General features: G+C 42.6%; 2 protein-coding genes and 2 long non-coding RNA genes across 4 annotated transcripts; 2 read left to right on the top strand and 2 right to left on the bottom strand.

Annotated features, from left to right (window-relative positions):
* Window positions 1-3,244: 3,244 nt before the first annotated feature.
* LOC139433335 (uncharacterized) lies at window positions 3,245-4,987 on the bottom strand. The gene is made up of 3 exons (XR_011642858.1): window positions 4,900-4,987; window positions 4,093-4,164; window positions 3,245-3,551 (listed from the first exon to the last, which is right to left on the bottom strand). It is a non-coding gene; the product is annotated as an uncharacterized lncRNA (long non-coding RNA).
* A 15,248-nt stretch (window positions 4,988-20,235) lies between these two features.
* Window positions 20,236-21,383, top strand: LOC139433336 (uncharacterized). Its single transcript, XR_011642860.1, has 2 exons — window positions 20,236-21,063; window positions 21,290-21,383. It is a non-coding gene; the product is annotated as an uncharacterized lncRNA (long non-coding RNA).
* Window positions 21,384-30,321: 8,938 nt separating this feature from the next.
* On the bottom strand, window positions 30,322-34,738 carry cyb5b (cytochrome b5 type B). The gene is made up of 5 exons (XM_034076791.2): window positions 34,285-34,738; window positions 33,376-33,504; window positions 32,134-32,160; window positions 31,991-32,022; window positions 30,322-31,640 (listed from the first exon to the last, which is right to left on the bottom strand). The coding sequence occupies exons 1-5, from the start codon at window positions 34,444-34,446 to the stop codon at window positions 31,550-31,552; spliced, it is 441 nt and encodes a 146-aa protein (XP_033932682.1). The 5' UTR covers window positions 34,447-34,738; the 3' UTR covers window positions 30,322-31,549.
* A 1,798-nt stretch (window positions 34,739-36,536) lies between these two features.
* Window positions 36,537-54,990, top strand: dhx38 (DEAH (Asp-Glu-Ala-His) box polypeptide 38). Its single transcript, XM_034111662.2, has 27 exons — window positions 36,537-36,858; window positions 37,787-38,127; window positions 38,783-38,979; window positions 39,301-39,447; window positions 39,533-39,695; window positions 40,924-41,042; window positions 41,129-41,205; window positions 41,313-41,468; window positions 41,589-41,750; window positions 42,328-42,435; window positions 42,860-42,984; window positions 43,118-43,255; window positions 43,362-43,548; window positions 44,064-44,249; window positions 44,436-44,576; window positions 44,992-45,102; window positions 47,168-47,284; window positions 47,388-47,495; window positions 47,618-47,730; window positions 48,819-49,027; window positions 50,099-50,253; window positions 50,865-51,020; window positions 51,339-51,473; window positions 51,857-51,982; window positions 52,066-52,161; window positions 52,415-52,536; window positions 54,470-54,990. The coding sequence occupies exons 2-27, from the start codon at window positions 37,790-37,792 to the stop codon at window positions 54,549-54,551; spliced, it is 3,774 nt and encodes a 1,257-aa protein (XP_033967553.1). The 5' UTR covers window positions 36,537-36,858; window positions 37,787-37,789; the 3' UTR covers window positions 54,552-54,990.
* The last annotated feature ends 17,099 nt before the right edge of the window (window positions 54,991-72,089 follow it).

The raw sequence follows: 72,089 nt of genomic DNA on the forward strand, positions 1-72,089 counted from the left end.
TAGCATAAACATGTGCTAACAGTTTGTAATCATTACATAGTAGGGTAATAGGTCTCCAATTATCCAACAAAAGAATATTTTTATTTGGTTTTGGAATTAAGGTAATAAGGCCATGTTTCATGGTAGGCGAAAGGTTTCCTGCTGAAATGCAATCTGTGAAAGCCTTATAAAGCATTTTTCGCACATCTGACCAAAAATATTTGTAGAACTCTATGGTTATACCGTCCAGCCCTGGTGATTTGCCACCAGACATTTGCAGTAATGCAATTTTCACCTGTAGATGTGGGGGGAGGGAGGGGGTGTCACTACCCGATCCGTCACCCTACCCGATCGGTACTGCGCATGTGCGAGATGGTCCGGAAGTCCGGACGGCAACCCAAGATGGACACTTGACACAGTGGCTTTTAGCAAAACTCAAAAAGAAAAACCGAGAGAGATGAGTTATTGTTAATACAACGTGACTTCACTATTATTTAACAACTCTTTTTATTGGGTTCTTTTATTTGGGGTTAAGTACATTCTCAGAATAAGTGAGAAATGGATTTAACTTCTGTTAGACAGCTATCATACTGAATACATATTTACTGTGAATGTGTGCAAACATGTATGGCATATGGCTGTCTAACAGAAGTTAAATTCATTTCTCACTTATTCTGACAATGTACTTAACCCAAAATAAAAGAACCCAATAAAAAGAGTTGTTTAATAATAGTGAAGTCACGTTGTAATAACAATAACTCATCTCTCTCGGTTTTTCTTTTTGAGCTTTGCTAAAAGCCACTGTGTCAACTGTCCATCGTGGGTTGCCGTCCGGACTTCCGGACCATCTCGCACATGCGCAGTACCGATCGGGCAGGGTGACGGATCGGGTAGTGACAGGGGGGTTGGAGCGAAGGGGCGGAGCTATCAGAAGGACGAGGCTCGGGTGACTGGAGACTGCGGGGCTAATGGTTCATGTCGCTACCAGTCCGCTGACATAGCGCATCAATCAACGGTAAATGTTGCCCATTACTTGCCCAGTATTACTTTGAATATTATTATTGTGATTGAGGATTAAATCCGCTTTGAAGACCACCGTTTTATATCGTGCAGTTTAGCGGCAAAATAACGTCAGTTAGCCAGCTAACGCTAGCTTTGTTGAGTTTATGCTGGCTAAACAAGTGGTGGTTGTAGTCTATACAGCAGTAATTCATATATTATAGCCTACTGCTTTGGCACTAACGGTTGATAACCGTTTATGAAAATAAAACCAATTGAACTGTACTGAAATAATGACAAGTTTTATAATTGTCTTGGGCTCCTGCTGTGTTTTTAAAGCCTTTGTAAATTATCCATGCTATTTTCTATTTAGAACAAAGACTTCAGAATCTTAAAATCCCTTAACGTTTGTATGCAATTGTGCTAAATTCAACTCTGGAATCAAGCAAATATTAATATGTTTGCATGACATTAGTTATTTATATTTTGCCATCACTGAACTATACGTTTAATACATTTAAGTCAAGCTAAGGTACATGTGTTACATGTGTACAGCTAGTTAGTGCTCTTACCTGTGAGGCCTCCTCCAAACAGCATAATAACCAGACTGTATCATTAAAACTAAGTACCAGTTCTAGATCCTTGACTTTAGACAAACAATTCAAAAGACAACATGTATTTAAAGACCAATCTTTATTTGAAGGTGCCTCTTAACCTGAGATATTAGTTATACAGTAATAGTATTGACAATCTAAAAAAACTGAGCAACTCAACAGTCAACTTTATATTTCTTATTGTCCAAAGCATTTATTATTTTCATTTTTCCCCTCTCATATTCAGTGTGGACGGATTGAGACAGCGTGGTGTCCAGAGGGCTGCAGAGACTTCAGGGAGAAACCTCCGTGTGATGGACGTCCTGTCTGTTGGTTTGGAGAGGACTGTGGGTCTTTCCTCAGGGAGGAGGACCAGGCCTGATGGAGGAGCCCATGCTGGGCAAAGCTGATACCAACTGCACAGGCCTAGTCTGTCACGTTATTTGACTAAATGTGTTCACTTATACATTTAATAGGTTTACACCTTCTGTCCATATGTGCTTTTTATTTAAAACATTTGATTAACTTTTGGTTCACATTTCAATAAATTGTATTTGTATTTGCACTCCTTTTGTCCATTATTCTTACTGAAAATGTTAGATTACACATTCACATCTGACTGAATAATGGCCCCATTTATTTGTGACGTTGCAAACTCTGCGGTACAAGCAGGGGCGGCGGGTGCTGTAGGCTAGGGAAGGCTAAGCCTTCCCAAATATTTGTGTCACTGCATCCTGGTAAAATACAAATATAATGTATAATGTCTGTGTCTTTGACATTAGTGCTGCTAGGCACCTGTGCCCTGTACTAGGAAGCCAATTCAACATACCCTGGATATGTTTGAGTAGCAAACAAACTAACAACAACTAACAAACGAGATCTCGCTAAGCGGTCCTACGACGCTGGTTATCAACTCGGTAAATCAAGCCAGGGTTTCTCTCACCAGCTGAGAGCGTGGTCACGGGGGCGGGGTTAGCTACATTTGACCAATCATAAACAGGGACAAGTGTACTGACAGCGCAGCGTCATACTTCATTAAAGAAAAGTAAACTAATATTAGACACATATGAACTTTAAACATCCATGACTTAAACATATAATCCAGGATACAACAAGCCACATAGTTGCACCTGCAAGGTGAATACAGAACAACTGGTTACAAAATAACTAGGCCTACCGAGTGTTTGAAAGCGTATAGTTTTATGATATCACTGCCCCATCTAAGACACGAGTGGATCTGACTTTAATTACATTTGACTCGAGTGTTTCGTCAACATAAAATAATACTTCTGCATACAGTATGTGACACTGTAAGTGTTGCACGGCCAGATACGGCTGGAGAAGCTGACTCAGATAAGGAAATATATGATATATTATGATATTATATGATCGATGATCTGATTGATGATGTGATATGATTGATAAGTCCGACACGTCAGCGTCTTCTCTGCATACGGCAGTTTAAACTGTATTTCCTTTATCCTGTAATATGACTTGAGAGATTTAAACTCCGCACACTGAGTTGATCTCTTTTCTATAGACGCCGGAGGCGGGCAACGTCAGGTAAAAAAAGTTATTTAGCCTTCCCAAACCTGAGCCTCACGCGCCGCCTATGGGTACAAGGCACAGGTGATGTGAAGCTCATAAAGCAAGGCAAATAGAAATAATCAGCTGATGGAGTGTAGATGTGGAAATAGGTGCATTCGATCAGCTGACTATGTTTTTCGCCACACTTTATAAGCCTGACTATAACCACCCCTTCTCTGAGATGCAGGCAGCGTCACAAACAAATGATGGTCCTGATAGACTACAAAAATATTCGGTGTGCAGATCTTTGTTTTCACAATAAAAGTAGTTTCTTAGTGAATGTCCTGTACTGGTCTTAAAATCTCATAACATCAGCTTTTAATGTTCCTCTTGGATGTTCTTCTTGACCCTCAGAGAAGGAGAAGATGTCGTGTCTTTCGGGCATGTCCTTTCCTAACAAAAATTACAGGAAACATAAAACATTATTGCAGAACAAGTGTGTTATTTATGAAAGAGGTGTGTTTGTGTGTTATGGGGCTGTTGATATAATTATTTTTTAATTGTAATCAGATTATCAATGAACAGTATGAAATTCATCAACATTGAAATATATGTTATTATCAAAATAATATTGAACTGTTATCAAAACGTAGTGCAACTGTAGAAGCTTGCTCTGTTGTCTCACTGAAAGAATAACTTTTACCACGTTTTTACAGACAATATTGAGAGATAAATAGTAGCAGTTCTCACTATGTGTTAAATATCTTTGCCTTCAATACATTAAATTAGAAAGCTGACAAAGTCATATTGCTTGTTAACATCTAAATGTGACTTTTTGCATGGAAAAAACCCTCAACTTAACTGATGTGTAGGTGATCTAGTATTTAGTATTGTTTAATGGAATGTATATCAGTGTATTCAAGTCAATACTTCATTCATTTAAACCAATATCTTTCTTGATTCTTTGTACAGTATGAAAAAAGAGTCTTTGTACCTGTGCTGAAGTTCACTGCTGTGAGGAGTCCAGTTCTGTCTCTCACTCTCTGGTCCAGCCTGTCTGCATCACCTGGACACCTTAAACAAACAGATATATATGTAAAGTACCATGTGTACAAACAATATAACTGATTCTCTTCTGTTGAACATGTTGGATTGTGTATTGTCCGAGTCAGGGTCCTTTTTATTTTACTGTAACTTTAGAAATTGTGTTACCAATGCTTACTGTTTATTTGATATCAATTTGTAATACAATTAATAAAAACAACAAGGTTTGGGTTCGTTCTTCAGATGACTGTGACGTTAACTTGTAAGCTCAATAATGAACTCCAGCTCAACCAACCATATTGTAATATCTAAGTAATCATCTTGAAATATGACATTAATAATTGTAATATACACACATCTTATTGTGAGGTTGATTTCACATACACTACTTCGACGTTAGCTAAATAGAAAATAGCATGGATAATTTACAAAGGCTTTAAAAACACAGCAGGAGCCCAAGACAATTATAAAACTTGTCATTATTTCAGTACAGTTCAATTGGTTTTATTTTCATAAACGGTTATCAACCGTTAGTGCCAAAGCAGTAGGCTATAATATATGAATTACTGCTGTATAGACTACAACCACTACTTGTTTAGCTAGCATAAACTCAACAAAGCTAGCGTTAGCTGGCTGACTGACTTTATTTCGCCGCTAAACTGCACGATATAAAACGGTGGTCTTCAAAGCGGATTTAATCCTCAATCACAATAATAATATTCAAAGTAATACTGGGCAAGTAATGGGCAAAACTTACCGTTGATTGACGCGCCATGTCAGCGGACTGGTAGCGACACGAACCGTTAGCGAACAGTTAGCCCCGCTGTCATCCGGTTCGACCTGACTGTGACTGTGACTGACCCAAGCCTCGTTGTTCTGATAGCTACGCCCAGAGCAATATAATAGAAGAGTTACGACAACGGAAGTCCAAAAACGGTTATCGTCACGTGGTTCATGTAGACGAGGATCGTTCCCCGGAAGTTCATGGCGGGCAATGTGAATGCATTGATAACAGGAGATAGAACTATAGGTTACTTACGTAACCCCAGTCTCAGAGTAACATGAAGTGAGATGTCTCACTATGGGATGCGCCTCATCGCGGAGCAAACAGAAGCATTAATCTCATTACGCCAATCCTGATTGGCCGGTGATTCTTGACGTCAACGTCAGGGGAAATCACCCCCTATAAGTAGCCTGCGCCACGACGCATGCGTCATTCAAAATAAGCACCTCTTCTCGCTTCACCATAGCAAGGAGGGCCTGGTGAGACATCTCACTTCATGTTACTCTGAGTACTGGGGTTACGTAAGTAACCTATAGTTCTCATTCATAACACTCCGTTCGATGTCTCACTATGGGATATTGTAGTTCCCGTATTGCCAGACGAGCTTATCTCGAAGCTCACCGATCAACCAGAATTTAACAGGTGGAGTCCCGACTCAACAAGGTGCCCAGCACTGCTCGGGCCACGCTTGGAGCGGAGACGTCTAGCCTGTAAAAGCGGACAAAAGTGAGTGGCGAAGACCAGCTTGCCGCCGCACAGATATCCTGGATGGAAACACCCTCCAACAGGACATTGAAAAGAGATGTGTCCTTCTTGAAGGCACCACTCCTCAAACACCCTGCACTTAAAGTCGTAAAGAGACCTGGTGGAGGAAGCTCTCGCACTCTGAATAGTGTTTATCACCTTCTGAGGGAGTACCACTGTATTCAGATTGTACCACTCACGGGTCAGGCCCATAGTGCCCCGTGCTCTGGGCGTGGGTGAAGGATCGCCCTCCCCGCCTGAGACAATCTGTCCCTGCGTGGTGGGGGCTGCCACGGCTGCCCGCACAACAGCTGATATATCCCCGCCAACCCGTATATTGCGGGCTAGGGTGGAAACATCAGAGTAAGTGTGTGGCGTTGCTCTTTCACTCTGGCCGGAGTTAAGGGTAACAGAGCCAGGGGTGGGAACGTGTACAGAGGACCCGGAGGTCAATCGTGTACGAGTGCGTCCCCGCCTAACGGTGCGTTTAAATCGTGCATTAAAGAGAACAGCTGTCATTGAGCATTTTCTCCCCTTGCGAACAGACTTAACGCGGCTCCGCCGTAACGCACCCACAGCGGACTCTCGAGGAGTCCAGTCTGCATAGAGTGGTGCACCCTTTGACAGTAATTCTGTCCCTAGGTGCATAACACCCGGTACTTGTGTCGTTCTCAGAGAGAGGAGACGTCTGCCGCTCCAAGGGATCAGTTTGTGTGCCAGTGTGTGTGACTGGAGACAACGCAATCTCCCCTGGCGGTTCATACACGATATCGTGTTGTCTATCCTCACGGGGACATGAAGTCCTCTGAGAGAAGGCAGGAAGCATTTTTGGGTGGGGAACACTGCTAAAAGCTCCGGGTAGTTTACGTGTGCCCGCTGGAAGTCTCTGTTCTAGAGACCTCTCACCGGGCGACCCTCGTAAGTCCCCTGTCAGCCCGTCTGACCTGCGTCCGTGGTGACCACCTTCCGTGAAAGGACTGCACCCGTAGGCGCGTCCCGCACTGGAAAAGTCGGGTGTAGTGCCACTACGCATTTCATAATCACCAAAACTCTCCGTAAGCCGTGGCGTTCGGGGTTTAGTTTTATTATGAGGCCCATGTTGAGCGGGTGCTTTACGAGGACATTTTCCTCCGTAATCTGACTCCGCTCGGTGGGCTTTATAGATAAAACCCTTCTTTCTAGGAGAGAGAGAACCTCTCTCTCCAGAATATGGGTTGACTCTCTCTGGGTTTGTGAAAACAGATAAATTATAACTGTTTTGAGAAGCCCAGGCAGACAACGTGAGTATCTCCTGCTGTATGCTCCTTATGCGGCTTTCACACCAGCGCTTTTCAGTTTCTAGCTCCGAGCGGGAGCTTTTCTGGTTCAGCTCCGGTTTCCCTTTTCAGCTCCCGCTCTGTTCACACAGCCCACTGGCGCCCCAGAGCTGCCCCTGTTGCGTCATGACGTCATCGTTTACATCGCTGATTTGCCCCCCAACGGCAGCCATTACGGCGCTCACAACAACTGCGTCGGGTCGATGATCGTGTTGCTTTTAATCACACGAAGCCAGAATAAATTGAATAATGACTTCTCCAACCTTATACTTTGCTCCAGAGTGCCGTGGTTCATTGTTTATTAATGTGTTTCTGCAGCATTTACCGACCGCTGCAGTATTGGCTGCTCTTCCACGGGAGTTTATTCTCCCGTTAGCTCCCGGTTAGCTCACACTGCAGCGGCCGCTCTAAAGTATTCACTGTCCGACTCACACAAGCAGCTGATGCATATCCCCAGTTCCCCTTAGCCTAAGTGAATGTGTGTCAGTCTGAATTGACACTGTTTGGTATCACAACGCTGTTATGAAAGTTTCTCTGGTATAAAACGGGTGATGTTAGCATAGCAACCGAAGCTAAACTGACTACTTGCATCCGATAGCTGCAATAATACAAAACAACACGTCTGCCTCTCTCCACAATGATCGATAACAGTGAACGGATGGTCAAAGTAAGGTACAAATAAACAGAATCACACGAAGCCTGGTTAGTGTTGCCTGACTTTATAAAGTGTGTTTATAGGCACTACTGCTTGTAGGCAGGCATAACAGTCGACCCATGGGAGGTGGGTTTAGTGTCCTGCACGCCTCGACGTAAGAGAGACGTAAGCGACGTCACCTCTTAGCTCCAAAGCTCTTGCCTCTGGACCGACAATTTTTTGGAGCTGGAAATGAAGCGGATTCCGGAGCTAAGAGCCGGCGCCGCTGCGGTGTGAACAGGAAAACCCGGCGCTTTTCAGGCTCTAGCTCCGAGCCGGAGCTGAAAAGGCGCTGGTGTGAAAGGGGCATTAGAGCCAGCTGGGATGTCACTCTTATGGCTCCGACCGGCACTGCGCATGTGCGTGACGGTGGAGCCTTCACGGCTCCAGTCGGCACTGCGCCTGCGCGTGTTGGTGGTGCCCTTAAAGCTCCGGCCGGCACTGCGCATGTGTGTGGCGGTGGCTTCACGGACCCGTCAATAATCCGTCCTTTGAGAGATGCCGTAGCTGCTCTTGAAAGGGGAAGTATTGACGGGCCGTTCTTTACAGCTCTAGCCGGCACTGCGTACGCACGTGGCGGTAGTGCCCTTAAAGCCCAACCGGCACTGCGCATGCGCGTGGCGGTGGTGCCTTCACAGACCCGTTTATTATCCGCTTTTTGAGAGAGGCCGTAGCTGCTCTCAGAAGGGGATTTATGGTTAACGGACTGTTTATTGTCTTTCTTTTCATTTTTTTTGAGCTGCGCCCTTGGCCGGAGCCTGGATGCGTCAGCGGAAAATTGTTTATTCAGACAGAAAGATGTGACATGTGTTTTATGCGGACTTGAGGATGACGTTGAGGCATCTCTCGAGGCGGCGGGAACACATTCACGGAGGGGAGAAGGAGGGGCTGTCACGCCGCTCGCTTCTTCTTCCTCGACTGCTGGCCGAAATTCTGGGTTGGCTGAGCCTGAGCTGCAGCCGGAACCGGAGATTTTCTCGGCCAACTTGCCCTCGTCTCCAGCCTGGGCTGGGGACTCGGGATGGGCTGCGACCTCTGCATCTTCGGTGTTTTAAACCGAGCAGAATTCGAGGCAGCTTGGGTGTCGTGAGTATCTCCTGCTGCATGCTCGAGCCAGCTGAGATGTCACGCTTACAGCTCCAGCCGGCACTGCACGTGGCGGTGGTGCCTTCACAGACCCGTCAATAATCCGCCTTTTGAGAGATGCCGTTGCTGCTCTCAAAAGGGGAGAAAATTGGTTTTATTGATTTTCTATTCATTTTTTTTAGCTGCGCCCTCGGCCCTCGGCCTGGATGCGTCAGCGGCAAATATTTAATGACAGAGGAATCAACCAACGTGTGACATGTGTTTGTGCGGACTTGAGGATGGCGTTTAGGCATCTCTCGAGGCGGCTGGAACACATTCACGGAGGGGAGAAGGAGGGGCTGTCACGCCGCTCGCTTCTTCTTCCTCGACTGCTGGCCGAAATTCTGGGTTGGCTGAGCCTGAGCTGCAGCCGGAACCGGAGATTTTCTCGGCCAACTTGTCTAGTCTGGCCGCAGCGCGCTGACACACGGCTTGTAGGTCCATACTGAGACAGGGCGAAGCTGGTGTGCTATCGCCGAGAGAGCAGCCATCGCTCCCGGCTTTGCAGCCTGAGCTGGTGACACGAAGACGTCGTCTTCTTGCTCATCCGAGTCAGACAGGAGGAACTCAGAGGTGTACTCTTCGTTCTCCATGTAGTCTAACTCCAGGACATCTTCCGCGGGTGAAACCATGGTGAGGTCCAGTCGGGAGCCCCAGCTTGGTATAGCGTGGGGCCCCGTTCCCGCGTTTCTTGCCGCCACCGGATCTCGGCCTGATATGGCGCAGGATTCCGGTTCTGCGGGTGCCGCTGTCGGTGAGCCCCAGACCGCAGTGAGGGGCTCCATCTCTGCGGCAGACGTCCCCGTGTCTTGATTGCCGGTCGGCGGATCAGTGGACATGAGGGGGTCCCGTCCCGACAGGTTAACTTGTTGCGCTAACCTTCGGTGGAGGCTCTTCACGGTGAGGCGGGCACAATGTCCGCACGAGCCGGGGTTGTCGATGGCCTCCTGGGCGTGTTCCAGCCCGAACAGATCTGGTGTGAGTCTGTGCCTGACACTTTCAACCCGCAACCGCAGCGCCGAGCCTCCGAGTTCCTGACTCCTCTGCTGTGAGGGAGAGAGGCGTCCATCTCGTTCGCCGTGAGGCGTGGAGAGGGTTCGCTCATGACAGGTACGTTCGAGAAAAAAATGTTTACCGATCTGTCTTTAATCCGGGGGAAAAAAGGACAGCGTGGATCTTTTTCTCTCAAGGATATTACCTGGTATGGTAATATTCCTATAATCCTTTTCTCCTCCGTGGAAGAGAGAAGAAAAAAGTGTCCTCGCTACCGTGGTGTCGGTAGTGAGGGAAAAAACACAAGTTAGCAACTGGTGTGTTGCTAACTTGAAGTCAAAACCTTACCTTACTCCAGAGGAAGAACGGCGAGGTTGACTATAATACTCTTCTGTGAGAGAATCGGGTAGCCGGCTAACGCCCGTCAACCGAAATTAGCTTTGGGTTCAGTCTGTGGACTGTTAAGCTAGCCCGGCTACCGTTCGAGATGTGCTCTGAAGCGAGAAGAGGTGTTTGAATGACGCATGCGTCGTGGCGCAGGCTACTTATAGGGGGTGATTTCCCCTGACGTTGACGTCAAGAATCACCGGCCAATCAGGATTGGCGTAATGAGATTGATGCTTCTGTTTGCTCCGCGATGAGGCGCATCCCATAGTGAGACATCGAACGGAGTGTTATGAATGAGAACTACGATTTTTGGTAATCATTAGTGAATAAAGGTTTTGATTTGCAATATTTATACAACAAATCGATATGTGTATGTATTTACATCAATATGTTTTAAAAAATAAAATATAATTTGCTAATATTAAGTAATAATATTAGGATTAGTGTGAACAACTAGTTTACATGTTAGGCTAACAGTGCCTTGGTTAAAGAGCCTGTTGCTGTTTATTTATAGCTTTGAATTCTTTCAAACCAATATTATCTTCTTAAACTTGTATGGTAGTCAGGAGCATCACTTTCTAATGTTTATTGATACATTTAGAGGGAGGGAATCTAAAGTAATGCTTTAAAATTCAGATTAGATTCATTTCTACCATTTTCTTAAATTCATGGTAGTTTCAGTAATCCCATGGTAATTGAGGACACAAGTTATCTAAATGACTAATGTCATCTTTATGGCTTTCAGAAAGGACAGGTGACTATCAAAGGACTAGCAGCAGCAGCAGCAGCAGCAGCAGCAGCAGCATGATGATGATGATGTTAAATGTGTTGTTTTAGGAACATCCATTGCAAATACATGGAGTTCAATAAACATTGAATAGCATATCATGCAGTTTGTCGGTGCCTTTTGCTCCGTGTTGTCCTGGTTTGCTGTGCTGCCTCCTAGTCGCCACCATGGTTTGCTGTGCTGCCTGGGGATGCTCAAATCGCTCAGAGAAAGGAGTACGAATGTACGGCTTCCCCACTGACACAACTCTATACCCAACCAACATATTCTATTGGCTCTGGCATAAGACACACCTTCCCAAGTTAGTGTAAAACAAAACATGACTGGACATATTCTATGACTATGACATAACCACCTTTTTGAGGCCTCCATGTGTTTCTCCTTAAGTCTGGAGCCCCCCTCCCTGCAGTGAGAGGAGAGGAAAGAACCTGCCCACTCTCTTATCAGAGAGCAGGGCATAAATCATAGGCCTTACACTCAACTTAACAAACCACTTTGTTTTGTTTATGCTGTAAATATAGAAAAACCTAAAATATGAAGCATTTTCATTGTGGGTTATACAATAATATAATTGATTATAACTAACTTTCGTTTTAAGTATTTACTTTTCACATTGGTAAACTGCCTTTGTTCCCAGTTATTAAGCTCTTCTTTACTCGCTTTGTAACAATAATCAGTAACAATACGGATGTGTGTTATTTTACGTTGTTTAGCAAAAAGAAGTCCCTCAACAAATGGCCTTTGCCTCAGCAGTTCGTGCTGTACCTAGTATTGCACCCTTTTGCTTGCAAAGTACTTCACCTGAATTAGTTTTCATTATAAAGGCCCAAGTGGCTGCTTGGTCACCTTTTCGCAAACTCCCCTCTGTAAACAGTGTTACCTTTGGAGCAGTGGTTTTCTTTAAGGGTTTCAATGTTTCCCTGTGTGGCTTACTACTTGTGGTCCTAAACTCCACATCTGGATCTGACATCATCCTCTGCCATTTTCCATTCTTATTCTCTCAGTTTTTTGATATTGATATTTTTGTTCTGGTGTTAAGATAATTTTTTGAATCTCCCTCTTTTCTTAACAACTGGAGCTATGTCTATTTTAGATCTGACTTGGTTAAGAGGTGATTTGTTCTTTGGTGAGAGGAACACTATTCCCCTTGTGCTGGGTGGGGGTGGGGGTGGATAGCCTGCTTACAGTCTCCAGATCTTCCTCTCTGTGCTGAGGCCATAAAAGTTTTAATGGGTCGCTCCGTGGTCTGTTCAGATTTTCTTCTCCTCTAGAGGTCACGCCTGTATCTGACCCCGTGTGCTGGGTTTTTCTGCAGCACCTCGGGAGCAGAGAAAGGGGGAGATTTTTTTTTTTTCCAAAAGTGTAAGCATGAGCAAAATAGTTTAGTTGATTTTGGTAAAGTATTTGAGCTTTAGCTTCGCAAAAAACTTCCTCATATTAGTTTTGAAGATATTGTTGGGGTTTGATATCTGCTGATAGTTCCCACTTAGATTTTCTCTTCAAAGTACATTGCAAAACAACCAGTATTTGTGGGTCATCTGATCACCACCTTGCCTTCTGACAGTTTAATAGTCCTTATCATATTATCACTCTGTGCTTTCATGCTAGGACCTATTCTCTTTGCCAGAGCTGCTGCTATTCCTCCTGCATGTTTTAGCTTCCTATTAGCAGGGTTCACTAACATGGTTTGTTGACTAGTTTAAGATTTTCAATAATTGACATTTATTATTTCCAACATTCCTTTTCCCTGAATATCATGTCTAACAATGTGTTTTCTTCTAGGATTAGTAGCATTTTCTAGCTTTTATCCCTGTAGGGTGGAGGTAGGGTCTCAGACATTATACCACCTGCTTGTGGCTCTCTGTCCAAACGGTAGTCTGACAGGAAAGTATTTAGGTCACGGTACGCCCGTGGGTCTGGGCTAAGCTGACCAGGGCGAGCAGAAGCTCCGGATGTTGCTTCTGTGTATCGCTCCGGATGTTGCTTCTGTGTATCCCTCCCTGTGTGGTTGGCTCTGAGTCATTAAATTGCGTTTTAACCTCATCAGCCATTCTTTTTATTTTTATTTTTATTTTATTCAAGGGTTTTCGTTCACTCTTTTATACACATGCAAGTTTCTAGGCTATTACTCACGCCAGAGGATCAGTCCGACTATACCGTCACTTGGTTCTAGGTTCTCTTCTGGATTCAGCTAGTGCATGCGGACACCTCAGTTTAAGAGTGTTATGTATCGAGCTTCGAGCTTTTTCAACAGCATAGGTACCTTTTAGACCTATGTTTATCTTTATTAAATCTCCCATTAACTCTTCCCCACGTTATGTTTTAACGCAAAAGTTCAAACCGCAGCTCTTTGACAAGTCCTACCTATAAGTTTCAAAGCAATTTGGACAGATACTGAGCAGTGCTCCTACGGCTGACTTCACTAGCCAACAAACCTGTGTTAAAGGGACCACAGGGACTTCTCAATTTGGCTAGGGGAAGAAGAACCTACTTTAGCTTCTTTAACAGACAGCAATATCCGATATAATATAACCCTCAGTCCGGTGCAATAGTATCATCTTAAATTACTACACTTTAAGTTAAAACATATTCTAGGATTCGGGTAGGTATTTTAACAAGACTTTCAGCCTGTATTTCGCTGATTTGTACTCATCGACTTTTTTCACTAGGTCGTTTTGGTTCTTGTATTTTGACTCTGTAAAAGTATTACTTTTCACAGTGCCCCACGTTGGGCGCCATGTTTAGAGTTCTAGGTGAGGCCCCGATTAATTTATTCCGGTAAATTACTCTGACCTCACTAATTGACCTGACCGAAGTTACTGAGTCTATGCAAGTTTACTGCTTGGCTCAGATCCACCAAACGTCAGCAAGATCTCACCTCTATTAACTCCCCGAAGAACCAGGTTCAACTAACTGCTGTTTCTATTCAGACAACTCTTTTTAATCTGTTTAAGCGATCCCGAAGGATTTTGGTATCAGTAAATGGGGTGTGTTCCTACCTAAACATGTGTGTGGCAGGGTGCAATCTTACCTTTGAAGCAGGAGAGGAGAGCACAGATATCCTTTAAGTTGTCCCAGTCCAAAAGGTGGGATCAGTTTATTTGAAGAAAAATAGGTCCAAACTAATACAGGGTTTTTACCTTCTCTCTTTACAACATTATAATCATACTAAACACAAAAAAATGATGCTGTGATCATGTTCAAATATGAAACTTTAATTCACAGTCTTACATTTATTACCAAAATGTTTCCCTTCAACTGCCCAATTTAGTTGTGACATTTAATATCTCCCGATAGAATTTAGAGGCATTTCCTCATAAAAAGACCGGTGATAATAAAAAGCCCATTCAAAATCCCACAGTGATTCGGAGGGAGTTCCTCACGTAGGTGGGTATCAATAAACTCTCAAAATCCCACAGTGATTCGGAGGGAGTTCCTCACGTAGGTGGGTATCAATAAACTCTCAAAATCCCACAGTGATTCGGAGGGAGTTCCTCACGTAGGTGGGTATCAATAAACTCTCAAAATCCCACAGTGATTCGGAGGGAGTTCCTCACGTAGGTGGGTATCAATAAACTCTCAAAATCCCACAGTGATTCGGTGGGAGTTCCTCACGTAGGTGGGTATCACTAAACTCTCAAAATCCCACAGTGATTCGGAGGGAGTTCCTCACGTAGGTGGGTATCAATAAACTCTCAAAATCCCACAGTGATTCGGAGGGAGTTCCTCACGTAGGTGGGTATCAATAAACTCTCAAAATCCCACAGTGATTCGGAGGGAGTTCCTCACGTAGGTGGGTATCACTAAACTCTCAAAATCCCACAGTGATTCGGAGGGAGTTCCTCTTTAGGTGGGTATCAATACTCTCAAAATCCCACAGTGTATCGGAGGGAGTTCCTCTTTAGGTGGGTATCAATACTCTCAAAATCATCTTCCATAAAATCATTCCATTCAGCATTCAAAGCAATTCCCTCATTCAAAGCAATTCACTCAGCATTCCAACCAAAAAATTCAAGAGATATTCACCAAGTTTGAGAGAACCTTACCGAAAGCTATTAACCCAGCTCTGAAAGACAGAGCCTACCGGGAGAGAGTATACCAGGGGTTTCCCCCCCTCTCCCCGACGAAATCCAAAAAAGCCAGTCTTTTTATGCTCAAAAAACCGGATAGAAAAGCCACAAACACCTCCTCTATACCCAACCAACATATTCTATTGGCTCTGGCATAAGACACACCTTCCCAAGTTTGTGTAAAACAAAACATGACTAGACATATTCTATGACTATGACATAACCACCTTTTTGAGGCCTCCATGTGTTTCTGCTTAAGTCTGGAGCCCCCCTCCCTGCTGTGAGAGGAGAGGGAAGAACCTGCCTACTCTCTTATCAGAGAGCAGGGCATAAATCATAGGCCTTACACTCAACTTAACAAACCACTTTGTTTTGTTTATGCTGTACATATAGAAAAACCTAAAATATGAAGCATTTTCATTATGGGTTCATACAAGAATATGATTGATCATATATGATTTATAATTAACTGTCGTTTTAAGTATTTACTTCATACTATGAAGCTCTCAACACCCTCTTTTGAAAACGCAAAGTTATAAAACAGCAACAACTAAAATTGTAAGCATACCTACATATTCAACCATCAAGAAGCACTCTCATTATGGGTTCATACAAGAATATGATTGATCATATATGATTTATAACTAACTTTCGTTTAAAGTATTTAGTATCCTCTCCCGTGTTGTTCCTCGATACGTAAAGGCTGCACCACCGTTGACAACTTCTCTCTACATATCAGACATACCGGTAAACCAGCATCGTTTGCTGTGAAAGCATACAACTCTGTCCACACAGAATTAAATTCTGTGTTCCTCCGGTACTTTTCTTTGATTTATCCATAGTTCGCTCTTCGAGCTGGGGGTCAGGTTATTCGCCTGCAGGAAAAGGTGCTCGCGCGGGACCGTAGCAGGATGTGACGCATATTTTAGTTGACCTAATTAAAACCGTTTTGTTTTTTATTTATGTGTCACAGTATCACCTCAAAATACAAGATACGAAACATTTTCAACCATGCAACAAAATATAAATAGTCCTACAAATACTTTTATTTTATTTCCTTCTTATTTTTGTCTAAGCTCAAGGGAGCCAGAGCAGAGGGCTTAAAGGGCCACATGCGGCCCGTGGGCTGGGGTATGCTACACCCATACCAAGAAATGGCTTAGCCCCACCATGAAAAATGATGTTAAAGTAAGCAAAATAAAGTCTGCCAACTCGCGCGGAGTAAATTGCACCGACAGACAGGTTTTGAAAACTTTTGTCACGTAGTGATCGTCTTCTCAATAGAACATCTTTGATAACGGCGTGGCGTTGTTGCAGGAAGTCCCGACCGAGAATACTTTTGCTGTAGTACCAGGGGTGCACATAACTGGTACGCAGGTTATGTAATCTGAAATGCGTACCGTTACTTGTGTCACAAAGGGCATTTGCGTACCGACGTACTTGTGAAGCTTTTCCAGAAGGCGGTTAGATCACCGGACGACAGAGTCGGTCTGCGTGTGCACAGACAGGGCTGCTGTTAACGTTGGTCTGTATAACGGAATTGTGCCAAAACGACGCCAACCGGCTGCGGAGGGCGACTCTTCTAACTCTTCTTCCCCCCCCCTTCACTGGAGAACTGCGCTAAAACAGCTGATCACAACGTTCACACTCTGTGGTCACGAAGTACTCCACTAGCCCTCCCCCTCTGTCGACTTTCCTGAAGTAGCCTACTCCCCCGTTGATATCAACACGTAATGAATTAAAACCCCACGGTTTGATGATTGATAGGTGTGTGGGCTGTCTTTCATTTTGACACAGAACAATGTTATAATAAACATAGATACTGTATGTTAAATGGATATATCCGCCTTATTTCATTTATCTTTCTATTCCCACAACAATATACATAAATAAATGGCATATTTTGGACATAGTTCGAATGGTGATTAATCATGATTAATTAATTTTTAAGCTGTGATTAATCTGATTACATTTTTTAATCGTTTGACAGCCCTAATTATTATATATCTACCCCCCTGTCCGCATTGATGTCCGTCACTTGAAAAGGGACCGATTTATGAATGAGTATTGCCACTCCCCTTGAGTGTGACGAAAATGACTCAGTTATGACCTGTCCCTGCCATCGTCTTCTCAAACGCAAAATCTCAGTGGATGTTAGGTGGGTCTCTTGCAGGTATACTACCTTGGATTGCAACATTTTAATTCTAGTCATTACTTGTTTTATTTTAGATAATCCCCCTAGCCCTCTAACATTCCATGATGATATCTTAAAAAGGTTATCAAGTGTCATTAACCCATCTCTCCAAAATGATCAAAAGGGACCTCATTGTAAATATTGAAACAGCAACTACTCGTCTACCAAACCACATTGTCACATCAAGGATCACATTTAAACAAACATAAAAATACAAAAACACACCATAAGAAAACATGAACCCTCCGTCTCCCCAAACGAGACGTGAAACACTCTCACCAACGGCCTTAACGAAACGCGCCGTCCTCCTCACCTCTTCCATGTAAGAGCTCCTAGGCTATTTAACCAATCCTTTAAGAGGAGCAGCTAAACCAATAACTAACCACTGCAAGAACCCCTCATCTTCGACCAATATATATTCGAGGGATGAAAGAGACCAAGAGCAACAACAAATCCGAAATATTGCAAAAACATTAAGACAAATTAAACATCCATTCAGTATTTTTAACACACCCTAAACATGAAATGTGGTGCATTCAACACTGTTTTAAATCACGACCACAGATCGAGATAACGGAGATAAGCTCAAAAGTTAGTTGGGCGTTACAATGCATGAATGAGCTGTAATAAGCCTGAACAGAGATATGAATGCAGATGAACCTTCAAACGACGTAATGTGGATCGTATCATTTCCAAGTGAAAACTAGTGACCGATAGTATTAGCTTTTTATCTTAATTCCAGCAGAGCATCATTATTCCGTCCGGAACAAACTAGGGGCATAGCGGAGTGTCAAACCTAGTGAAATTACAGTGCGTTCTTCATCAGTAACGCCAGGATATATCCATAGGCTTGAAGCGTTGAAGTCGGTACAAAACATAGTTCAAGTTGTACAGTCAGTATCGGAACAACAAAAAAAAAAAAAAAAAAAATGCTCCGCTGGATGATCCAAATTATGTAAACTCACCACATCTAGCCGTTGTCTGTATCCTTTCCATCTCGAAGAAATTACTCTTCAGGAGTATTGAACACACGTCTTTTCCCGTTGTGCAGCGTGTACATCCTGGCAGGGAAAATAAGGCTACGCCGCTTTGTCACCTCCGCTGAGAAGTCGGGGAAAAACATGATATGGCGAGTCCCGTATATCACCTTTCCTTTGGCTCGTGCCGCCTGCATCACCCTGACTTTATCCCTAAAGTTTAAAAACGTTACGATGAGAGGTCTCGGGGGAGGAGGGGAGTTGGGCTTCGGTCTGCCACCCGGGATTCTGTGAGCTCGCTCGATTACTAACGGTGTTGGGAAGTTTTCGGGACCGAGTACTTCTGGTATCCATTTCTCCAAAAACGATTCCACGTCTCTACCTTCGGCGTTTTCTGGGAGACCAATAACACGTAGATTTGACCTCCTATCGCGATTCTCAAGATCGTCTACTTTCTCGGTGAGTGCTGTAATCACTTTCTGTTACGGTAGAGCGAAGGAAGCAGGTAGGACCCAAATGCAGATTAACGTACAAATAATTCCTTTATTTCAAGGCTATGCTGACAAATACAGAACAGACCAGAACAGTCAACACTCACCGAGGACAAGCCAATACACAAGACAACCCGACAAAGAGAGACAGAAAACCCAGAACTTAAATACACCCAGGACTAATCACATAAACACGAGACAGGTGAGGAGGGAGGAGAAAACACATAGGTACCAGGTGAACACAATTGGGTAATCAGAGAGGGAAACCGACAGAAAGCAAACAGGCAGGAAACGGGGGTGAACACTTTACAAAATAAAATAGGAAACCCAAAGATAGAAAAGGACAAGAAAAATACCAACACAGACAAATCCTAACACTTTCTCCATCCCGTTCACTGTGTTATGAAGCACCGTCACGTTATCCTCTGTCTCACCAATGCGATCCTCGGCCTGTGTTAATCTTCCCGAGTGAGCTGAGATCCGTTTTAATTTCCGAGATTGCAGCCAGAATCTCATCATTACGGGTGGTAACGTCTGCTCTTAGGGAGTGGATTGCTTCTAATATTTTGCCGTTAGATTCAGCTTGGGCTGAGCTAGCCATGAGGTTCGCGCTGGCCCCACCGGCATTGGCATTAGCCGTGTCCATCTTTAGCTTTAGCTTAGCTTGCCTGGTTGTTGGTGGAGTCCTTCGTGTTCTGGAACAATTCGGCTTCAGCTTTGGTATTTTTTGGGGCATATCAGATTGCCATTGCTTTATGTCTCAAACTGTGGGTTTTTATGAATATTTAACTGGTCAGTATTAGGTAAAAGGATGGAATTGATCGGAGAGTCGGGGCTCGTCACCTGTTCAGCAGTCCGCCATTACAGGAACCCCAATAAATTCACTTTTACAAGATGCCTGTGTGCTTTGTACCAGGTTGTAATCACATAAGTGATCATACCACTTGCTCGTTCTATCGATTCCCGTCTGATGAAAGGACCAGGAGTCGCTGGATCAGACATATCAGGTAATATACATGTTGTGCATGGAACATATATAGTCAAGTTAGCTACCTAGCTAGTAGCGACGAGTAGCGAGCCGAGCACGTTAGTTAGCATTACATTACTTAGCCTTGTCACTTTTAGTAGCCTTACGATCAAGTTATTATTTTATTACATGAAGTAAACTAAAGCAAACAGATATTGTTCTAAACTGTATTAAAGTAAACAGGTATTATCTTGAACTGTATTGAAGTGAACATGTATTATTTGGGACTGTTTTAAAGTAATCCTATATATATAAACCTTCTTACATACACTTTCCCAGACACCCTGACACACACAATACACTCCCTGACCGATACCTGTATCGCACGGCAGTGGAGCGGGGAGCCCGGAGTGCTCTGTTACAGGGCACTCTGTATTTTCGTATTGTGTCTTTTTACCATTAAAATCAGATTATTGCTATAACTTTTATGCCGGTGTTTTGAACTCCTTCTCTTATTAATCTGACCAGGCTCATCTAACGGACAGCGCGGAGCAGAGCTGGGCTTTAAGCCACCACTACTGTGTCTGCTCCTACAAAACCAACATTTTAAACAGTAAGAGTAGTCATGATGGTAAGTATTTCGTGAAACATTTGAAGAGTAGCCTACTGCGCCATCCACCGGGTGCTAAGGAAGCAGTCAGGGAGAGTCGAAGGCAGGCAGGGAGCTTTGCATGACATTCTTCTGGACGTGTTTCATTGTGATTGATACGATGGGCTCGTAAGAACTCAGATGCTCGATTCTGTTGCTTGGTAATAGTCTTTATTGGACAGAAACCAAAGCAATCAATGACTTCTAGGTTCTACTAGGACTCTCCATGGAATCACTAGGATCTACTAGGTACTGTAATATCGATCTCTGGTAAACAGGCATGGATCTAACGATAACACAAGACGAACCAACACCAGACAAAGGGAGAGAAGGACTAAATATACATATTAGGTAATGGGGCACAGGTGGACACAATCAGGGGCGGGAACAACAATCAGTCTAGCAGGTGCCACACGGACAGGAAGTGCCGACACCTGGAGAGAGAGAGTATAGTGATTATTATCAACAGACCGATAGACAAAACACTAAAACACAACAGCTAACAGCATACTAGCACTAAACCCTGACAGTGATGACAGTAAGGGTGAGTCAATCTGTTTGTTGGAAAGACAGTAGTTGAGTGATTACTGAGAGAAAATTATTAGGAGATAATTATTCAAAGTGTTGTTACTTTAAAGTGTTGTTACTGACCTTTTTCTCTTTTATTTCCTTTCCCTCACCTGTAGCTGCTGAGACCCTGAGGAACATGCACACTGACCTGCCCTGGCAACCTGATTTCCACTGTACGTAATAGTACAGTAATTTGGTTATGGTATATTATTTATATACATCAAAGGCACAATGCACCCCCCAGAGACACACATGTATTGAGTGTGATATTTTGCATAGGTCATGTGAAATCATCTTTACACACTAGAAAACTGTAGGAGCGGCAACTTGTTTTGAAATTGAATTTTTAATATCCGATAATAAAGTTGATCTGTTTTCTTTATTCTTCTCTCTTCCCAGCTCCACCCATCACCATTCTCTGTTCCTGCAGGTCCTGCTTGCTAATCAATGCTTTATTTTTTTACACAATTACAAATAAAGTCAATGTATTGTATGACATGAAGTTGTGCTTCATTCGGAGTCAATAATAAATTCATTCTGCCTTCAACTGCACAATGACTGTGGACTGCACCGACATCCATGTAGCTGCCCCCCAGTAAGATGAACCAAGCAGAGAGGGTCACTATCATGCCCAAGGACATCCAGCTGGCCCGCCGCATCCGCGGAGAGAGGGCTTAGACTGACCCGAGACCAGCACACCCAAACACAACGGCTCTTTTAAGAGCCACCTACAGTTTCAAAGAGTTGCAATCCTACGTTATTATAATGATTAAACTGGTTCATGTATCACTTAGTTTACTGAACCGTGATGAATGAAATAAATGAGTGAGGTAGTGGTTTACAGAAGTTACAAAGACATTAATATATGAGTAACAGGTCAGTGTAAACACAAGCTTCTGTCAATTATGGATCATTCAAACTATATACAAATAATATGTAATAAAGTTCTAAAATAAGTATTCGGTATATTCCTTGATAGCTTTTGGAGAAGGTTGTTTTTAAGTTTACTAAAATCTATCGTTTCAACTGTTTCACTTTCTAAAAAGGAACAGGTGAGTAGAGCATTATTGAGTTTCTTATTCTGTCAGTAAATTATCCAAATGAAATGTTTATCATTATTTTAGTCAACCCTAAACAAATTGATTGTACCTTTTTAATAATGACCTTACATGGTCGCCAAAGTTAAATTAACTTCAGAAAATCAAATCTGTTCTGAGAAAAAACTAATAAATGTTTAAAGATAGGAACTTGCTATCCCACTGAAAAACAGTCCGTAGAGATTTAAAGGCGTAGTTGTAGTTCAGTCCAACATTTCATTTCTCCAACAGTCAACTATTTTCATAAAGAATATATATATTTTTCAAAGTCAACTTTATTGTCAATCTTACTCAGTTTGTGTTTATAGACAGAGAGATCAAAAAGACTTTTAAATCAAATAAAATTATACAATTTACAGATATGTATACAAATATATATATATATATATATCCTATATACACCATCATGTATAATGATGGTGGACACTTCACCTCCAGCAGGGCAGATGGCTGCACAAGTCCATCGGGGGATGCTCCCAAAACACCGACTCACTCACAAAGAGACCAGACTCGAACACTGTCACCTGAGAGGCCTGCACAAAAGCCTTCACCCCTTCGGCCTCGTTTACAACCCCCCAGTTGACAGCCGTCCAAGTTGTACCCCCCGAGCACCCTCTTCATGAGGGACGCGCATGGAGTGGATGAAAGTCCCGACCGCAGCACAGCACCAAACTTGCTGGCTGTCAACCTGCCCCGCCTGTGTAACTGCCACTGAGGATTTGTCCGCTGTCCTCCGGTGGCTGTCTGGATGGCAGCTTGCTGGTCTCTGCTCAGTCGCATTGAGGCAAGAATTGCCTCAAGCCCCCGACCCCCATGCCCCTTCACCAGCTCCGGCACGGTGACAATGGCCTGATGTTGAGGCCGCAGCTCTGGCTCAGGTGACAAAAGCCATGCCATGCCACACTGTGCGCCCCTCAGTGCAGACCTGAACCAGTCTACATCCTGAGTGGCGATGTCTCTGGCCAGTGGGTTGTATGTCTCCTCTCACTGTTGGTAAAGTTGAGACACCGGCTGGACTACTTTGGAAGTGCCAGGCTTCCTCCACTGGCACTCAACATCTGTGGAGCTGATCTGCCACATGGCACATATTGCCAATGCTGCAGCGTGGCTGCATTTGTACATCCCCCATGCACAATCACAGACAGCGCTCTGCATCGCGCTATCGTCTCCCATGCAGATCTGTACAAATAAAGTAAGTACCATGTTTGTTAGCATGCTATAATAGATTGAATGAGCAATAATACAAGGATGGTCCGGATCTGGGGGTGGGAGGGGTTATTTTTCCATAGTTTTGTCCTCTTGTCTGATTGTTGTTATTGTTTGTTTTTTCTGTATTTTTTGTAATTTGTGTTGTACTGGTTGTGATTGTACATTGTATTTTTCTAAATGTGTATGAATACATTTTTGAAAAACATTTGATCAACAATAAAAAAGGATTTGGTCAGGATCTAGACTCAGTGTGTAGTTTATTAATTAATCAATGCTCTCTACATTAGGAAAACACATACCAGTGTACCAGAGGGAGTCACACACAGCTGTGCCTAGATAACCAAACAAATTGACAAGATAACCAAAACCCTTGAATCTACACACAGCAAATAAACTCAAATGACACAACGATATGTGAAAGGAGATCACACATACAGTATAGTCGATATAAAACTGGCCGCTTCAATCTGAAGAGCAACTAAAACAAAACACGGGAGTTTACCTTGTTCTTGTGAACACTAATGTTATCCACAGCATACCACGAAGTTCTTAAGGAGAAAACTAGTTACTGAAACAAAACACGTTAGTGTACCTTGTTAGCTAATGTTAGCTAGCTGACATTAACGTTACACATTGCACTCATATTACTCACCAAAACCTTGTAAAGCCGGTCCCGCTGCTCTTACAGAACCGACTAACTCCCCTTTCGTGTATGTACAGCTCTCAACGTGTCCAGACTTGTAGTGATGCTCACCTCGTTTTATACTTTTATTCTCATTCTGAAAGAAACAGGTGAAATTTGCTAACGTGACGGCCGTCTTTGTGATGGTGACGCGTATTGTGCGAGACCAGAGACCTGTAGTTCACTCAGCGGTTTCACACAAAAAAATGTTGTAACTTCACAGTTTTACGACACATTTTTATTTTTTTGACTTGCAAAATATTCTTTTAAATTGACAAACATCATATGTGTCATTCGTGGCCCAATTCAAACGGGATCAAAAGATAACCTTTCTCTCTCCATTGACTTCAATGTATAATTTTAGGCTTCCGGTGTCCCATGGAGGCTCCCGGAAAGGGAGGGACTTCGCCTCTCTATACCTGGGACTGTGGGAAACAGTAGGCTTGTTTGAGACAAGCAAGAAATGCGCAGACCTGCGCAGTTGCGATCAACGTCTTGCTAGTGCGTTGCATGATGGTTAGTCATTTTGTCCGACTTGCTCTGGAGGCTCGCCCACATGAGACTTTGAAATCTCGCGGGACAAAGACGCCCGCAGCCTTGAGAGCGAGGCGAGGCGAGTTGGCGCAGTTGCTCTCCAGGAGCTGCGGAAGCGAAATGTTTGATGGGAAACGGCTTGCTGGTATCTCGAGCTGAGCGCTCATTGGTGGGTTTTACCCGTTTTACCACGTGCTGCTGATGAAACTCTCCAATTTGCTGGCAAAAGTTTGTTGTTGTTTTGTGTCAGTTTTACGTCGCCACATCCATTCCCATTTTTCATCATTGTTCCACAATGTTTATCATCATGAAATTAATATCTATATATTTTATACTATACTGCTTACCGTTTTCATACTTTATATATCTTAGCATATTCATACACACTGTTCATACTGCTCACAGGCTGATATCCAGTGTATTCATATACCCCACTGTTTATTCATCATTCAATCAATTCATTCTATATGTTATTCTGTCTATTGTGTACATTACTTTCCACTTCACTGCTTGTTGCACCTGGTTAGAAGCTAAACTGCATTTCGTTGTCTCAGTACCTGTAATATGTTCAATAACAATAAAGTTTCTCTTTAAGTTAAACCAAATCATTCAAATAAAATCTATTGTAATGTAATGATTTGGTTTAACCTTATTTATTGAATACATCATTTAAAATGGCAAGATTAAATCAAATTATATCCATGTTGTACACATAAAGCTTAAAGTGGCAGCTAAAGAATTAACACAGCAGCAGGTCTGTTCAATTCATGCTCATTAAGCTTCATGTGTGCGGATCTGAAGGGACTGATCATTTGTAGCCTGTCCACCTATCAGTTTTGCAAACATTAAGAGGGAGGAGCATTTCTATTGCATCCACTTCATCTGCAACGAAAAACGCCAACGCAATTTCCGCCATTGCAAACCCAGCCAGTCAAGCCGACTCCGAGTCCGAGCTGTCCGACTTAAGACGAGCTTTTTGAGACCTCCCCCGGCTGCGATCGGCTACTCTCGTCTACTTTCGAGGCGAGCCGCAATGTGTCTCAAACAAGCCTAGTATTTCGATCTTTCTGTATGGACAGAGATTGACAATAAAGTTGACTTTGACTTGTTCCCATGCTCATCCTGTCAATGCTCATTCGTCATTATTTAACATATGTAATGTATTTGTCAGCAAATAAACCAGTTTTAAAACCTTTACTAAAGGTATATAGTGTGGTGACACGTTATTGGACATAATTCACCTCTCTTATTGTGTTGCCACACGGACCCTTTAGTGGGAACACCTGGAGAGTTAGCCCCCATTCCTGCTAGCTCGTTAAGCAGAGCAGTTGATGTGTTGAGCTCTCTATACTTAATGGATAATAAAGATTGGAACTCCGTTCTGAATACACCGCCTCCGACTCCCTTTTCCTGGCGCTACACTGGTGACCCTGACGTTTCCGAGAAAGTTTCCGGAAAATTAACGAGCATGGCTGAACGCGATGTGTTCGTAAAGCTGCCGGAATTCTGGGAGCACGCCGCGGAGGCATGGTTCGCACATGTGGAGGCGCACTTCGTCTGCCGACAGGTCCGTGACGGGGACCTGAAATACTACCATGTGGTAGCAGCGCTGGGCAGCTCTACGTCGTCCAGGTTGGTGGGATTCATCGCAGCCCCCCCACATCATGGCAAATATGAGGCGATTAAGGCCCTTCTCCTTAAGACATTTAGCTTATCTGCTAAGGAGAGGGCCCGCCAGTTACTTGACATTCAAGGCCTAGGAGACAGCAAGCCATCTCAGCTAATGGAGACATGCTAAATCTGCTAGGGGGGGAAGATCCCCGGATTTTATTCACGGAGATTTTCCTGCGTCACTTGCCTCCCCGGGTCCAGACGGCGCTGGCCAACACGCCTGTCACGGAGCCGCGTGCCTTGGCTGAGGAAGCGGATCGTTTTTTCCTGGCTACACAACAGCCCGGTGCAGAGACGTTAGCCGCGACGCGCAGCAGCCCATCTGCAGTCAAGACAGCATGGCGGGGGCCGGACACGGCTGTGGCGAGCCGGCATGGAGACACCGGAGAGTGCTCTTACCACGCACGTTTCGGGACAAGGGCGAAGAAGTGCATTGCTCCGTGCAGCTACAAACCCCCGGGAAACGGAGGGGCCGGCGCTCGGTAGTGGCCCTGAGCGTCGGCGGCACGTGCAGGCTCCTCTTCGTCAGCGACAGCGTTTCGGGGAGCCTGTTTCTGTGTGACACGGGCGCTCAACGGAGCGTAGTTCCCGCGTCGAGTGAAGACGTCACCCGGGGAGGGCACGGACCGCGATTGACGACGGCTAACGGCGGTCCCATTCGCACGTACGGCGTGAGGCCTATGTGTTTGTGCATCGGAGGACAGCGTTTCAGCTGGGATTTTGTGACAGCGGACATTTCTTTTCCCCTCCTCGGAGCGGATTTTTTGTGTGCTCATGGACTCTTAGTGGACGTTAAGAATAGGCGTTTGATTGATGCCTTGACGTTTTCTTCCCTCGTGTGCACACTTGGCAGCGCAGCGTACGACGGGCTGTCAGGCTCGCTGTCAGGGGCAGACACGTTTCTCAGACTGTTGGCCGAGTTTCCAGACCTGTCGCTGCCCACCTTCTCTGCGCTTACCACTAAGCATGGCGTGGAGCACCACGTCACTACCGAGGGACCTCCTGTCTACGCCAGGGCCCGGCGGTTGAACCCTTCTAAGCTGGCTGTGGCGAGGGCGGAGTTTGCAACCATGGAGCGCCTGGGCATTGTCCGCCGCTCTGACAGTCCTTGGGCTTCCCCCCTGCACGTCGTCCCCAAACCGAACGGCGGGTTCCGCCCGTGCGGGGATTACCGCCGACTCAACGACGCCACTACGCCTGACCGCTATCCAGTGCCGCACATTCAGGACTTTTCGGCGCATCTGGCCGGTACAGGGGTGTTTTCCAAGGTGGACCTGGTGCGTGGATACCACCAGGTGCCCATGCACCCCCTGGACATTCCCAAGACGGCAGAGATAACACCTTTTGGACTTTTTGAGTTCCTGCGGATGCCTTTTGGACTCAAGAATGCCGCTCAGACGTTCCAGCGCCTGATGGATTCGGTACTGCGGGACCTGCCGTTTGTGTTTGTCTACCTCGACGACATACTCGTCGCCAGCGCTTCAGTGCAGGAGCACCTGTCCCACCTCCGAGCCCTTTTCACGCGGCTCAACGAACACGGATTAATCATCAATCCTGCAAAGTGCCAGTTCGGGGTGTCTGACATTGATTTCCTGGGGCACCGCGTCACCAAGGGCGGTGCGACACCTCTGCCAGCGAAGGTGGAGGCTGTTGCGGCTTTTCCTCGCCCGCTCACAGCCCGGTCGCTCCGTGAGTTTCTGGGGATGGTGACCTTCTACCACTGTTTCATCGCCCGGGCCGCACACATCATGCGGCCGCTGTATGAAGCGTTGAAAGGCAAGACCCCCGTCCAGGCGATCGACTGGACAGCAGAGGCGGACGTCGCTTTTGCTGAGGTCAAGACCGCGTTGGCTCAGGCGGCTTTGCTGGCACACCCATCATCTACGGCTCCCATTTCCATCACCACGGACGCGTCGGACTACGCGGTCGGCGCAGTGCACGAGCAGTGGGTGGAGGGCGCTTGGCAGCCGCTCGCCTTTTTCAGCCGCCAGCTGACGCCCAGAGAACGCAGGTACAGCGCCTTTGACCGAGAGCTCCTTGGACTTTATTTGGCCGTGCGGCACTTCCGTTTCATGCTGGAAGGCCGTGAATTTACGGCGTTTGTCGACCACAAGCCGCTCACCTTCGCCATGTCAAAAGTGGCGGAGCCTTGGTCGGCACGTCAGCAGCGGCAGCTTTCCTACATATCAGAGTTCACTACGGACATTAAGCACGTGGCTGGCAAGTCGAACCTGGTTGCTGATTGCCTCTCCAGAGTCGTCATCGGTGCCGTCCAGTTGGGCCTGGACTATACTCGCATGGCGGCGGACCAGGTCACAGATCCCGGCGTCCAGGCTCTGAAGGTGGAGGGCGCGGGGCTGCGCTTGGAGGACGTAGTGTTCGGCGACGCGGGCATTACCCTCCTGTGTGACGTTTCCACGGGCCTGGCGCGGCCTGTCGTCCCTGCCAGCTGGAGGCGCTCTGTGTTCGAAGCGGTGCACGGCCTATCACACCCCGGCGTTAAACCTTCGGTGCGCTTGGTGGCCGCGAAGTTCGTCTGGCATGGGCTGAAAAAGGATGTGAGGACTTGGGCCAGGGAGTGCGTGGCTTGTCAACGCGCTAAGGTGCACCGCCACACGAAGGCCCCGTTGGAGCGTTTCCTGGTGCCTGAGAGGAGGTTTGATCACGTCAACATTGACCTGGTGGGTCCGTTGCCTTCCTCTCAGGGGTTTTCCTACCTCCTCACCATGGTGGACAGAACGACCCGTTGGCCGGAGGCAGTTCCGCTCGTTTCGACATCAGCCGCAGACGTTGCCCGGGCCTTCATTGCAACGTGGGTTTGTCGTTTTGGCACCCCGTCAGACATTTCCTCAGATAGGGGCTCTCAGTTCACGTCCGAGCTCTGGAACGCTGTGGCAAGCGGTTTGGGGGTCAAGCTGCACAGGACTACCGCTTACCACCCTCAGGCTAACGGCCTCTGCGAGCGCTTTCATCGCTCCATGAAGGCGTCCCTCAAGGCGTCCCTCAAGGCCGGCCTTACGGACGGTAACTGGGTTGACAAGCTGCCCTGGGTGATGCTGGGCCTGAGGACCGCACCCAAGGAAGATCTGCAGTGTTCTACAGCGGAGATGGTCTACGGTCAGCCGCTGAGAGTTCCGGGGGATTTCCTCCCAAATGCGTCAGCTCCCTGGTCTGCCACGGCCCAGCGAGTTTTTCTGCGTGACGCAGCGGAGGCTTTCGCTCCAGTCCCGACTACTCAGCACGGTGCGCCAGGGTCTCAAGTTCCCGCGGAGCTACGCTCAGCTGGGCACGTCTTCATCTGTCACGACGCACACAGAGGCCCCCTGCAGCCCCCTTACGACGGACCTTTCCGGGTTTTGCAACACGGTGAAAAACACCTGGTGGTCGACATGGGCGGTAAGGCTGAGCACGTCTCGGTTGACCGGGTGAAGGCTGCTCACTTGGACGTGGACCGGCCGGTGGTGCTGGCTCGGCCGCCGAGACGGGGCCGACCCCCGGCTTTGATTCCTGTCAGGGAGTGTGGACCTGTTGTTCTGGTCCCTCCTCTGTCAGGGGCCGCACGGGCGGAGGTCGCTGTACCGACTCCGGTGCGCAGGTCTCGTGGGGGCAGGCGGATTGTTCCTCCCCGCCATATGGATTTTGTTTACACGTGAATTCTGGGGGGGCTTGTGTGGTGACACGTTATTGGACATAATTTACCTCTCTTATTGTGTTGCCACACGGACCCTTTAGTGGGAACACCTGGAGAGTTAGCCCCCATTCCTGCTAGCTCGTTAAGCAGAGCAGTTGATGTGTTGAGCTCTCTATACTTAATGGATAATAAAGAGTGGAACTCCGTTCTGAATACACCGCCTCCGACTCCCTTTTCCTGGCGCTACAATAGTTACATACAGACATTATAGCGTGGACATTTTTATTAGATCTGCAAAAGCAAAAAGCAAATGTACCTACGACACAAACCTGTATAATGTCAGGGGAGGGATTTGTGGATCAATTTTTCCTTGAATGGTGTAAGTAAGGGATAATGTGCAGCGAGGCGGTCATTATGGGTAAAAGAACACCCGACAGGCTGTTAAGGAGCCCGACGCATACAGATAAATCGACCGGACTTCTCAGATGTGAGCGTCCTTAACAAATATATTAACATGAATGTAGTGTACTGTGCACAAACTGCACCACATTTTCATATTAGTCAATATCTTCAAATATGTACACAGTATTTCAGTGAGAGCAGCCACTTCTTTTGAAAGATTTTATTCAAAGAGGCCATTAAAGACAGGAAATATCAGTTGAAAGATGGAAAATATTTGTCAACCAACTAGATTCTGCTGCACTTATGTTAAAATGGCAGCAAGTTATGTCCAGAAATGTCTAACTTTTGTGAAATGACAGGTGATAATCAGGTGCCTGTTTCAGTATGTTCAGTGAAAGGAGTGATTTAAAAAATGCTATGCAAAGATTATATATTCTGCAGTGCTAAAACATGAACAGCAAACTTATATTTGCAAAGGTTAAGTAACTCAAATAGATATATTAAATATGTATGCACTGTGGCTTGCAACACACACCCGATTTAATTTAAAACCTCTGGCGATTAGTACCACTTTCCTAGAACATAGATTTAAGATGCATTACATGGAAATACATTTGTGAAAAAGCAGCAGTTAAATAACAAATGGCAGAGTGAGAAACAATAACATTTCAAAACGGAACAATGAAAAAACAGATTTCTTCTTTCAAGGCTATTCACTCATCATTCACTGTCAGCAGTATAAGTGTAAAAAATAGGACATGTCAGAATACAATCTACCTTAAATAATTATTGATACAATATAACTCACCACTATATCCAAAAAGGAACAGACAGATTTGATACTACAATTGCATGATCAGAAATATGCATTTGCAACTTAGCAATAAATGCAATCAGAAATTAAATAAACTCCAGATTCCAATTAAAACAAAGGTAGCTGTAACAATGTTCACTTTATTCAAAACTAATAAAATGCATCGCAAGTGATATTTCAGTGTAAAAAGTATGGTCATGGTAAACTATTATCCTGATCATTACCATTTTGCATACTAACGTCTCCTTTACCGTTTCCATTTTCTCTATCAGCAAAATCATGGTGTATGTACAAGGCTGTTAACATAACCTTTCTCTTTTCAGGCAAATGGGTATGAACATACAAAGCCAAAAATTGGTTTAATGCATATAATAGCTTAAGTTAATGACAATGTTAAACATTAATGACAACAGGCATAGTGACAATGAAATACAAATATACTAAAAGGCAGACAATTCAATTAAGTCTGCACTCTATGTAGATGGACAAGGACAAACTGCTGGCCTAATTTTGTTGTTGCAGAGACTCACAATTGTGTGCGTTCAGTATGAGGAGGTTTTGGTCAAACATTTCAAGGCCTCCAGATGAAAATAATAAGATGAAAAAACGATGCCAACACTCAAGAAGACTTGTGTTCAAACACGTAGAAGCGATACACAATGCCAACGACAGTCGCAACGATAGCGAGTATCAACCATGTGGTCCAGGAGCTGATGGGATAAATTAAATGTGTATAAGTAAATAAAATCACATGTTTATTGCTTATTTGTAATTTCATCAGTGTTTATATTGAACATTTTAAAGACAATTACAAATAAATATATCAGAAATATGTGAAAATCAAAGATTTAACCATTTATCAGATAAAGCAGTATTTAGTTGTGGGTTTGTTTTTTGCGTATTAACAAGGATTCCGCTGAGTAATGAGCACTTTCTACTTGCTTTTCTTCGTCATTTGTTAAATAGCCATTTCTGAGCTGTCAATAATACAAAATAGTATAATACATTGATACACAACACATTTGAAGACATCAATTAGACTGGCACAATAATGACTCACCTGGACTCTCCTGATTTAGTGTCATTTTCCTCCTTTAGCAGGTAAAAAGACACAAAAAAATATTATGACTTATTCACAATCAAAAAATTATTTGTATAATGTTTGTAAAGTCTGTTGCAGTTCAGATGAACCACGGGGCTTACATTTGGCTTCTGCTCTGATCTGTCATCCTGCAAAGATAAATAAATTAGTATTACTGTCATGTGTTGACTGACAGAAATACTCATTAATATGGATTAAGACAGTATCTCAGGTAGTACATAGTTGATCAAAAGACAGGGGTAATTGCATAAATGACTAGTTTGAAACAGCGGTTACAAATGCTGCTAGTGATATATAAAAATGTAAACGTTGGGATATTTAAACACTAAAGAATGGGGGCAATGAAAAACTGCTTTCAATTTAAAACCAGTATCACGAGAATAAATGCAACCTGATCACAATTACATAGTATGATTATCTTCTGAATATAATTATCCCATCATACAATGTTTTCTTAATAATTAATGAAATAAGACATGGTAAATTCTATTTAAACATCCTTTAATAAACACTTTAACAAAATAAACGTGTTTGAATGATCCATATTCTCTGTGGTCTGATCTCAGTTTCTGTCACTGTTTACTGTAGAACAGGTTTTACTTTCTGTGAAGCACATTTACTGGTTAGTACAAATACAGACAGAGATCCCTGCCTATAAGCCCTATCAATGAAAGTAACTGTGGACAAAATCCACAGTCCCTTTTGTTGTTGTAGAAATGTAATATGAATGTAAGCTGATGACACTGAGTCTTCAGCAGTCTGAAAAAAATCCCTTTGTGTTAACCTATTCCCGAGACAAGACCAGTTTATCATGTTGCTCTTGGGTGGACTTTGTTGCCTCATCGTCCAAATATTTCAAAATAAGGGATGGATGAAACACACATATCAAAACAGAAAAGCTGATACTTAGTGGGAAAATGTTTTTGTAGTTATATAGACAAATAAAAAATGCGGAACAATACACCTATTGTCCCAATTTGATGTGTTTCTTTGGATACAAAACTCACGCTCACATGATCAATCTAATTGATGTTACAGAACAATTAACATTGGATTTAGCTCCCTCAATTTGCTTATAACCATGTTAATCTCAAATTATGCATGGAACCATTTTATGACTCCAAGCTACTTTTGTGCAACAATTTGTTTGGTTCTTACTTATCTCAAATAGATCTGTAGACATGTATTAATTACTCTGTTTTGTCAGGATAGATTCAAGCAATGTTAATGATTTGATGGCAGTTTTTTTATTTGACAAAGGGATATGCATATTATGCACTGAAGTTAATAATACTTCAGAAACAGAATGAGGTCTTTCAGAGAGAACAGGGGCTGGATCTTACCATGTGGAGCTCCCCAACATAGTACTGCATAAGCATCTCCCTGGCATCTGTGGAGTGACCCACATCCTCAAAGCTCTCTGTGGCATCTGATCCAGCCTGCTCTATCAACACCTCCTCACCCCCCGGATGCTGAAATCATAAAATGGATTAAAGAGTTAAGTTATTACAGTTCCTTATTTACACCACACTCAAAATATTATACAGTTAACAAAGTTTTCAATATCAATAAATACATTCACAGAAATACTAGCTCAATAACTGGTATTGCTAATTACCCTGGTCACTTATCACAGTGTTGCTTAACGTTATCTTATCTTATAGTTGTATTAGGTAAGGTTAAGATGACCTGTGTGTCTCTGAAACAGCATCATCATGATGCAATTTTCACAATGAATCTAATTATCCTACATTTTTACATTGACATAAACACTGTTGCTGGAAGTAATAATAACAATTGTAATTATTATTATTATTATTATTATTATTATTATTATAATAAACATATATATCGGTTCATCTCTACAACTAAGCAATAATACCTTTATAAAAATGCTGGGCAACAGGTTAGCTAGTGTTGTGTGCCACCCATTGACCTAACGTAAAATAGGCGAACAATGCAAGAAGTTATGAAAGTTTTCCCAAGACAAACTCTAGCCATATCGATTGACTTGAGCTTGTGAAATCAAACAACACAACAAAAACCCTCTACACTTTAAATGCCAGATAACGTTGTTTTAATGTAACAGTCTGCAAACATTTCACGTTAACTCATAACAGGGACAGTTTTGTAATTCCAGGAAGTGACGTCATTCTTAGCAGAATCAGGCAACCAAAGGCTTACAGCAAAAACTATATGACAGCAATGGTGATACAATTGTTTAAACCGGTTGGAAGAAAAATATTTCTTACCTCTTCAAGGAAACATGTAAGATCATACACTTTATCGTGGATGATGAGCCATGTGTCAGTGCTCGTGTTATGTAGCCTTATTTCTTCGAGTGTGTAGTATTGTACACCAGCTTCTACTGTTTGGCCGTTTCCCTCAGGGTTGTCGTTAATTTCCTCACCCATTTTAACGTAAACGTTGATGGAAATACTATACTAAACCGACAGAGCAGCAAGCTAACGCTAACTTGTGTTTACCGCTATGGGTCTAACTCTATCTAGCTACGAGTAGTAAGGTAGTGGGTTACCCGTGCAAAAAAAAGCTTCTGATGACACAGTAGAGGCAAGATGATAAAACAAATCCACCCATACGCTAACGTTACAAAATGTAAGGAACTAGAAAAAAAACCCTAACCCGGTACATCAGGTCAGCAGACCGGTGAAAGAGACCAATGAAATGCGTGTTATTTTACCGTGAAGCACAAACACCGCAACTGACCAATGAAACGGTGATTTTTAGATCGGTATCCAATCAGAATCGAGCATTTGATGATCATGAGACTAGGACATTTTGTCGTGTGATCAACTCTGCGCTGACATTGCGCATACGTGTCTCATTCGTTGTTTTATGCTTTTGTAACATTTTTATGTGGGATATAATAATATAAAGTCATTGGAATAATATTGTAGTTTCCATTGCACACCTTCACTGCGAAGCAATACAGACGAGAATTGAATTCATTTGTCTTTATAATCAAATTAATTTCTAATTTGAAAATACAGATTAAATACAACAAGGAATGCAACAACCGTCTATCATAATATGTGTGAATATATACCACATTCTGGATTACCCTACTAAATTGAATATCCCCTGGATATCCAGTACATTTAAAAATGCTCTCTAAATATTGCATGTTAAAAATAAAATGAATTTGTCACACATTGACAAAGTATGGAACAAATACTGTGCTTAAGTGACATAGGTGACATGTATGTATGGGAGAATAAGATGTGATATGTGCCTCTTTCTTTGCAGAACGCCTGTGAAGCATATGTATCCTACTGATAAACATGTACAATATTTGCCAATTCTTCAACCCTATAATTAACACGTAAAGTCTGGATTTCATCATAGGCACATTAATCATTTATCAAATTAATTAATTAAACTATAATCAAATAGTGTTGGGAGACATTTGGAAAAAAATACAATAGTTTTTAATAAGCAGCATAACCTTTGGTCATACAAACCGATCAGATAAAATAAATGGTTCCTCTTGCAACAGCAGCAATAAAACACAGTTGTAGTTCAAACCCTGTCACCAACCTCAGCCCCACAGCATGCATGTCCACCTCTGCACACCATGCCAAAGTCTGAACGTAGTTTGCCGGCTAATTCCTCATACAAGTGCAACACTCAGAAACTGATTTTTGGTGCCTTTGTTTTTGTCAAAAACATACAAACCAAACACATTTTAAGGTGAAAGTCCATGCCACACATTTTACATTTGAACTTTTAAAGTTATCTCATGCTTGGCACACAATTGTAGTTTGTATTAAATGATTGATTTGAATTGCAGTTAAATAGGAGCTGCTTTATTCTAACAACATTTCAGAATCAGAAACAAAAACAGGTTTATTACCCAGGTAGGTGGACACGTACGAGGAATTTGACTTGATGTCATGGTGCATACTTAAAAGTAAAACAAAAATAAAAACACAGATAGAGAACTATTTTAAGAAAACTATAATAACATTAGAAAATAATACAAATAATAGACATATAGTAACATATAGCAGTGTTTACATATACATATAATGGAATACAATATGTGCAGTAATAAAAAAGATATTATTATTATTATTATGTACATTTCTGGTGTTTAAGCCTTTTAAAATAAGATTGTATTTAATCATTTCCGACAAAATCTCCAAAACAGCGATCAGAGATCACAGTGTTTTAATAAAATAGACTCTTAGAGTAATTAGTACTAACCCATTTATCCATTAACACTGTGTCTATGTTATGCTTATAAATATATATTTGTTCTCACTCCTTTAAGACTAGTATATTTCGGGACAATATTGAAACACAAATTGTTAGGAAAGTAATATATTTGGGGACAATAATAATAAAATCCAATTGGCTAAGAATTGATTTGACTTTCTCATACAGACCTATAAAAAAAGGATGTAGTTATCATGTGTGGACACTCTTCCGTCCAGAAGGAGGCAGCACTGAGCTGACTGAGCCCAGTCTGCCAACATATCCACAAAGAAGAAGAAGACGAAGAAGAAGAAGAAGAAAAAGAAGAAGAAGAAGAAGAATTGTGGGATTGCAATGGCTGCTCCCTTATCTGTAAACATATGCGTTGTGTTTACGAAAACTGCAGTTTAAATATATACTAGTCACTGCTACAGGTCCATTGATTCCCGGAATACTTACCTACCCATTATTTGACTTAATATCTTAACCTGGATGTGAGTTTTTCTGCATTTTAGACCCTCAAAAACAAGCGGCATTGTCCCGCAGTTTGCCGCCCGGCCTTCCTAGGATAGAAGCGGATAGCTTGCAAGCTAGCTGCTCTATCTGAGGTAAGCAACACATTTAACTGATCTGGTACTGAACAAGGAACATGTTCTGAAATGAATGAAGAAATGGACAATAGCTGTCGGATTTATAGCACGTGTCATCGTTTGAAGCATATCAACATTCACTCCTTTGTTTATAACTTGTAATACATTTCCTAATTGTTAAACAACATCACAGCTGACGCAAAACAAATACAAAACTAGCTACTATCTGTGACTTTAGAGATGCTTTAGAGTAAGGTTAATGTCACAAATGTGGCTAAAGCTACTGATGGCCAAACATATGTTAATGCTGAGATAATGAGTTAGGACTCTATAATATCTGTGTTTTGTTGGGTTGTTTTTCAGTTAAACTAATAGATTCTTAGATTTTTGCCGTTCAGCTGAAAGTGACATTTGGGAACCAAATACATGTTGTTATGTAAGATAGAAGCATGTTATTGTACAACCAGGGTCAATAAAGGGCTGTATTGATTATTAGACTGAAATCATATTAATTCACTATACATTTGATGCCAATGTAGCTTCAAGCTTGATACCAAGGTAGCTTCAAGCGATGTATTAAGAAGTAATAGCAAACATTTTCTTGTTTAAGCTTTTCCACTTTAGGGATTTTCTACTATTCTCTGTTTTATATCACTGTCTATTAGATCTTAAACACTTAGTTGCTTTATCCATCATTTAATTGTAATGAAATTAATCTGCTATCATTTTTAGAATCAGTTTATTGTCATTTAAACAAAAACGTGATCTATGGGATGTTCTCTCCTTTGTCTCTGGGTTCATTGTATTGGAATCTAGATCCTATAATTCATGATGCACTTTAGTTGAAATGAACTGTATAATAATTAGTTACGCCTAAACAGAGTTGACATTAGCAACCCTTTATTATCTTTACACATTCTCAACTTTTGTCCTTATTTCCCCACAGATAATGGATGACGATGTGTCCATGCACAGGCTGGAAGGGTCTGATCCCGATGATCAAGTTGGAGGACTGATCGTAAAGAAGAAGAGTGCTGCTGAAGAGGCCCATGTTTTTCGGGCTCCCACTCCACGCACGTCCCTGCTGGGCTTGGATCTGCTAGCAGCTCAGAAAAGGAAGGAGCGAGAGAGTAAAGAACAAGCAGACGCTATTGCAGATGAACGAAATAGCAAGAAGTCAAAGGTTACCTCCTACAAGGACTGGGAGGAAGGTAAAAGTGACTCTGGGTCTGATGAAGAAGAAGAAGAAGAAGATGATAAGGACAGTGGTGTTAAAAACAAAGAGAGGTAAGTGATGGTGCTTCACACAACAACATTTTGTTGATAATAATGTTGAATGTATAAATAGAAAAGCAACATATATCCCGCAAGTCTATGGAGATGATCATTATTTAGTATACATTTTTTTAAGTTGAATGTAATTATTAATACATCTATACTCTTGGATCTCGCTGTTTGAACATTTTCGATCACTTTTTCAGTTTAAGCCTTTGAGTCCTTCCAGAGAAAAAACCCTCTCTAAAGCAGTGAAAATATTAAACCAAGTGTACTGCCATGTGGTAAATACTTGTGTGTGCTGCTCTTGCTTTTTTGCATATCATATATTTATTTTTGCTATGTTTACAAATGTCATGTTCTTACGGATGGAAATTAGCTCAAAGCTAAAATCCGGCATATTTACACTTGAAGCATTATTTGTCTAAAGTGTTCATTAATGTGCATTGTCCCTATTCAAATAAACGATGAAATTAAAATAAATGAACCAGGACTCTCCCCATGCCTCTGAACTTTGAACATTAACACCCCTTTCTTTAATATGTAATCCTTGTATTTGGGTGTGTACTGACCTTAGTTCCCTTTATACTTGTAGGCTATTTTACGAATTGTAGTAGCACACAAATATGATTATTAATAACGTGTATTATTTTGTGGGGTCTTACAGCAGGAAGTATCGTGTTACTGGCTCGGAGACGCCCTCAAATCCCGGAGGGGTCAGCGAGGAGTTCAAACGCAGACACCAGCAGCGAGAGAAAGACAGACGTGAGCACGGGGTCTACACCACCTCCAACGAGGACAAGAACAGAGAAAGGGAAAAAGAAAGGAGCCGAGATAAGGGGAGAGACCGAAGGAGTGAAAGAGGTGATTCTAAAGATCAGTCATTTGGTTTGAATTCTTTTGTATTTCAATGCAAGTTCACTTTTTGTTGTATTCCAACTTCAAATATTTTGTAAAAATGAATGATTTGTTGTTAAAAGCCCTTAAAATGTGGAGATTTGATACATTGTGCTTTGTCATATTATTGTAAAACTATCTTCATTTCATTTTCTTAACTTCAGTGAGAAGAGTAGCACTACATTTTGGACTTTGGATGTATTCCCTTTTTATAAAGAGGATCAAGTATTAAAATACATGATTTGTAGAGGAGTCAGCCTTTCTCAGTCATTTTTTTTTCTGTGTCAGGAGAGCGAGAGGGCAGCCGCGGCAGCAGCAGCGGCCGGTCGGAGCGCGGTGATCGGAGCGAGCGCTCACAGAGGGAGGGCTGGTCTGATCGCATCAGCCGGGGGAGTAAGAGAGAAGAGCCGTCATCGCCACAGAATCGCCCCAGAGGTAATCTAGCTTTATTTAAAAAACACATTTAAAACTGTCTTTGTTAAAAGGATTCATGGTCTAAACTCATTTTGTTTTCACATAGATTCCTTCACACCCTCAAGATCGAACTGGGAGGAGGATGATAGCGGTTATTCCAGTTCACGGCATTCCCAGTGGGAGTCTCCATCCCCCGCCCCGTCTAACAGAGAGATGGAGCGCTCAGAGAGAAGCCATCGCTCCCTCCGAGAGAGTGAGAGGAGAGACAGGTGAACTGCTGTCATTCGTCTCCTGTACCATGTAAGGCATGGGTCGGCAACAGGCGGACTGCGGTTCGGATCCGGACCCAGGCGCCCACCTATACGGACCCGGACCTATAATCAATACATTAATAGGGGATTTCAATTTTGACGGGGCGATTATATTGTAACCGCCGCCGACAGGGGGTGAAAGAGAGGAGTGAGCGATACAGGGAGAGAAACACAGAAGAAGAGACGAGAGCACCGCAGAGACAAGCGGAGAGGAAAGTGAGTGAAGAGAATAATTAGCGATACAGGGAGAGGAGAGTGAACAGGCGTGTTAGCGGCAGACAGGGAGAGACAAATAATTACACATGGCGCACTCCAAGAAGAGGAAAGTGGACAGTGAGAACAGAGCTTTTAACCCTGAGTGGACTCATTCATGTTCATCCTGCCCACTGGGAGCACAGAGCCAGTGTGTCTCATTTGTTCAGAGACCGTGGCGCTCATTAAAAGTGCCAAAACGCCACCTATGAGACAAAACACAAAGTGTTTGACCAAACATTCCCTCTCAAGTCAGAACTGAGGTCACGAAAAAAATAAGCAGTCTCAGAGCCAATATGATCAGTCCACCAGGATCAAAATTAAAACTAAGTATCGTTCCAGGGCAGGCTAACCGAGGCTAACCAATGAGCTAACCGAGGCTAACCAATGAGCACCTGCATGTGTGTAAGAGAATGGCCCTGACACCATTTCAGCCCAGATTTAAATTCCTGGCAGGACAAGCTCCAGCTCAATTCTCACACTGAACAAAACAAAGTGAGTGAGGGACTGCAATATAAGAGGGAAAGAAAGAAAAACTTTAAAACGGTTCAATTGTTATGATGTGTAAAGACGATATTGTTCTATAATCGGCTGAAACTGTTAAGTCATGATGTGAAACGGTTAACAAAGAAAAAGGGAAACTGAAGCTGCTGCTACACTTTATTTTATTTATTTAAAATTGACAATAAATATTGTTGTTTATGAATTGTACTTTCTTTTTTTGGCAGTCAGTTGTTGATTACATGCACGTTGATAAAGCTACAGGCTACTTCAATATATATCACACTAATTCATAAAGCAAGTTTTTGAAGTTCCGGACCTTTGCATGGGGAGATTTTCTCTAACTGGGTCTCGTTGAATTTGAGTTGAATACCCCTGATGTAGGGCAAATGAAACTTATACTAACATAACATCTTTCTGCTGTGTGCTTTAGGTCAGTCAGAGGCCGGTACCCTGACGACACACCCCTGCCTACCCCATCATACAAGTATAACGAGTGGGCGAATGACAGGAAACATTTGGGATCTACACCTCGTTTATCACAAGGAAAAGGTACTATTCTAAAATCAAGCTTACATATGGCTTTGCAGTTAAATACCGCATGTCCAATAACATTTGATACTCGTTCTCTTCTTCAGGCAGGAAAGAAGATGGGCAGGGAGGAATTATGTTTGATAATGAAGATGAGAAAGACCAGTGGGTGGAGGACCAGAAGGTGAGCGGCACACTCACGCCTCATTCAGGCCTCATTCAAGCTATAAAGTAGTTTTAGGTGATTTTAGGCTTTATTTACACATCTCTGATTGTCTCCCTGTTTTGCAGCAAGCTGACAGAGATTGGTACATGATGGATGAAGGATATGATGAGTTCCACAACCCTTTCACTACCACCTCTGAAGAATATGTAAAGAAGAGAGAGCAGATTCTTCAGAAGCAGACTCAAAAAAGGATATCTGCCCATAGGCGGCAGATCAACGAGGTACACCCAGAGCTTAATGTCAACCTGATCAGAACTGTGTGTGTGTGTGTGTGTGTGTGTGTGTGTCTTTGTGTGTGTGTGTCTTTGTGTCTTTGTAACGGACTGTGTTTCCTATCTCAGGATAATGAGCGGTGGGAGACTAACCGTATGCTGACCAGTGGTGTGGTGCAGAGGTTGGAGGTGGATGACGACTTCGAGGAGGACAATGCTGCCAAGGTTCATCTGCTGGTCCACAACCTGGTTCCTCCTTTTCTGGATGGAAGAATAGTATTCACTAAGCAGGTAAACAAAGCCTAAACAATCAGGGATAAAGTCACATGGCTGACAAATCGCTCTTAGAAAGAACTTATTAACGACTCGGTGCCTTTCATGTACATTTCTTGGCAGAACTAGATATGCAAAAAATGTCATATTGGCCCAAGTCTCACCTGCCAATTTATTTTGGAATAAAAACGAAAATTGACAGCATACACAAGCATTTCTGTCACTTTTTATGTATAATTAATTGAAACTTGGTTGTGCCAAGCCATTGTCCATGAAATATGTTGCTCTGTCTGCAAAACTCCACCAAGTTACAGGACATTCTTGTTTACCCACAGTTTATTTTCGACTTGCACATGTTACAAATAGAGAGCTTTATGTATTATTTTTTACTCTAACTGGAAAACACACTGACGGCCAGGCTGTACTATGTGCCGCAGATTAAACTCTGTGTGTGGTGTGCATGAAATTGTTGTAAAATCATGCTGCACATGCTTGTTGTTTGACTGGAAGTGCACATGATGTATGAGACTGATCATTTTGCCTGACTTTGCTTGAAGGGTTTGTTTTTAACTGCGTGTTTGTTTCTCTGCTGCAGCCAGAGCCTGTCATCCCTGTGAAAGATCCAACATCTGACATGGCCATCATCGCTCGTAAAGGCAGCCAGCTCGTTCGGAAACATCGTGAGCAGAAAGAACGCAAAAAGGTTGGTTGGATTATTAATGAACTTATGTTGTTTTTGTGGATATTTATACATTTATTGCTAAACCCGTAACGATTTTAGATGAAAATACTATTGTCATATCATCTGGAGGAATGTGACGCTCTAAACACAATGCAGATATAATCTTGATACTCTTCTGTTGAGAAATGTCGATGAGGTTTGTGGGTCTTCACCTGTCTGGTTGATAAAGGCCAACACTGTCTAACTTCATCACTTTGGTAATTCATTTATTCATGATCACCATACCGGGTCGACTCGCTTGATGACATTTTAACTGCGCACCACGATCAGTGAGGTGAAACCACTTGACAAATTAAACATCAAGCGCTCTGTATTGTAAAAGGTTTCTGACTGGAGCTATAATCTTCATACTCCATTGATTCAACTGTAATTATTTGGATTTTAGGCACAGCACAAACATTGGGAATTGGCAGGCACCAAGTTGGGGGACATCATGGGAGTCAAGAAGACAGAGGAGGCAGACCGCTCCGGGGGCAAAGCGGTGGGCGAGGACGGCAAAGTAGACTACAGGTGACGAACTGTCCATGCAAAGTTTGGATCTAAATGAAATTTTTATCATTTTCTGCTTAAAGATTCACTGCCATAAATGAACAGAAATATCTCGCCATATTAATCATTTGGTTTATGTTTCTCTGCTTTACAGAGCAGAGCAGAAATTTGCAGACCACATGAGAGACAAGAGCGAGGCCAGCAGTGACTTTGCTAAGAAGAAGACCCTTCTGCAACAGAGACAGTATCTTCCCATCTTCGCGGTCAGACAGCAGCTTCTTAACATCATAAGGTACTGATAGGAGTTGTATTCCTATTGTTGTGTCTTTTAAAGTGTCCGACATTAAAACTGTGCAGAGTAATTCTATAACTAACTAATAACGTTATGGTTTCTACAGGGACAACAGCATTGTGATTGTTGTTGGGGAGACGGGCAGCGGGAAGACCACCCAGCTGACCCAGTACCTGCATGAGGACGGGTACACCAGCTACGGCATGGTGGGTTGTACTCAGCCCAGAAGAGTGGCGGCCATGAGTGTGGCCAAGAGAGTCAGCGAGGAGATAGGAACCAACCTGGGAGAGGAGGTGAGACAGCTGTTTGATGCTTAAGCAAACCATACGTGCCTTGGTAATACTTAGCCGTATACTTACCTTACTGTAGAACCCTTGTATTGATTTGATCAGGAAGAAAACGCTATTAGAAGTACACTGTCTAATAGTCATAACCCTTTCCTTGAACATTTGTCCAAACTTGCTACTTTCGATGTGGTGTAACGTAAAACTAAAAACATTTTTTTCCATCACTACCCCATGATGATTTGATCATTTTTGTATGATGTTGTGTAGTACATTCTAAGGGCCTACATGCACAAACTCAATAGCCAGTCCCACGCTGTATAACACCACCATCTAGTGGTCAAAAGGAAAATATCATGTCTGTTGCTACTTCATGGTTAGAGCTGAGGAGCAACAAAGGGAAACATTAGAGATGCTTACAAATGTTGGTGCAAAATGTGTAGGTTTCTTTAATTTAATGTTGTATGATTTCTTAGATCATTCATTTTATTTGTTGTTTATTAATCTGACATTTTTGCCTACAGGTGGGCTACGCAATCCGTTTTGAGGACTGCACATCGGAGAAAACATTAATAAAGTACATGACGGACGGTATCCTGCTCAGGGAGTCACTGAGGGAGTCGGACCTGGACCACTACAGTGCCGTGATCATGGACGAGGCTCACGAGCGCTCCCTGAATACTGACGTGCTGTTCGGCCTGCTGCGTGATGTCAGTACACAACTATTTTACGTGTTTTAAACATCTTTTTTATTTTGTTATTTTATAGACATACATGCAGCTTCATCTGCTGTGTGACTAAATGATGCGTAACCGAGTGAGGTTGTTGTTCCCTTTTTTATAATTACGTGTACACACACTGATTTCACTCAACTCTCTTTTCTGCCCGGTTATCAGGTTGTATCTCGGCGGACTGATTTGAAACTCATAGTCACCTCTGCTACCATGGACTCAGACAAGTTCGCTGCATTTTTTGGCAACGTACCCATTTTCCACATTCCAGGAAGAACATTTCCCGTAGACATCTTATTTAGCAAGGTATGTGTCTACTCTACTATCACTCGAAAGGAATTTACTGCATCCTCAATACATTATAATATTTCTACTAGCATTTTTTGGGCAGCTTTAGATTTCAGGAATTGCAATCATTTGAATTATCTCTGAAGCATTTAAAGGACATTTATTCTCAAAACACTATTATCTAAAATTGTAGTTAAATCTTTTACTTTAAAAAATGTGTTTAGCCTTGGGTAAAGCCTATCTGACATAATCCAACACATAATAATCACATTACAGTAAGTAGGATACCCTCTTGACAATAAATACATTGTGTTATTTTACATTAACTAACTTTTGGCATTTAACAATAAACATCTCTCTACTGTTGTAGGGTCATTTCCGTGTTTTTCTTTCGTTTTGTTCTTGACTGATTTGTGTGCTCTGTGCTGCATAGACTCCTCAGGAGGACTACGTGGAGGCAGCAGTGAAGCAGGGGCTGCAGATCCACCTCAGCGGGCTGATAGGAGACATCCTCATCTTCATGCCCGGGCAGGAGGATATCGAGGTGAGAGACGACTTCAATCACTCAAATATGTCAAATGGTTGGGACATATTAATGTTTGGCATTCAATACTGTGAATGTCAGGTATGAAATGTGCTGCAAAGTACAGCAAGTAAGCTGTTAAAAACCTGGAAAAGTCATAGAAATTCTAAATGCTAATCCCAGGCCCTGGGACCCGAAGTAATCTGCGGCCGCGAGCTGTTATGCGCCATCATGACGCACATGGTGTTATGTTTTAATATATTTAATGAAGCGCTAGCTGTGTGCTCGAGTCTTCCTGTCTGTCGGCTGAACTCTGCTGCTCCGCAATGACGGTCTAACTTCAGCAGCTACATTACCTACGGTGCGTTCGATAACAGTAACTGTGCGGTGTCACTGTGGCACAGACTGGACCGCTGGTGAACAGCTGTTAGAACGGGCCGTTCAGGTGTTCAGAGCAGAGCTCCCTGTCGGAGCGGCAGAGCGTGATATGCACTGAAAAGTTTTTCTGTCGCAATATTATTTAAGGAATCGTTGAGCTAGCTAACTAGCATACATTGTCACTATCTGCTAACGTTAGCTTTAGCCTTCGTTTTCTAATAGTTTTCTTCATAGGCTATAAACAGAGGTCGTATACATATTGTACTAGAGTAAAAGTAGAAGTACTCAGATCTTGTACTTTAGTAAAAGTAGAAGTACTCAGATCTTGTACTTCAGTAAAAGTAGAAGTACACAGATATTGTACTACAGTAAAAGTAGAAGTACTCAGATATTGTACTTTAGTAAAAGTAGAAGTACTCAGATCTTGTACTTTAGTACAAGTAGAAGTACTCGGATCTTGTACTTGAGTAAAAGTAGAAGTACTCAGATCTTGGACTTGAGTAAAAGTAGAAGTACACAGTACTTGTACTTGAGTTAAAGTAGCAGTACCAGAGTGTAGGAATACTCTGTTACAGTAAAAGTCCTGCAATCAAAATATTACTCAAGTCAAAGTACAAAAGTATTATCAAAATATAGTTAAAGTACCAAAAGTAGTCATTGTGCAGATTGGTCCATTTCAGAATAATATATATGATATGTTTTATAATGATTGATCATGAAAGTGTTCTCAAAGCTGGTAAATGTGCAGCTAGTCTGAAGTACTTTGTATACTGCAGGGTAGCTTGTGAATTTACTCCAGGTGGAACTAAAGTCTGATTTAACACATCACATCATTCATCCAGATCTGTGAAGTAACTAAAGGTATTAAATACATGTAGTGGAGTAAAATTACACCATTTACCTCTGAATTGTAGTGGAGTAGAAGTACAAAGTAGTAAAACATTGAAATATTTAAGTAAAGTACAAGTATCACAAAATTGTACCCAGGTAGTACTTGAGTTTATGAACTTATTTACTTTACACCACTGGCTATAAAGATAGAAAGACTAAGCCTTGCACAGAGGCATGAAAATGCTCAACAGTGCTGCCAGAATGATAAACTGACTGCACGAATAAAATAAATGCTTTTATATATTTATATTAGATGTGACTCTTTGGCATTTCTGTTATTATTAACTGCTGCTTTAGTTGTTCTGTCTGCTAAAATCCTCTGTTATTCCTCATTTTAAAGCCGATATTCCGTGGGGTGGGGGCGTCGGGGGGGCTCGGATCCTTGTCACCTTTTTCATACCTGATGAGTTTGCATCCCAGATACTACTTGATATAAGGCTGCCAAGATGCCAGGGAAGTGCAGTTAGAACAATGTATGGCTTCTAAAGGATAAGTACCAATTGTGGCAAAAGACATTGACCCAAGACGTGCTAAATGCCAACTGAAATATTCGATATTTCGAATATGAGCGAGGCAGCGCTTGCTAGCCACATGAAAGAAAGAGTCATTTTTTTTTCGTCATGGAAAATGAGGTAAAGGTCATGAAGAAGTCATGGAAAAATCATTGGTGAAAAAATGTATGAACCCTGTAGATTGAATTGATTAGATTTTCAATTTGTTTTAGTTTTGGTAAGTTTTCAGTGCGTTTGCTTTGGGAAGGAACAGGACGTTCTTTATTTTTTGTGTTTGTAGTTCAAGGTTTATGTGTGTCCTTCAGGTGACCTCAGATCAGATCGTGGAGCGGTTGGAGGACTTGGAGAACGCTCCGGCTCTGACCGTGCTGCCCATCTACTCCCAGCTGCCCTCCGACCTCCAGGCCAAGATCTTCCAGAAGGTTTGTATCTGTCACTGGTCTTGATGCTGCAAATGTTTCTACACTCTACGAGTCCTACAAGTGAGAAAACAAAGCTGACTGCCTTTCATTTGTCCTCTGCCAGGCTCCAGATGGTGTGAGGAAATGCATCGTCGCTACAAACATCGCTGAGACCTCCCTCACCGTGGATGGAATCATGTTTGTCGTGGATGCAGGATACTGCAAACTTAAGGTACTACCATGCTAAAGCCTCATTGTATAAAGTGTATATGTATTTACTCTGCAGTCATTGAAAGTGCACTTTCCTGTGTGCACGTTTAACCAGTAATGCGTTGTTCTTTTTTCTGTCTACAGGTTTTCAACCCTCGCATTGGAATGGATGCTCTACAGGTCTATCCCATCAGCCAGGCTAATGCTAACCAGCGCTCAGGCAGAGCAGGACGTACAGGACCAGGGCAGTGTTACAGGTAACATGCACACAGCCACTCTCAGTGCTGAGAAGTTCTGCCATTTTTAAGTTCCTTCAAGGCTACCCCTCAAGATGGCTTTTAGCTGGCATTGCCAAGAAGGGATTGTTATGCTGAGAGCAAGAACATATAGTACATTATGTTCCCACTCTTGATTTAGATTCACAAATAAACAACCTGAATATGATTTTCCTTTTTCAATTCCTCTTTTCTCTGTTTGAAAATGTATGATTTTAGCATAACTGTTGTTAAAGTGTGTTTCTCCCTTCTGTCGTTTGAGATCAGGGCTCTGGACGTGTTGCCTGACCGGTTTTCAGGTGCAGGGAGAGGGCAACCTTAACCTCCAGAGGGTTTCATGCAGTTTAACTTTGTTTATGACAAAAGAGATTTGACCTTGCTTTCCTTTGCAATAGTTACCTTGGTGAAGAACAACATAGAGTGATACATTTTGCATCGCTAATGAGCTAGGATGTTTATGAAACCCCATCTTTTTCTGGATTAAGCCTGCCCACCTACTCCCATACACAAGCTTGTACAAATGTACACAGAGTGACTTTTGGGAGAGCATTTAGCTGAATACGGCGTTTGAGTAGATGTGTGTATGTGTTAGAGAGCGGAGTAGGAGTGAGTCACGCTGGTTAGCTCCGCTTGCGTGGAGTATTCCCCATTCAAAGACCCTTTTAGCTGCGACTGCAGGCCCTCACTCACAAGCTCAAAACCTCCATATGCATTCAAATCATTCTGTAATTCTAATCTCCCACTTCAGACAGCTGTAATTGTTGCGGAGATCCTTTTTAAGTTTGGTCCTTTACTATAACTCAGGCTCTGAATGTTTTTTTTTTTTTTTTTAATGGTAGCTTCTTGAATTTTCTACTGCAGCAGATCTACATGTGGTGCTTACTGCTTATTTAGAATCCCACTTACAAGTCTGCGCAAAATGCACATAGCCCAGAGAAGCTTATTCAATTTCTCTGTCCCAAAAATGAAAAAGTGTGCATATATTTGCACATTATGGTTGAAATGTTAGTTTAAGCATCAAACGTGACGTAGAAACTTCCACTCACTCTCTGTCTCTGTGCCCCGTCCAGGCTCTACACTCAGAGCGCCTACAAGAACGAGATGCTGACCACCACCATACCAGAGATCCAGAGGACCAACCTGGCCAACGTGGTTCTGCTGTTAAAGTCTCTGGGTGTTCAGGATCTGCTGCTCTTCCACTTCATGGACCCCCCCCCAGAGGACAACATGCTCAACTCCATGTACCAGCTCTGGATCTTGGGAGCTCTGGACAACACAGGTGGGTGGTGAACAACATTTTGAATAGACTTTGAATATGCTGTGTGATGTAATGCACTAAACATATTTAAACATATAGTTATTGTTGATTCTTCTCTATTAATTAATAATTAAATAATCACATTAGAGAAACTGGAACCACAGCATTTTCCACTTTTTTTTCCCCCTACATTTTTGTGCTTATTGATGAATTGATAATTGTATTAATTGTTGCAGAACAAACACATATTAACACTTGTCCATCATGTTTTAATAATGTCATTCTAAATATTTTTGAGTACATGGTATATCATGTTTCTTTCCTCGCCTCTATTTGTAGGTCTGAAAGGCCGAGGCGGGTCTTATTAACAGAGGGGCAAAGCAACATAAATCATCCTCTTTTTGAGATGAGGATGAAGCTGTGACATGTGTTGGGTATTTCAGGGTTGTATTTCCCCCTCAGCGCTGCTTTCAGCTCCTGCATAGTGAAGCTGACAGCACAAACACAGGCAGGAGACCAGCTGTTTAGAAGATGCTGCGGTGATGATGCAGACACGGCAAAAGGGCCTCGAGGAGGTAGTTGTGAGGTTGAGCCGGTGGAGTAATTGCCTAGTAACTGAACCTGTGTTTGATTTGACTGGTCGGGTCTCATTCCTGTCTCATCCTTAGCCAGATCCCAGGGGATTTAGGGATTTGGGGATGAGGGGGGACTTTTGATGATTCCCTGTATGGTATGTTAACAGCAGATTATCTCTGATTAAGGCTTACCTGCCCCAAACTGCTGCTCTGCTTCTCCTCCTTATAAGCTCCTGTCGTCTAATCATTTAAATCATAACTGGCAAAGTTTTTGATCTCGCTCTTTTTTCTTTTTTTCCCTCTACAAGTATTCTCAACCGTCAGCAGTTCATCCTCTCTCACGGTGATAGACAAATAAGTGTCACATTATGCTGGCTTCTTCCTCACGCCAGCAGGCTTTTGATGGAAAAGGAGCTTATCACTCGTCTTGTGCTTGTTCCTTCTTAATACTTCACATCTCGTGCACTTTTATAAGCTTCACGCCTGACCTCGTAATTGTGTTCTTCTCTCTGTTCAGGCTCTTTGACACCGACGGGGCGTCTGATGGTGGAGTTTCCCCTCGACCCCGCCCTGTCCAAGATGCTGATCGTGTCCTGCGACATGGCCTGCAGTGCGGACATCCTCATCATCGTCTCCATGCTGTCTGTGCCCGCCATCTTCTACAGACCTAAGGTTTGTCTCATACAGTTACTGTATGATAATGTTGACTTATTGTCTGTGTGGTTGAACCCATTTGTATTGCATGTTTAATTGTCATTTTACTTCACAGGGTTGCAAAATAAATGAAATATATTATACAATTAGTATACAATTATATTATTTTGTAATGTTATTTGCCAATAATCTACATTTTTATATTAACTATAAGTCAAATGACATATTAATTTGAAATGGGTCGCTCAAAGGTATGAATACACAGAGACTTATCCCCCGAAACTGAAGCTCCTTTCGGCTTTAAGGAGCATTCGAGTGTTTTTCAGCTTATTGCTGTGGTCTTCGAGTTGGCAAATGTACCCTCCAGTTCACTCATTGTATTGTTTTTCAGACAGATTAGCTAAAGAGGCAGATATCTACCTTCAGGAAGTAAGGGGAGACCAGAAACCGAGCTAAAAGGAGAGTAAATAATGGACTCTGACCATTAACTTCAACCCCAGTTTTTCGACAATAGTTATTGCATTTTTAAATACTGTTGTTAACAATTGACCGTTGTAAAAAAAAAAAACAGCCTTAAAATGAACAAAATCCTAATGATGTATGGAAACTGTATCTGTGTGTCTCTGCAGGGTCGTGAGGAGGAGAGTGACCAGGTGAGGGAGAAGTTCTCTGTCCCAGAGAGCGACCACCTCACATACCTCAACGTCTACATGCAGTGGAAGAACAACAATTACTCCAGCAACTGGTGCAACGACCACTTCATCCACACCAAGGCCATGCGCAAGGTCAGACTTCTCCGGTTCTCCCCGTCATCACCCTGTGCCCCCGGAAGAAAACCATCATTTAGTTTTTCTCTTGAATTCCAACACATTTAGATGACCTTGTAGAAATCTCTGTTTAAATTGTGCACTTATTTCTAGCTTTTACTATAGTGTTTTTATATGATTCATGTTCTGTGAGGCCTATTCAGTTTTCTACTGAATTACTTTAACTAGAATTTAGTACAATTTCAGTCAAATGTTCACTTTACATTACATCTAAGCCATCCAATGCAAGCCAACAGGTTGGACGTTTAATTCCCGATACGTATGTTTTTTGTGCAGGTACGAGAGGTGCGCTCCCAGTTAAAGGACATCATGGTGCAGCAGAGGATGAACTTAATTTCCTGCGGGTCAGACTGGGACATCATCAGAAAGTGCATCTGTGCAGCGTACTTCCACCAGGCTGCCAAACTCAAGGTACCTCCATCACTTTCTTCAGTTAATATGTTTCGCCTAGTGGCAACTGGTTGTGGCAGATTTATAGCAGCATAATTACAGAGTGGAGAAATATCCCTCCTGGCCTCACATTAATATGGCGCTAAAATCTGAAAGGAAATTTAACATCATGACTTTATAATCAAGGTTCTCCGTTTGACTTATGAGAAGCCGGCTAACCCGAGCAATCGTAGCAATGCTGGATAATACTTCACATTTATTTTCCTGCTGTCTAGGGCAGGTGGAGAAGCAAATTAGCCCATGTGACCTACTTTGCTTTGACCTTACAGTGCCATCCCATTTTCCTATCCAGAAATTCAGAGTCGCACATTTAATTAGTTATTTATCCCTGTGTTTGCTCCCAGGGCATTGGGGAATATGTGAACGTGAGGACAGGCATGCCATGTCACCTGCATCCCACCAGCTCCCTCTTTGGTATGGGCTACACCCCCGACTACATCATCTACCACGAGCTCGTCATGACCACCAAGGTAAAATAACGTCGTCTTGGCCGGCACAGAAACAATTAATGATGAACTGTTTGTGGAGGATTAACATGTTGTTTGTGTTGCAGGAGTACATGCAGTGTGTGACTTCAGTGGATGGAGAGTGGCTGGCAGAACTTGGGCCCATGTTTTACAGCGTCAAACAGGCGGGAAAAAGCAGAACGGTAAGACAAGGATGGTACATGCTCAATACATTTTTGTTTATTCAATAGAGCATGTAGACAGGACTTTCCACATATGTCTGTGTACTTTTTGGCTGCGGCTGATTTCATAATTTGTCCCACAGATCTGTGTTTCCGGACCATTTTAGCTTTGAACCGCTAAGTCACCTACTTGCGAGCTCTTGTCACTCATTGCATATGTGAAATGGTTGTGGCCAGACCAATCTTTTCTCATCTTTTTGGGTTGCTGTTTCAGGAGAACCGTCGGCGGGCCAAGGAGGACATCATCAACATGGAGGAGGAGATGTCCATGGCTGAGGAGCAGCTGCAGGCGCGGAGAGAGGAGCAGGACAAGAAGACCAACACTGGCACTGTTAAGTAAGTCAGCAACAACCTCTCCTCCTCATCATACACGGGTCCTCATCTAACAATAGTTCCCCATGGCCCTCATTTTCCATTCGCTGTCGAGATAGAAACATTTCATTTACCTACCTCGCTGCCAATCCATATCTTCACCCCCCCCCCCCTACCTCTCTCAGTCTCTCCCACTCTCTCTTCTCAGCCTCTCTCTCTCTTCATGATGAGCTTTTCTCACCTCTGGTCCCTCCAGACGAGACAAAAAGAAATAATATTGACTCCTGGCTGACCCCCATTACTGCAGCAATTTAAATTGTGCCACAGCAGAGCAGAAAAAAGAGGGGAATGTTCCATTTCAAATTAGACCGAAACATTTATTTCACACCCATCCACTCGCTAGCTTTACAGAGAGAAATAAGGTTATAAAGACAGATTTTAAAAAGACTTGTATTGTTAATTAATCAGCCGGTTCATCTGTCTGAGTTTGCGTGTCTGTAACAGATCTGTTGAAAATAATCACTCTGGAGGTATAGGATTAAGAATTAGATTTATGCAGAGGTGGCTGGATGTCTGATAATGAATGTCGCCGGCTCTCCTGGGCTCTCGGCTGTCCTCCGGCAGGCCTCACACGAGTCTCCTCCGTGAGTTCAGTGTGACCACCATGAAATATTCCTTCTGATCGACCTTCATGTGCCGGCTGCTTATCACCGTCTCTCCGCTCACCAGCACAGATCAGAGGTGTGAATTAGTCGGTTGTTTTGTGTTTAAAAGTGGAAATGTGAGGGAGTGTTTTTGGGAACACATCAGGGCTCAGAGCTAGAAGCCTGTTAAGTTCCACGCAAAGCACTTAAAAGGACAATACAACAAGTATTAGCTCTTAGAGTAACATCAATATCTCAATACGCAAAACAAAATGTGTCAAGATTAGTGAAGAAGTGTTTGGCTTTGGAAAAAACAAGTTTGATTGTGTTTAGGAAAGAGCAATGGGATACATTCTCTATTTCCTGACATTTAGTAGACCAAGCATTTTGATGATGATCAATCATGAAAAGTATTTGTAGGTTAATTGATATTAACGAAAAGAAGCCGTAGCTACAGTTAAAACTACAGATTATACATCCAATTAGCTGCACAGCTTTATATTTTTAGATTACATTTTTTCAGGTAAATGGACTCCAACGTTTCTGAATAGTTTCTGTACGGGTTGTGAATGGATTTGCAGACTACTGGATTTTGCATCAGTTGTGAAATTCAACACATGTTGTTGTTGTCTGGGAATGCAGTTTACTTACAGATTGAGGGTTTGAGATCCTCTTGTTTAGAACTGAAAGAACACTGATGAATTTCAAGATTTGTTGAAGACTTACTTTATTGTCAATGTCCACAACAACATTTGCTATATGGTTTACAGTAATATGTGGTGAATGGTAAAAACAAAATCAAAACAGTTGTATGTTTTTTTTTTTTAGACCCTTGATTACATTTAAAAAATGCTCCATGTGTGAATGGCTGTTATGGAACTACTAGCAGGCTGTGACACGCGCAACAGTTTCTCCTGAAGTGAGCAACGAGACAGAGAGAATGGCACAGTGACAGAAGGGGGTTATGGCCATAATTTGTGTGTGTGTGTGTGTGTGTGTGTGTGTGTGTGAGAGAGATGTGGGAAGTGTGGGCAGTGTCAGGGTGTCACGATGCTGTAATTAAAGATGATAGATTGTGCTGTCAGGCGCTCTGCGTCCAACACTGAGACACCAGCTCGCCTTTTCACTCTCCTGCGGTCCTGCTGGATGTTTACAGCTGGACAGGCCGGCCTTCCCTCACCTTCAGCCTTTCTTTTAACCACAGCTGCTTGTATAGGAAATGTTCGGAGCAAAAAAAAAGAATGAGTTTCTATATTATGTTGCAGCTAATAAAACCTCTTTAATATAAACTACTTCCTTTTCTCTGATTTCAGGGTTGTAAAGATTTGCACACCAGGAAGAAAAGACGAAGCCCCCATGACGCCCAGACGCACTCCTGCCCGATTTGGACTGTAGAAACCCCGTCGACCAATCACATTGCCTCCTTTAGACTCGTTATTACCGCGACCTGGACCACACCAGCACAAGCACACAGTGTAACTTCCAGCTGCCATTTGTCCCTCCCAGCATGGCCAGTATCACCTGCAGTACCTGAACAGACCACTAGAGTGAGAACTTGTATAAGGCACAAGACTGAAACAGAGCCAGGTCCCTTCACCTTCATCAGCTTATAGCTGTTAACGCGATACATTTTAAGGAATAAAGGACTTTGTTGTTGTTTTTTTGTAAATTCAGTATGTATATGTTGTCATTACTGAAAAGTGGTTTTACAAATGTCTATTCAGTATTGATTTTACTCGATCTAGAAACATTTAATTTTCTATGCTCTTGTTTAATTTCCTCCATCCTGAATGTATTTTCAGAGGTAAACTGATAAAAAGTGATCTAATTTCAATGTTGTCTTTGTGTCCTTGCATTTACTAGTTCTGGTTCGGTCGTGGATTAAACAGCGTGTAGCCTACGCCACGATGAAGTGCTCTTCTACAGACTGAAGCACTATTCAAACTGTACTTCAGAGTGTCTTCAGAGTCTAGAGTTGTATTGTAATGCCCCGAAAACATACACAACACACTCATATAGGTTTAGGCAATTTACCTTTTTCTATTCTCTGTCAACCCTGTTCCACCACTGTAATGTACCACAGCGTTCTTCATAGACAACTTTAACATGCTGGATTAAAACATATCAACTGTTATATTTTTATGGTCCTTGTGTTCAGAATAGCACATCTTCCTTTGTGGGTTTCCTCCAAACAAATGTGTCCTTAAAATTTGAAAATGTGTTTCTTGATGTACGCCCTCTTCTGACCTCTCAGCTGATCAGAATATCGTGCAGCTCGATGTGTATCAAAACAGTTTAGCAAGGGCCATGTTTGCGTAGTGACAGTGGTTCTCTTTTGTCTTTTTAAAAACAGATTTGACACAGCAGAAGGACTGCTAATCTTTTTTGTCTTGACATCTTTTGTAAATGAAACAAAAATAAATGTTAGCTATTTTTTTAATCCATGGTGATTTCATTTGATATTCACTAATGTGTCTTTGTGCACTGCAAGCACTGGACATATTAATAATGTTATTTAGATGTACATTTTTAAGTGAGTTTTGCAGTAACATGAATGATAGCTCAATAAGTGAATATGATTCCGACTAGTCAAGGCCATTCATTCTCTACGTGGAATTGGTTTCCTTATAAAACAGAACAGGGGTCATGGTTCGTTTAGAAGTTTTGAGTTGATCCTTAAAAAGGTCTACAAATGTTTTAAAGTGTCTAGACTAGGAGGGAAGGCATGAAGTCCTGGTCTGTGTTTGGTGCCAACGTCTGCCTCTGGTCACTCGGACCTCTTCCTCCTCCTCTGACCCTGGTGCTGCAGGCGGGGTCTCAGGCCCACATGGGGCCTATCGACACTGACATAAGCTGCCTATGAAATACTTTAGTATGACTACGACTTTTTTATTTCTTCTTTCTCTTATGCCTTTTTAGGACATTTCTCTGATTAACAATACTATGACGTTTTTAATTATGTTTTTCACAAAAATGTCATAGTATAACAAAAGTCTTATTTTAGTCAATCATTGAATAATTAGTTTGTCAATCATAAAAACGTCCAAGGTAACTTAACATAACACAATCCTCATGATGCTATTATGCTTAACCAATAGTTAATGACTTTTTAATCAGCACTACTTACAATTGTTGTTTTTATCCAACCGAACAAAAGAGATGATGCGTTCACTATCTTTTGATCAATTCAAGCAGAAAATCCACTCAAATCTGAAGGCACAATGTTTGAAATGTATTTCCTCAAATTTAAGAAGCTTTTTTTCTCTCGACTGAAACTATTAAGTGATATAAAAATTGAAGTTAATTACTTTCTGTCAATCAGCTATAAAACTTCTAAATTAGGATAGATGATAAAGACATTGAACTCCTGATTCGGAAATGATTTCAGATTAATTAAACTGTCCTTACAGTTGACTATCGTGCGTAACAACTTGAGGTGTGTGGGGTCATGGGCCTCTGTACACTATATTTAAATGTGAATACAGAGCAGCATAAACTGAAATGAAATTCCCAGAATGGTTGTTTTCATCGTCAGCTTAACAATTGCAAACTGAGGCAAGTGAAACTGATCAGAGAAACAAAAAGCCTGGGTCTGTCCCCCTCACTCCGGCGCTCAAACCCAGATGTGTCACACATCTACATGAGTGATCCCCGGGCTTTGAATCCCCTCAGCCTTAAAGACGCTGATACGCTTTAGATGAAGTGCCAGGCTATATGTGGGTGGATATTGTGTTTGGCTTTATTGAAGTTGTATGTAAATATTCAGGTCACAAAAGCCTGGTGTTCCAGTGTCTTCATCACAGTTCGGGTGACATCACTTGATGTCTCTTAGCTCAAACAGCTCTTACTAGATGGCATCAATTTGGAGGAAAAAGACAAAAGAAGACGCCTGCCTGTGATTTCTTCCAATGTAGTGCACAACAACGAGCAGTGTTTTTCTCTTCGCTGGATCCCTGTGCAGCCCTGCTTTCTTGTTGGTCAGTGTCTGTCTCTGTAACCCTCATGCAAATAAGCATGATTATGAGCGTTCCCTCGACCCCCTCCATTCTCCAATTCATCTTGATTGAGTGTGGCAGGTGAAGGCAGGATGGATATAATGGACCCCAGCAACTTTAATGAGACAAATCTCTGCTACGGGCTGACATTTTGAAATAGTCCTTGTGAATGACAGTGTCAGCAGTCACCTTTACCAAAGCCTTCCAGGGATGGTCCCTGTAATGATGGAGGGAATTAAAATGGCCTCCGAGGCGGTGGAGATGGGAGCCGCAGGATTAGGGTGCAAAGCCACGCCTCTTAAATGGGCTCTCCTGCCACACCCGAAATAAAGTACAGCTCTCCTCCGACGTCTACAGATGTACCCTGAGATGTGACGGAGGGATTACGGTGAATGTTTGTTGTTGACCACTATGAGATTTGTCGGGACAAGCCTTCGCCTTGCACCCCCCCTTGTTGTGTGTCTGGTAGCGGACAGGCACAAGCTCTGCTGTCATTACAAACGTAATAAGACCAGAAGTGAGATTGATGAGAAAAACAGAGGCATCAACTGCTCTTTTAATTAACTCTTGTCCCATAATGGTGCCTGGACCATGGTGCCAGCAAAGAAAGAGACATTTTCTTTCTCTTTCCACCCCTTTCTGTTTTGTTGCCTGCTCACCCCCGATAATGAACAGCCTTCTGGGACCCAATTACATCCAAGGCTGCATTAGGAGCACAGCAGGCCCAGTGGAAACTTCAGCTGAGTTTCCCCTCATCCCCCCCTCCACTCCATGTTACCCTGCTGGAGATGGCCTTCACTTGATTGAATTTTGAATGTTACACCCCCCCACACATACACACACTGTCTTCTGTTCCCTTACCTTCACCAGTTCTGAACCCACATGTGGTTTATGATAGAAGCAGGAGGCAATGTATGCTTGTTGTTGGCTGTCCTTCACCGCTTGCATTGATAGAGTGGCTGTGTATACAAAGTCTGATAGGGGGTGCGAATCAGTGCACTAAAGCCTGTTTGTGTGTTGTGTCCTTGCAACACACTGCATATTCTTGTGAATAATCTGTGTGTTAAACTGAATAAGCACTGATGGGATGTGATTCAAAACATCTATTCAAGTCAGACAAGTAAATTATACTGATTAAATCAACAATATGTTTTTTTTTAGGAACCATAATACAAAATAGAGTTTTTCAAGGACACAATGACAGGTGGCACTGTTTTAAATCAAATTTAATGCCAATTACAAGTTACAAAACAGTTCAACCCAACATAACCTGCTCCAAAGTCTAAAGAGCACTTTCTTTTTCTTTTTACATCTTAGCATGGTTACATTTGAAATAGCCATAAACAGAAAGCCAGCTGAGACAGATGTAAACGTGTAGGACAAAGTAAGTTGAGGAATCGCCAAATGTATTATAATTCATACTCTGAATGTTTAGCAAAATGTTATGGTTATCATTTCATTAGCTGAGACATTTCAGTAGCACCCATTTGGAAATAGTAAGACAGAAATAAAAAAATCCCCAGACTGTCAACAGGACTTGATTGTATTGGTCTCCATTATTGTGTGTTAACATTCCTGTAAAGTCCACTACTAGAGCCTCGGAGGCCTTGATGGGATTTGTACAGTATATGATGGTTAAATGTATTTTCGATGGGGACTGCTTCTAAATGCAATGCTTGGGGACATCCAATACATTAATACCAATTATTGGTATTGTTTGGTTTCCACAGACACGTTAAGTGTGGCGTATTGACTGCTTTGCTACAAAGAACGTTGTCTATTGATTGGCCGAGGCAGAAACCGTTGGTGTCCTCTTCCTGTGAGGCTGGGATTAATCCTTACATGCTGCCAGTTAGTGAATAACTTACCTACTAAGACACGGTGACTGGAGACCCCGCTCACCGCTTCCGTGTGAGCGCACGGTAAATCCTCACTGACACCTTCTGAAAAGTCAAACATAATAAGGGACAGGCACAAACAAACTCATGAAATGACAGAATGCTGCAAAATAAAGACATTGGCTGTTCTAACACTAACCAGTTACTACATCTCTGCAAGGGAACATTTTTATTATCATTAGCTGCTTTTCTATGAACTTTAATCTTGGTTTCTAACAAGTCAAAAATGATTTACCAAACTAAATACAGCTTACCTTTGTGAGTAACAGAAGAAATAAGTGTACGAGTGTTTGCATCACACAGTAATCTTCTTACTTGTCCATTGCTTTATCCCTAACCAACACTTTGTGTATCCTGTACTACCATGCTTGGTCTCACTCCCAGCGGACTGCATGGTTACTAACAGCTCATCCACTATTGCTTAGGGGTCTTATTTTGCTCTAGAAGAAATACTTTATACTGTCAAACTCAGACATCCCTTGTGATTGAAGGCCGATGGGCATGGAACTCTCAGAGCTGCCCTCAAAGCTGCAACAATGCCTGCTCTCACACAGCCAGCTTGTGGTGGGTGGAGTGGAAGAACAAAGGCAGACTTGTTAGGGTTTAGATGCCTTTATTATTCTTTTATGCGGCTGCAATTTCTTGTCCATCTACCCATATTCATTAAGATAAGATTTCGGCTACATTGGCCGTGGGGTGTGTGGTTCTGGGAGTAGTAGTACTTTATTTTGTATCTGTAGAAATCGACGCCCAGCAACTTGATCATAAAATATAGATATTATTTATTTTTGATCATCACTTATTTACCTCACATGTACTAAAAACTAACTATGTCTCCAATTAACGATAATTTGGGGACCCTTTCAGGTAGAACTGTTTCAAGATGGTTTTTTAAGCTTTACTAAAAGTATTCTGAAGGTATAACTAAAGTTGCACAGACCATCTTAGCATTCATAACAAAAACACATCCCCTTAATCATCAAATGAGACTCTAAACTGTACAGATGAAGAGTACAGTAAAGGTTGAATAACTCTTACATGTGTTTGTTTTGAGTGGTGCCTATCATAAATAGAAACATGTCCATCCCTGGAATTAGAAAGGTGCGATCTGATCAAAGTGATATCCAAATCTTCAGAAATGCAACCCTGCAGCGGAGGCTCGGGGAGGCTTCTCGCATGATGTTAGTCTGCTAATCAAAACTCCTCTTGCAGTCAGAGCACAACTAAATCACAAGAGACTTAATTCAGACAATACATGAAATACATGATGATCAAAGATGATAACAACAAGGGATTTCACAATGATATTAACTATTATTGTTGTTATAAAGCAACAAGATGATGCCTAGGGCCAGGTTTGGTTTGAATTCTCTGGAGGTAGATTCCCAAAGTTGGACAAATAACTACTGGGTTGCATTATGGGAAGAGCAGGATCCAGTGTGTTTTTATCTTTTGTTTTGATAGAAGGCACTAGAAGTCAGGGAATGTCATCCTCTGCTGCATTCATCCAACTTTTTTGCCTCCAACTTTGTGTAAGTGCGGTAATAAATTGCTGCATTTCCCTTAAATAAGAAAATAAGTTTAGAAATGTTAAATGGTGTCAACCAGCATAACAACTCAAACTTCGGCAAAACAAAACAGTTTCAAATCTTGGTTTAAGATGAACTAAACATTAGACTGCTTCGTTTCGGATACTCTGGGGCATTTCTGTACCCACAAAGTTTCCTTACAGATAATGACGCCTCATATGTACGAGGTTAGTGACCTAAGCGTATCACATCTCGTTGTTTTCGTCACTATCACAAGTCTCAGTCTGAATTGACCTTCCAGCGCACTGAGCAGGTTTCCAGCAGCTGCTGTGTGACTGAGGCCTGGTCGATATACAGTAGCTGGAGGGAGAACACATCGACTGTCAGCTGGCAAAATAACAAGGGCTAAATCCTTCTGTAACAATGCTGCCCAAATCCCCAATCAGCAATGACTTGTTATGCTCTTCTCTGTGTCAAAACACTCCCTGATTACATGATCGATGGCTTCGTTATTTGTAAAACACGTCTCTAACCAGATGTAAATTCGAACAGAATGCAAATGTGTTCTGCTTATATGACCGAGCTTCCACAGTGTCCCGATCCCTGTTAAGCTCTTGTTGACCGCGCCTGCCAGCTTTGTGTACACTTGGCTCTTCAGCCGCTCCAACAGCATCGTTAATGTCTGCCCTTCTGTGCTGCTCAATTCCACTGGAATAAACAGAATCGCACGTGCAAAATTATTTTCTAACACCGATAATTAGCTGAAAGAAACAATCCAGAGTATGAATAATAATGTGCCTCGGTAACGTTATAACTTGTAAGCATTGGAAAAGGAGGGATTTGAATGCCAAGGGAAATGAGCTTATCAAATAAAGCTTGAAAATGTGCAGTGAATGAAATGAGTCAATCATTTTAATGTGAGATGGGAGCCCTGAGGAGAATAAATAAGCTATCGTCACATCATGCAGGGAGAACAAATGAGCATGGTACACAATTAGGCAGGGTCACATATTCTGTGAGCTGTGAGCGTGGGATGGGCTAATGAGCTGTGTGTGTGAGTCTGTTTGTGTACATGTGTGTAGAAAGAGAGAAAGAGGAAGTAACAGATATCCCTAAGCCCTCAAACATTGTGATGTACAGACTAAGACAGCCAGACACACAAGCAGCATGTCATGCGAGAGACAAAGACAAAAGTGAGAGGGGCTGGTGGGCTATCAGTCGACTTGGCATCTGGGGCAAGTAGATGTGCAGGCAGACACAGCAATGGGCAGGTACAGCAGCCAAACAAGAGAAAAAGAAGAGAAGTGCCTCAGAAGGACCAACGGCACAGAGCTTTCAAAGGCGACTCATAGTTATTAACTATTCAATCACATGAAGGAGAGCTCAAGGCGTGAAAGGTTGCGGACCAAAGCACTTTTGCTTCAGTGCATTAAGAGCCCGGTCCAGCACTCTTCCTGCTCGAAAGAGAAATAGATTGCCTCCCAGGAAGATGACTGCTCAAAGGAGTAGCCTTGTCCCCCTTAATAACAGCAATCTGCAGTGAGAATCTAATCCCAAGTACCATTTACACTGAATCTAGATAACTTCTGCTCAGAAAAGCGTACAATATGAATATTTCATACACCGCTATACAAATAAACAGAAACATGTACAGTGTACACCCCCCCCCCCCTCCTGTCAATCAAGGGACGTTCGTAAGTAGGACTGGAAGAGCAAATTGCTAATGAACACCGTGCAAATGGAAATCCACATTTTAAAATGGCATTGTGGGGTATGTTGTAAAAGTGGCCGGAATGAAAATACAACAGCGTAAAAGGTATTTGATCGCTTAGACATGGGTGTACATGACCCGTTCATAAAATGGAAACAACAAACCAAGCATGAACAATGTCCCTCACTTGAAGTAATATCTCTATCTTTGGCATTTCACTCAGATATGGATGCACCCTTTAAGCCCCCCGCTCTCCTTCTCGCTGGCCTAATTCCCCCTCCTCAGTGGTGGATAAGAGGGATCAGAAATCCATCCATATGCATGGCCAACTATCTGTAGAGGGGACGTCAGGTCTCAGCCTGGCCAGCTTTCTGAAAGTACTGGTAATGACACTTAATAAAAGCAAGGGAGCTGAGCTCTGAGAGGGACATTCTGTGCTGGTGCTCCCCCCCCCCCCCCCCCCCCGCCCCAGGCATCAGACCCGGCCTTCAGACGCCATAAATAAACAAACGTGCCGCGTGAGAATAGATGTGCTATTTCCCTAGCTTCTCTCATGCCATTCCATCCACTTATTTATCTATTTATTGTTATTCCCGAGACCTCTGGTTTGCTTTCAGCCCACCTCTGTACTCTCGCTTCCCTGCAGGCTTTTAAATGTCCCAAAACATTAGCTGTACTTTGGTCCACACACCCTGCGGCCCTTAATGGGCTTTGAGTTTGCATCAGCTCTCCACTGGCCCTCACAAATATAAACACATGAGAAGCTGTCGGTAAATCCACCAATATTCAGACATACACAGATCTTATTAGCAACCGCATTGCTTGCTCCACTTTCTCTAATGGGTAAACAAACTCCTTCAAGCCCCAGTTAAGCTGTCATCTCTTCAATTGGACTAGTTTGGCATACAAAGGAGCACTTGTGCTTCCAGTGATGCAGGTGATATGGCTGAAGCTGAGAGCAGGAGGGTGAGGAGGGCACTCTGGTTGCGGCGATGCCTGTGTTGAGGCTCAAAGTAAACAGAAGGAATGAGGGGATAGAGAGGCTCTTCTTAGCACAAGCCCCTAATCAGTACAGTCAACACATGGCAGATTGGGTTCACATCTTTCCCCCTTGCTCTCGCTCTGCCTCTGTCCTACCACCGGCCAAACTTATCCCTTCAATCAGCCCCAATTTCCCTGCTTTCAATCTGAGAGGATATCAGACAGGAATGTGTTGCAGGCAAATGCCAGGTAACACAAATCGGACTTACTCTAAGCAAGGTGGTATTGGCTGACACAAATAAATAAAATGAGATGGCTTCTACTGTGGGGCACCAACCACAAACCTTTCCCAGGCAACACATACAATTCACATTTTGATTTAGCAAACTTTCAAATGTACCATTACCATCGCTTGAGTGGCATGCTTACTTAAAAAGGATCCTGTGGTCTCGGTGAACATGACTAACACTATCTGTCAGTCTGAGAGGACATCCTCGGGTCAGTTGGCTGAAAAGTTTGCCATTTCTAGAGGCTCAAACTGTGCCGGTGAGGTGAGACCTGTTCCTCTGCAGCACCGTGTCCTTTGATCACCAACTCCCTCTGCCACCCTCAACATCTTCCAACTAAATGCATAAATGTGTTAACAGCCTTTAGCCATCAGTCGGAGCCGAGCCACACAGGTGGGGAGGACACAGGGCGGCCAGTGGGGGTCAGGAGGAGAGGAGTGCTAAATGTAGTTGTATGTAAAGGAGACAAAATGTGCTGGGGCTGCATTAGCCCAGGGCCCAGAGGCACAACCAGGGGGGGGGGTTGACTTCTAACACTGATGTGCAGGCTGTTCAGGGCTTTCAGGCTGCTGATGTCACAGCCAGAAAACACAGACCATTAGTCACACAAACACACACTGAGGCCCATGCTAATCCCAGAACAAGCAACATCAACATGACAGCCGATACAATCCTGGGAGTTATGTAGCAGCTTTGCTTTTCAGTGATACTGTCTTCGATGTGCTGGTGAGTGTTTGTATTGACCCGTGTTTCAGATGATCCACTCCAGAAACCCTCTCGCTCCGTCTGAAAGTTCACTGCTTTGTCACCGACGCTGTTTCTGGAGTCAGCCAGAGCAAAGCAGAGAACATGTGGTCACAGAGAGGAGCGGTTTGTAGAGTTTTTACCATCTAGTCGAACAGAGCAAAATGATCAGAGCTTAGGTCAGCGAATCGTGTACCGTCTGAGTCTGCGATGTCGCAATAGTACAGTAAACTGGGTCAAAGGATGCAGAAGAAAGAAGCATAACAGCTACAAAGAATGATTGTTCAGTTCCTATGGTAGACATCAGTAATACTAGTTTTCTTTCCATCAAGTGGAAAAACACTTGGTCAGAAAGCCCAGTGCAGGATTCTTGCCAGGCTTCAGATGCCTGGCAAGCATAATGGAATGATTAGCAGAAGCAACAGTTAGTAAGCAACATGTGTCTAAAGAAAAGAGTGAAACATTTGTGCCACCTGACACAAAAGGATGTGTTTCTTGTTTCACGTCTTAACAGAGTCTCCCCTGCGCTGCTAAAAGAATAACACACTTTGTTCACAGCTACACACTGCAATATTTGATGTATCTACTGCTTGCTTTGCATTTAGGGTGTTAAGGCTGAATTACCAGCAAGTTGAGTAATACAGTTTGCAATGACCTCGTCTGGTTAGAAATGTTAGGATGTTTACTATTTGCAATATAGTCAAAATAGGCCTGTTCAGAAATACAACTGTACATGATGCTAAAATATTGACATAATGCTCAAGTACTGCAATAATGCATCTGTGTGTGTGTTTGTGTAATAAATAACCTATGTATAAAAAACAAATGTAATTATTTGACATTGCAGGGCACACACACACACACACACACACACACACACACACACACACACACACACACACACACACACACACACACACACACACACACACACACACACACACACACACACACACACACACACACACACACACACACACACACACACACACACACACACACACACACACACACACACACACACACACACACACACACACACACACACACACACACACACAACATAAATATAACTCTCCTCTGTCCACCTTCTCTTTCTCGGCGGGGATGGATGATCATCGTGCTTTGCTCTTTTATTTCAATGTTTGGAGATTTCACCCACTTTATTCTCTGTGTGTATACCTGGATATCCCCCTCTCCAAGCCCCCTCTCATCAAGCTCAGCTTTAAGTCTTCTGACCTCAATTTGTCGAGCTTCCCCAACATCCTGCAGGTGGATTCATGTACACACACACACACACACACACACACACACACACACACACACACACACACACACACACACACACACACACACACACACACACACACACACACACACACACACACACACACACACACACACACACACACACACACACACACACACACACACACACACACACACACACACACACACACACACACACACACACACACACACACACACACACACACACCTCTCCTCTGTGCACTTTCTCTTTCTCGGCGGGGATGGATGATCATCGTGCTTTGCTCTTTTATTTTCCATGCCAGTTTTTCATTTGCTCGCCTGCAGCAATGAAGGGATATGATAAAATGTGCATTAGCTGTTGTTGGGATGGAAACCAATTACTCTGCAAGTACAAAAAGACCTCAGCAGTTATGTGGTGTGTGTTAAGGCCTTACGGGACAAGCTAGTTGACAGCAGAGAGCATCTTGTGGACACGAGCCTCTGACTGAACACAACACCTCTGGATGGGGACAGAGGGAGGGAGGGAGGGAGAGACAGGGAGTTAAATACAGAAGGAGCGCAAGAGAAGTCAAATATTTAAAAAACCGATATCTACAGAAAACAGCTGCTTTATTTCTGTTTTTAAGAGACTCAACTTGGAGTGTTAAAACAGTAAGGAAGAGACAGAGCAAGGGGACATTTATAAGACTAATTATTGTGGAAGAGCGATAGGGTCTATGCATATGTTTTTGTTTGGCCTGGACTACCTTACCGTTATAGCTATACCCTCAAAACATGATACCCTCCTCTCAGACTGTTTGTGCCACTGCCTGTTGGACATGAAGCTCTGCTGCCAGCCTGCTATCACTCATACAAGCCTGCAGGAGGAGAACACATAATGAAATACAGTGAGCAATGGGTACTTCCAAAAGTATATTGGCAATAATAAATAAATCATCTAACAAAACACATTTACTTCACATCTGAGCCCTCTAAATGGGTATGATTCTCATGCTGTTAGAATATCATTAAATGCGATACATGCCATTAGAAATACAACATTTGTTTACTTGGCTTTTACAGGATTTCTGTATCTATTTATCAGGAAGTTGCTTTGGGAAAACTAACTTGAATCGACCAGGGAAGACACACTTTATTGCACCACTATTCAGACTATAAGTCACTTGATGATCCCACCACATGCCTTTATGTTCCTTCGTATTGAGCACAGGGGATGCAATAAAGCCGAAACATGTCCCCCATCCATGTGCCGTCACCTCTTCACTGCTTCCAAGCCAATATATTGCCAATGCCATCAACACTGCCTGCACAGCCCCATCTCTTGTAAGGTGAAGAAGCCATTTTAATAATGATTATGCATTCACTTAGCATTCGTTTTAATACCATAGTGTCAGAGTAAGGATCTATTATAGCCACGTTTCTGGGCAATAATAATATTGGTGTACTGTAAACTGACTTAAGGTACTGACCTGTTGCGAAAAATACTTGGTGATAAAGATCTGTGCACGGCCTGTCACTGGCTACCTTTGGGTGTCACTCGCTCCCCCTGCCTCAGCCCCACGGCCATTTCCTGCTATTCAGGGAGATGGAGGCTTTGCGCACATCACCACCATCACAATGACCTTATCACAATGACCTTTCCACAAGCCCAGGGAGCACGCAATGCAGAGGAGAGGCAATAAAAGTAATGAAAGAAGCAAAGGCAATTAAAGTGGTGTGTGTGAGGGGAGCGTGGCGGAGATGAGCCTAACTGGAGGCGGCCCTGGAATGCACTACGGCTCCACATCCCCCATAATCCCTGTGTGATCGCAGAGCAACCCTGGTGTGCTCCCAGTCTGATCATCCTCCCGCAGCATTCACCAGCTAAGCCGTGCAAAAGGACAGCCGTGCACACAAACACACACATGCATTAAAGCCATTCAGAGATTGATTGATTCAGACATTTCTGCACTCAGTGCTAGCGTAATTATTGTAGGCTGCATACAATATGTACTGCCACGGCGAGATGAGGAAACAAAACTACTACAAATAAATGACCAAACACAAACACATTCAGGCACAAATGCACACACGTTTAGTTCCAGAAAATGAGTTGCTCTCCTCCCGCCTTTTGCAGCGCAGCGTTTCCTCGCGGCCAGTGAGAATCATTAATGCCCTTCCTCTGATGCAGCCACACAACTAACAGCAATTATTTCTAAAAGCTAAAAGCGAAAACAGACAGCGAACGCACAAATATACACAGCACATAATCATTATTTGTTTTGTTAGGCTGGCTGTGTGGGGGTTGAGGAGGTGGCAGCAGCTGGACTTCATTTTCTCTAGCGGAGTTTACTGAACGCAAAATCACAAGGATGCTTTTCCTAAACCAATTAAGAGGCTGCAGTGCTGCTGTTACCATGTGACATTGACAGCACTTAAGGGGGCTGACGCCAGGCCTCAGAGATGAGCCAGAGATGTGCTCTTAGCTCAGGAGTCAGCACACACACATACAGAGAAATACACATTTAGGCAATCATGCACGCACACATACATCAATACAAAGAAAGTACAGCAATATGTACAGTTGAAGCTCTAGACAAACACGATTATATAGCTAACACAATACTAAAACATGAGGAATTTGAGGTCTGTGACTCGTTACAAAAACAAACAAAAAAACACTTTCAAGCTGATAACATATGTAGGCATGAAATATTACTGAGGCCTTGAGTCCAGGAAAAGATGTCATGATCTAATCAGCTTGAAGGAATACAGAGAGGGCAGAGCTAAGAGTCTCTCTGTCTCTTCACAGGATCTGATCTTGCCTGTAGCGTAGAATTAGTGACCAGTGTGACCTCTGGAGGTCACAACTCTTCTTGAGAAGAACGCTGTGTGGTCCACACTAATGACTAGAATGGTCTGTGATGGAGCTATTTGAGAAAGGAGATGAGACTCCTTTTCCTTCCTATTACAGAGCACTCACATCTTGGAGGTGCTCAGGGCTTTTAGGTCATTGGCTGGTCATAGTGCTGCTTTAAGAGCGGAGAGCTGGTGTATGACTAGCTGCTCAGTACAACTGTGGTGTTGGCTGATCGGATGCTGGAGCCTCTTTTGGGTGAAAGTCTGTATTTGCAACTCACCTTGTGATGGTCTGCTCGTGGCCTGCAGCCTGGTCCTCTCGTGCTGGCCTTCCTTCCATCTGTTGGAAACGCCTCTGCTACAAATCTGACACAACAAAGAGAAATATTGCCGCCCAGCGATTATTCCCTGCTAAAGAACACACAAAGACAATTATGTTTCTTTGTCTTTTACCTTAGTAGAGCCTTGTTTAGTATAACCATGTCCCTGAAGGGTGACAAACCAAAGAAAAAAAACACACAATACAAATTGTCTGGATCACAACGCTTTTCCAAACTATAAACCTATCTTGTGTTTTATATTTTTAGCGGTGTCTTTGTTTGTGCAGCCATGTCCAACATGCTGTTCTCAGGTTTGACTGAATGCTGGTTCCTGGAGAAGCCCTGGCATATGAACACATGTATGGTAACATCTGCAAGTCATTCTGTTTTTGTACCTGTCTGAAGCTCCCTAAGACAACTAAGTAAAAGAAGCTCAAACTACTATCAGATTCATCCAACAATAGCAATAGTCGTTGCTAGTCATACGGGAGCCTACAGTACCTTCATATCAAACAAATCAGGCACACAGCTCAATTGCATGTGGCATAATCATGTGCTCACAAAACACAATATATATTCATTTTGACTTGAAACCTATGATATACAACAGTGGTTCTCGATATAACAGTTCAAAAAAGAAAGAGAAAAATGTTTCAATAATAAACATAAATACATATTTGTAGTTCAAATCAGTTGTTATTCAGGCTTTTTGACTCCAGCTCTGCTTTGCACTGCTGCAGCCATACAGATCCTGAGAGCCATACCTGCTCACAGTCCTCCACCAGCTACAGGGAGGAATAATGGGCGCCTGTCAGTTACGCCCCTCTGTCCTCATCCCCTCTAATCATCTCCCCATCTCGTGGAGCAGCATGGGTGTCGAAATTTCACGTGGGACTAAGTTTGAGAGTCACGTTCTATCGTAACTCTGTGGCGGGGATTTAAAGCACATAGAGGGGCAGATGAAAGATACCTCTTATATGCATGAAAGAGATCAAATTGGGATTAAGGAGATTAATTTCAGATGGTAATTGAGAGAGAAACTTTTCCATCAGATTTATCTAACTTTCTAAAAGATGTCAAATGTGCTGTGATTTAATTTGCTAACAGATGAATGCTTGGTAAATTGCTGTGCTTCAGGCTGGTGTCCCTTTGGTTGGTAGAATATCATATATCGTCAAATTTCATGACTTGTGAAGATCTGACTCATTTCTCTTCGCTTCCTCTGGGGTTAAAAAATAATTACTAGTTTTGAAACACAAATCTAGACTGAAACTAATTCAATTTGTGAGCATGGCTGGAGGGTGACTGAGTGGTGTATGAATGTTGTGGCTATGCTTCAATCAGAAGACTAACACGAGGGAACAATCCCCCTTCAGAGGTGACACAATGACCTTGGAAATCCCACAGTTTCGACCCTCATATGGGAATATGAACTCAAAACATGATGCTCACTTTACTGCTGAATATCATCAGATAAACACTAACCAGAACTCTCTTTTCTTAGTAATATGTACATGTGTATTTATGTGTAAATAAATAACCTACATGATCAACCTGATTAGGTGTAATGTATTTAAATGAATTCTTTATATTTAATGTTTATAAATTATATGATTTCGGTTGTTAGACACTTGCTATGTCATTGTATAGCTGCTTGGTAATCAAATCATAAAACTACCTTTCATGGTTTCTACAGAGTATAATGTCCAATATGGTAGAACAAAATAATAAAAAGTCCAGCTTGTCATGCCGATTCAATCCAAACAAAGAAGCATGGGAGACCCTGAAATATTATCTTATTATTTTAACATTTACATTATAACTGATTCCACATCTGCGAGCCTTAACACAAACATTTTGTAATATTCTAGCAAAACAGAAAGTTGGAGATAAGTTTGACATAATATTATAGTATTACTGGAACCATCTTTAGTTCGGCTTTGAGCGGAGTCCAAACTTGTCCAAAGTAACTCTGTATCTGCTTCTAATTGAATTTCTCTCTGACCTGTTGCTCCTGCTGCCTTGTTTCACGGTGCATGAGGTTGGCCTTAGTTTGCTATTAAATCTGGCAAACAGACCAAAGGCTTCATGATTTGTAGAAAGTTCAAATATAAAGTAGCTTACACACCCTTAAGCATTTACATTTCTAAATTGGCTTGGAGCCAGGAACAAAATCAAACAGATGCAACCTTGCAGAACGTTCAATACATGCGAGTCAAATGTGAAACAAAATGTATTCAATTGTTTTAAAGTTGTTTTTTTTACTGTTGTCCAAACATAATTGACCAAAAATAATGACGGTAGAGTGAGTGGAATCTTTGGTTCAAAGCCAATAGCGCCACGATTAAGTGAATTGAAGATGAAAAGATCTAAATCCTGATAAGATTGGAGCAGATAAAACATGCACAACTGAACGAAGCGTGTGTTTACAGAGCAGTGCACTGAGACACTCGCTTCAATCAATATATTGATGTTTTGTAATAGGCTCTAAATGACTCAGGTTAGAGACTGCTGTGCAGCAAACCTCCTCACTGCTTCTGCAATTCATTCCAGTGCCAATATAAAACACGAGCTAAGATGGCAGGGAACAACTAAACTGAGTCAACTAAATAACAATAAACAATTTCAATGTTTTGTTCATCAATGAAATATCTGCAAGCAGCCTGTGGGTTTGTTTCCACAGTCCTTTATGACAAGTCCTTTGAGTAAGAATCAAACACATTGCTGCTCACTGATTGGAAGCTACTCAAAGTAAAAGCAATATGTTCTGAATAAAATTCAGAAGTTGGTGTAATATGAAATGGAAATAAAAGTGGGATTAGACTTGATACTCATGTATAGTATTCTTAAATACTGTGCAAGCTGAGATCAGAGCTTATACTTTTTGACTACACCTTCCATACTTTCCTTCAGTTCTCCCTCCAGGTGTAGCACTTGCGCAGGTCTGCAGAGAGCAGGCCAAATTAACCTCAAATTCTTTTCTTAGAAACTCCACCTGAAAGAACCTTTCGAAGACTTTCAAATACAATTGTTAACGTCCTTTAAATGGCTTAGAACTATTATGTTTTTTAAAACCTACTGAAATCTCTATTAAAATTACGCTTTTATTATGAATCTTTTTCCGACACATCTTCTTATTGATCGTTTCTCTATTCAACCCAGTCGTAGGAAATGAAAGTGCTGTAAGTATGTCATGCATGGAACCAAATCAATAAACGGAAATGTGTGCATGTGTGACAGATTCAATCTGACCGGCCAGAGCATTAACATTTCATGAGAGCATTTTGAGTCATTCTTCATGCACAGTGTTGTTATGTACGGCAGGCTGCCCTGAGATGGGGATGCGTCAATGGAGCAT

This window comes from Pseudochaenichthys georgianus, chromosome 3 (genome assembly GCF_902827115.2).
Source record: "Pseudochaenichthys georgianus chromosome 3, fPseGeo1.2, whole genome shotgun sequence".
Classification (NCBI taxonomy): domain Eukaryota; kingdom Metazoa; phylum Chordata; class Actinopteri; order Perciformes; family Channichthyidae; genus Pseudochaenichthys; species Pseudochaenichthys georgianus.

Coding starts and splice junctions, on each gene's coding strand:
- cyb5b (XM_034076791.2), bottom strand. CDS start 34,446: ATGGGTGAGGAAATTAACGACAACCCTGAGGGAAACGGCCAAACAGTA. Junction 33,505..34,284: donor TTACATGTTTCCTTGAAGAG/GTAAGAAATATT, acceptor TTATGATTTCAG/CATCCGGGGGGTGAGGAGGT. Junction 32,023..32,133: donor GATCAGAGCAGAAGCCAAAT/GTAAGCCCCGTG, acceptor TACCTGCTAAAG/GAGGAAAATGACACTAAATC.
- dhx38 (XM_034111662.2), top strand. CDS start 37,790: ATGGATGACGATGTGTCCATGCACAGGCTGGAAGGGTCTGATCCCGAT. Junction 39,696..40,923: donor GAGAGTGAGAGGAGAGACAG/GTGAACTGCTGT, acceptor TGTGTGCTTTAG/GTCAGTCAGAGGCCGGTACC. Junction 44,577..44,991: donor TAGACATCTTATTTAGCAAG/GTATGTGTCTAC, acceptor TGTGCTGCATAG/ACTCCTCAGGAGGACTACGT.